We start from the raw sequence: 72089 nt of genomic DNA, 5'->3' as shown, positions 1-72089 counted from the left end.
TAGTTGAAAATTGACTTTATTTGATATTAGAATGGCTACTCCAGCTTGCTTCTTCCGACCATTTGCTTGGAAAGTTGTTTTCCAGCCTTTCACTCTGAGGTAGTGTCTGTCTTTGTCTCTGGGGTGTGTTTCCTGTAGGCAGCAGAATGCAGGGTCCTCGTTGCGTATCCAGTTTGTTAATCTATGTCTTTTTATTGGGGAGTTGAGGCCATTGATGTTGAGAGATATTAAGAAATAGTGATTATTGCTTCCTGTTGTATTCATATTTGGATGTCAGGTTATGTTTGTGTGCTTTGCTTCTCTTTGTTTTGTTGCCTAGACGGTTAGTTTCTTGCTTCTTCTAGGGTGTAGCGTTCCTCCGTATGTTGGGCTTTACCATTTATTATCCTTGGTAGTGCTGGATTTGTAGAAAATTATTGTGTGAATTTGGTTTTGTCATGGAATATCTTGTTTTCTCCATCTATGTTTATTGAGAGTTTTGCAGGATTCAGTAACCTGGGCTGGCATTTGTGTTCTCTTAGGGTCTGTATTACATCAGTCCAGGATCTTCTGGCTTACAGAGTCTCTGGCGAAAAGTCTGGAATGATTCTAATAGGTCTGCCTTTATATGTTACTTGACTTTTTCCCTTACTGCTTTTAATATTCTTTCTTTATTTTGTGCATTTGGTGTTTTGACTGTTATTTGTCGGGATATGTTTCTTTTCTGGTCCAATCTATTTGGAGTTCTGTAGGCTTCTTGTATGCCAATCAGTATCTCTTTTTTAGGTTAGGGAAGTTTTCTTCTATGATTTTGAAGATATTTACTGGTTCTTTGAGCTGGGAGTCTTCACTCTCTTCTATACTATTATCCTTCGGTTTGATCTTCTCATTGAGTCTTGGATTTCCTGTATGTTTTGGACCAGTAGCTTTTTCCGCTTTACATTATCTTTGACAGTTCAGTCGATGATTTCTATGGAATCATCTGCTCCTGAAATTCTCTCTGTTATATCCTGCATTCTGTTGGTGATGCGTATATCTAGGACTTCTTGTATCTTCCTTTTGTTTTCTATATCCAGGGTTGTTTCCATGTGTTCTTTCTTGACTGCTTCTATTTCCACTTTTAATTCCTTCAATTGTTTGATTGTGTTTTCCTGGAATTCTTTCAGGGATTTCTGTGATTCCTCTCTGTAGGCTTCTACTTGTTTATGTTTACTTGTGTTTCTCTAAGGGAGTTCTTCATGGCTTTCTTGATGTCCTCAAGCATCATGATCAAATATGATTTTGAAACTAACTCTTCCTTTTCAGGTGTGTTTGGATATTCTGTGTTTGCCTGGTGGGAGATTTGGGGTCCAATGATGCCATATAGTCTTGGTTAGTGTTGCTTGGGTTCCTGCGCTTGCCTCTCGCCATCAGATTATTTCTAGTGTTATTTTGTTCTGCTATTTCTGACAGTGGCTAGACTGTCCTATAAGCCTGTGTGTCAGGAGTGCTGTAGACATGTTTTCATGTTTTCTTTCAGCCAGTTATGGGAACAGAGTGCTCTGCTTTTGGGCGTGTAGTTTTTCCTATCTACAGGTCTTCAGCTGTTCCTGTGGGCCTGTGTCTTGAGTTCACCAGGCAGGTGTATTGGAGCAGGAGGGTTTGCCTTACCTGTGGTCCCAAGGCTCAAGTTTGTTCATGGGGTGTGACTTATGAGCTCTCCATGGGGGAAGCAACCAGGAAGATCTGCACCACACTTCTTGGGAGCTTCAGTGCACCAGGCCTGGTTCCAGATGGCGTTTTGTGTTTTCCTCTGGAATCAGTAATGAGGGCAGAGTGTAGTCTATTCTGGTTTACCAGGCATGTCTGTCTCTCTGAAGGTTTAGCTCTCCCTCCCACGGGATTTGGGAGCAGAGAACTGTTTATCCATTTGGTCCCTTCAGGTTCCGTTGGTGTCTCAGATACAGCAGCCCCGCTGCCCCTGTACCCTTATCCAAGGGAACCCAGAGGCTATATACAATTTCCCCTTGGGCCAAGGATGTGGGCAGGGGTGGGCAGTGTTGGTGGTCTCTTCCTCTCTGCAGTCTCAGGAGTGCCCACTTGTCTCAGCAGTGAGCTCTCTCTCCCAAGGGGTTTGGGAGCAGTGAGCTGGAGGCAGGGAGCACGAGATTGGGCCACAGTCTTGATTTCTGAAAAATTTTGGTACTTGGGCCAGAAATCTCTCTTCACTACAATAGTGTGTCTTTTTTCTTTCTTTCTTTTCTAAGGCATGCTATATTTCAAACTATCTCAAACAGATTTTCTAGCACCATTATATTCAACAAAATTAAAACTGCAACAGTTTTGAAAATTAAAACATTTAAAGCAAAACTCGTTAAAAGATCTCCTCAGGCACCAAAATTCCATAGGACAGACTGCCACTTCTGCATGCCTCTGCCTACATCCCTGTTCCATGGGGAAGCTGCGCAGTGCCTCTAGAATATGGAATAGGAATACGGAGAGAGCCAGTTGCTATTACCTGTGGTTCTATTCTGTGCCCTGGACTGAACTGAACTGGAAAACTACTCCCTTCACCAAAATACTTTGGGGGAGATAGCTGGAACTAGAAGTGGGGACACTCCTGGGAAATAAAGGGTGTCATCATTCAAGACACAAGAGGGAATTGCTTGATGACAACTGTGTTCCTTGGTTCAAGAACATTTAGCAACAAGGAGCAGGTCACTTCTGCTTCCTTCCTGCATCTAAAGCTGAACAAATAGTTACCAGGAGTTCCTATAGATTTGACATCAGTGTTCCTGTTCTCAGAAAACACAGGAAAAAACCAGGAAAACAGTTTTAAAGAGTGCTGACACAGAGTCCTATAGGAAGATCAACTGACTCTCAGAAACAGCAAGATAAGCAAACACCAGAGACAACTCAATTGTTAGGGGCAAGTGCCGGAACCATAAAAACAGAATCCAAGACTATTTCGAAATATCAGAGTCCATTTCTCCTATCAAAGAAAATAATGGATATCCAATCACAACAGAAAAGCAAGATTTTGATTTAAACTCACATTTTATGATGCTGATTGATGTCTTTTTTTTTGATGTCTTTTTTTTATTAACTTGAGTATTTCTTATATACATTTCGAGTGTTATTCCCTTTCCCGGTATCCAGGCAAACATCCCCCTCTCCCCTCCCCTTTCTTATGGGTGTTCCCCTCCCAACCCTCCCCCCATTGCCGCCCTCCCCCCACCAGTCTAGTTCACTGGCGGATCAGTCTTAGCAGGACCCAGGGCTTCCCCTTCCACTGGTGCTCTTACTAGGATATTCATTGCTACCTATGAGGTCAGAGTCCAGGGTCAGTCCATGTATAGTCTTTAGGTAGTGGCTTTGTCCCTGTAAGCTCTGGTTGCTTGGCATTGTTGTACATATGGGGTCTCGAGCCCCTTCAACTCTTCCAGTTCTTTCTCTGATTCCTTCAACGGGGTCCTATTCTCAGTTCAGTGGTTTGCTGCTGGCATTCGCCTCTCTATTTGCCGTATTCTGGCTGTGTCTCCCAGGAGCGATCTACATCCGCCAGCCGGTCGGTCTGCACTTCTTTGCTTCATCCATCTTGTCTAATTGGGTGGCTGTATATGTATGGGCCACATGTGGGGCAGGCTCTGAATGGGTGTTCCTTCAGTCACTGTTTTAATCTTTGCCTGTCTATTCCCTGCCAAGGGTATTCTTGTTCCCCTTTTAAAGAAGGAGTGAAGCATTCACATTTTGATCATCCGTCTTGAGTTTCATTTGTTCTAGGGATCTAGGGTAATTCAAGCATTTGGGCTAATAGCCACTTATAAATGAGTGCATACCATGTATGTCTTTCTGTGATTGGGTTAGCTCACTCAGGATGATATTTTCCAGTCCCAACCATTTGCCTATGAATTTCATAAAGTCGTTGTTTTTGATAGCTGAGTGTTATTCCATTGTGTAGATGTACCAAAATTTCTGTATCCATTCCTCTGTTGAAGGGCATCTGGGTTCTTTCCAGCTTCTGGCTATTATAAATAAGGCTGCAATGAACATAGTGGAGCACGTGTCTTTTTTATATGTTGGGGCATCTTTTGGGTATATGCCCAAGAGAGGTATAGCTGGATCCTCAGGCAGTTCAATGTCCAATTTTCTGAGGACCCTCCATACTGATTTCCAGAATGGTAGAACCAGTATGCAATCCCACCAACAATGGAGGAGTGTTCCTCTTTCTCCACATCCTCGCCAGCATCTGCTGTCACCTGAGTTTTTGATCTTAGCCATTCTCACTGGTGTGAGGTGAAATCTCAGGGTTGTTTTGATTTGCATTTCCCTTATGACTAAAGATGTTGAACATTTCTTTAGGTGTTTCTCAGCCATTCGGCATTCCTCAGCTGTGAATTCTTTGTTTAGCTCTGAACCCCATTTTTTAATAGGGTTATTTGTTTCCCTGCGGTCTAACTTCTTGAGTTCTTTATATATTTTGGATATAAGGCCTCTATCTGTTGTAGGATTGGTAAAGATCTTTTCCCAATCTGTTGGTTGCCATTTTGTCCTAACCACAGTGTCCTTTGCCTTACAGAAGCTTTGCAGTTTTATGAGATCCCATCTGTCGATTCTTAATCTTAGAGCATAAGCCATTGGTGTTTTGTTTAGAAAATTATTTCCAGTGTCCATGTGTTCCAGATGCTTCCCTAGTTTTTCTTCTATTAGTTTGAGTGTGTCTGGTTTGATGTGGAGGTTTTGATCCACTTGGACTTAAGCTTTGTACAGGGTGATAAGCACGGATCGATCTGCATTCTTCTACATGTTGACCTCCAGTTGAACCAGCACCATTTGCTGATAATGTTATCTTTTTTCCATGTGATGGTTTTGGCTCCTAGGTCAAAAATCAAGGGACCATAGGTGTGTGGGTTCATTTCTGGGTCTTCAATTCTATTCCATTGGTCTATCTGTCTGTCTCTGCTCAAATACCATGCAGTTTTTATCACTATTGCTCTGTAATACTGCTTGAGTTCAGGGATAGTGATTCCCCCTGAAGTCCTTTTATTGTTGAGGATAGCTTTAGCTATTCTGTGTTTTTTGTTATTCCAGATGAATTTGCAAATTTTTCTGTCTAATTCTTTGAAGAATTGGATTGGTATTTTGATGGGGATTGCATTGAATCCGTAGATTGCTTTTAGTAAAATGGCCATTTTTACTATATTAATCCTGCCAATCCATGAGCATGGGAGATCTTTCCACCTTCTGAGGTCTTCTTCAATTTCCTTCTTCAGTGTCTTGAAGTTCTTATTGTACAGATCTTTTACTTGCTTGGTAAAAGTCACACCGATGTACTTTATATTATTTGGGTCTATTATGAAGGGTGTCATTTCCCTAATTTTTTTCTCGGCTTGTTTCTCTTTTGTATAGAGGAAGGCAACCGATTTATTTGAGTTAATTTTATAACCAGCCACTTTGCTGAAGTTGTTTATCAGCTTTAGTAGTTCTCTGGTTGAACTTTTGGGATCACTTAAATATACTATCATATCATCTGCAAATAGTGATATTTTGACTTCTTCTTTTCCGATATGTATCCCCTTGACCTCCTTTTGTTGTCTGATTGCTCTGGCTAGAACTTCAAGAACTATATTGAATAAGTAGGGAGAGAGTGGGCAGCCTTGTCTAGTCCCTGATTTTAGTGGGATTGCTTCAAGTTTCTCTCCACTTAGTTTAATGTTAGCAACTGGTTTGCTGTATATGGCTTTTACTATGCTTAGGTATGGGCCTTGAATTCCTATTCTTTCCAGGACTTTTATCATGAAGGCATGTTGAATTTTGTCAAATGCTTTCTCAGCATCTAATGAAATGATCATGTGGTTTTTTTCTTTCAATTTGTTTATATAATGGATCACATTGATGGATTTCCTTATATTAAACCATCCCTGCATGCCAGGGATGAAGCCTACATGGTCATGGCGGATGATTGTTTTGAAGTGCTCTTGGATTCGGTTTGCCAGAATTTTGTTGAGTATTTTTGCGTCGATATTCATAAGGGAAATTGGTCTGAAGTTCTCTTTCTTTGTTGTGGCTTTGTGTGGTTTAGGTATAAGAGTAATTGTGGCTTCGTAGAAGGTATTCGGTAGTGATCCATCTGTATCAATTTAGTGGAATAGTTTGGATAATATTGGTATGAGGTCTTCTATGACGGTTTGATAGAATTCTGCACTAAACCCGTCTGGACCTGGGCTTTTTTTGGTTGGGAGACCTTTAATGACTGCTTCTATTTCCTTAGGAGTTATGGGGTTGTTTAACTGGTTTATCTGTTCCTGATTTAACTTCGGTACCTGGTATCTGTCTAGGAAATTGTCCATTTCCTGAAGATTTTCAAGTTTTGTTGAATATAGGTTTCTATAGTAATATCTGATGATTTTTTGAATTTCCTCTGAATCTGTTGTTATGTCTCCCTTTTCTTTTCTGATTTTGTTAATTTGGATGCACTCTCTGTGTCCTCTCGTTAATCTGGCTAAGGGTTTATCTATCCTGTTGATTTTCTCAAAGAACCAACTTTTGGTTCTGTTGATTCTTTCTACGGTCCTTTTTGTTTCTATTTGGTTGATTTCCGCTCTGAGTTTGATTATTTCCTGCCTTCTACTCCTCCTGGGTGTATTTGCTTCTTTTTGTTCTAGAGCTTTTAGGTGTGCTGTCAAGCTGCTGACATATGCTCTTTCCTGTTTCTTTCTGCAGGCACTCAGCGCTATGAGTTTTCCTCTTAGCACAGCTTTCATTGTGTCCCATAAGTTTGGGTATGTTGTACCTTCATTTTCATTAAATTCTAAAAAATTTTTAATTTCTTTCTTTATTTCTTCCTGACCAGGTTATCATTGCGTAGAGCATTGTTCAATTTCCACGTATATGTGGGCATTCTTCCTTGATTGTTATTGAAGACCAGTTTTAGGCCATGGTGGTCCGATAGCACGCATGGGATTATTTCTATCTTTCTGTACCTGTTGAGGCCCGTTTTTTGACCAATTATATGGTCAATTTTGGAGAAAGTACCATGAGGAGCTGAGAAGAAGGTATATCCTTTTGCTTTAGGATAGAATGTTCTATAAATATCCGTTAATTCCATTTGGCTCATGACTTCTCTTAGTCTGTCTACATCTCTGTTTAATTTCTGTTTCCATGATCTGTCCATTGATGAGAGTGCGGTGTTGAAATCTCCCACTATTATTATGTGAGGTGCAAGGTGTGTTTTGAGCTTTAGTAAAGTTTCTTTTGCATATGTAGGTGCCCTTGTATTTTGGGCATAGATATTTAGGATTGAGAGTTCATCTTGGTGGATTTTTCCTTTGATGAATATGAAGTGTCCTTCCTTATCTTTTTTGATTACTTTTAGTTGAAAATTGATTTTATTTGATATTAGAATAGCTACTCCAGCTTGCTTCTTCTGACCATTTGCTTGGAAAATTGTTTTCCAGCCTTTCACTCTGAGGTAATGTCTGTCTTTGTCTCTAAGGTGTGTTTCCTGTAGGCAGCAGAATGCAGGGTCCTCGTTGCATATCCAGTTTGTTAATCTATGTCTTTTTATTGGGGAGTTGAGGCCATTGATGTTGAGAGATATTAAGGAATAGTGATTATTGCTTCCCGTTATATTCATATTTGGATGTGAGGTTATGTTTGTGTGCTTTCATTCTCTTTGTTTTGTTGCCAAGACGATTAGTTTCTTGCTTCTTCTAGGGTATAGCTTGCCTCCTTATGTTGGGCTTTACCATTTATTATCCTTTGTAGTGCTGGATTTGTAGAAAGATATTGTGTAAATTTGGTTTTGTCATGGAATATCTTGGTTTCTCCCTCTATGTTAATTGAGAGTTTTGCAGGATACAGTAACATGGGCTGGCATTTGTGTTCTCTTAGTGACTGTATGACATCAGTCCAGGATCTTCTGGCCTTCATACTTTCTGGCGAGATTTCTGGTCTGCCTTTCTATGTTACTTGACCTTTCTCCCTTACTGCTTTTAATATTCTTTCTTTATTTTGTGCGTTTGTTGTTTTGACTATTATGTGATGGGACATGTTTCTTTTCTGGTCCAATCTATTTGGAGTTCGGTAGGCTTCTTGTATGCCTATGGGTATCTCTTTTTTTAGGTTAGCGAAGTTTTCTTCTATGATTTTGTTGAAGATATTTACTGGTCCTTTGAGCTGGGAGTCTTCACTCCCCTACACCTATTATCCTTAGGTTTGATCTTCTCATTGAGTCCTGGATTTCCTGTATGTTTTGGACCAGTAGCTTATTCTGCTTTACATTATCTTTGACAGTTGAGTCAATGATTTCTATGGAATCTTCTGCTCCTGAGATTCTCTCTTCCATCTCTTGTATTCTGTTGGTGAAGCTTGTATCTACAGCTCCTTGTCTCTTCTTTTGGTTTTCTATATCCAGGGTTGTTTCCATGTGTTCTTCCTTGATTGCTTCTATTTCCATTTTTAATTCCTTCAACTGTTAGATTGTGTTTTCCTGGAAATCTTTCAGGGATTTTTGTGACTCCTCTCTATGGGCTTCTACTTGTTTATTTATGATTTCCTGATATTCTTTCAGGGATTTTTGTGTCTCCTCTCTATGGGCTTCTACTTGTTTATTTATGTTTTCTGGAATTCTTTCAGGGATTTTTGCGATTCCTCTCTGTAGGCTTCTACTTGTTCTCTAAGGGAGTTCTTCACGTCTTTCTCGAAGTCCTCCAGCATCATGATCAAATATGATTTTGAAACTAGATCTTGCTTTTCTGGTGTGTTTGGATATTCCATGTTTGTTTTGGTGGGAGAATTGGGCTCCGTTGATGCCATGTAGTCTTGGTTTCTATTGCTTGGGTTCCTGTGCTTGCCTCTCGCCATCAGATTATCTCTAGTGTTACTTTGTTCTGCTATTTCTGACAGTGGATAGACTGTCCTATAAGCCTGTGTGTCAGGAGTGCTGTAGACCTGTTTTACTGTTTTCTTTCACCAGTTATGGGGACAGAGTGTTGTGCTTTCGTGCGTGTAGTTTTTCCACTGTACAGTCTTCAGCTGTTCCTGTGGGCCTGTGTCTTGAGTTTACCAGGCAGGTCACTTGCAGCATACAAGTTGGTCTTACCTGTGGTCTCGAGGCTCAAGTTCGATCGCGGGGTGCTGCCAACGGGCTCTCTGCGACGGCAGCAACCAGGAAGACCTACACCGCCCCTTCTGGGAGATTCAGTGCACCAGAGTTCCAGATGGCCTTTGGTGTTTTCCTCTGGCGTCCGAGATGTGTGTGCAGAGAGCAGTCTCTTCTGGTTTCCCAGGCTTGTCTGCCTCTCTGAGTGTTTAGCTCTCCCGCCGACGGGATTTGGGTGCAGAGAACTGTTTATCTGGTCTGTTTCCTTCAGGTTCCGGTGGTGTCTCAGTCAGGGGTCCTGCCGATCCTGGGCCCTCGCCCACGGGAGCCCAGAGGTTTTTATGCAGTTTCCCCTTGGGCCAGGGATGTGGGCAGGGGTGGGCAGTGTTGGTGGTCTCTTCCGCTCTGCAGCCTCATGAGTGCCCACCTGACCAGGCGGTGAGGTCTCTTTCCCACGAGGTCTGGGAGCAGAGAACTGCTGCGGGCCGGTATCCGAGGGTCGCTGATTGATGTCTTTAAGAAGGAAATAAATAATTCCCTTAGAGAATGCCAGACAACACAAATAAATGATTAGAACAGCTTAATGAGGAAACACAAAAATCTCTGAAAGCATTAAAGGGAAACAAACCCAAGATTCAGAGGAATTAAAGAAAACCGTCCAGGATATAAAAATAGAAATAGAAACAATAAAGAATGCAAAAGGGTATACAAACCTGTAGATAGAATAGATTCGCAGAGATTAGCAGAGATCCGCAGTCATAGATTGAAGCTTCACGTACAGAATAGAAGAGAAGAGAATCTCAGGTGGAGAACATACCATAGAAAACATTGACACAACCCTAAACATTGATCTAAAAAGCAAAAGGCTCCTGTCCCAAATAATCCAAGAAATCCAGGACAGAATAAGAAAATCAAACATAAGGATAATAGGTAGAGAAGAAACTTAAGAGTTCCAAATTAAAGGCCCAGTAACTATCTATAACAAAATCATACAAGAAAAGTTTCAAAACCTAAAATAAGACATGCCCATCACCATAGAAGAAAGCTATAGAACTCGAAATACATAGGACCCGAAGAGAAATTCCAACCATCACATAATAGTTAAAACACCAAATGCACAAACCAAAGAAAGACTATTGAAATAGAAATAAAAAAGGGTCAAGCAAGTGACATGTAAAAGCAGACCCATAAGAATTAAACCAGACTTATCATCAAAGACTATGAGAGCCAGAGGATCCTGGACAGATGTCATACAGACTCTCAGAGAACACAAATGCAAGCCCAGTCTACTATATGCAACAAAACTGTAAATTAACTTAGTTGGAGAAACCAAGATATTTTATGAGAAAACCAAATTTACACAATATCTTTCAACACATCAAGTCCTACAAACAATAATTGAAGGAAAATTCCAACACAAGAAGGAAAACTACACCCTAGAAAAAGCAAGTAAGAAATCTGCTTGAAACAAAAGAATGGAGTCACACAAATAATAAATATACATTTAATTTTAAAAGTCACAATTTTTAAATATCTCTTAATATCAAAGATCTTCTTCCCCATTAAAAAGATATACACTTAAAGACTAAATATGTAAAAAGGACTCAGCATTATGAAGCATTTGGAAACGCACCTTAGTGACAAAAGGGGCATTACCTAAAGAAATAGGATAGAAAACAATATTCCGAGTAATTAGTCCCAAGACACATACCAGGACTAGCCATTCTAATATCAAATAATATCAACCTACACCCAAAGGTTATAAGGAAAGGACACCTCATATTCATAAAATTTAGAACAAATATAATAAACACTGAACCCTGATTATTTATTCTCCAAATGCAAGGGCACCTACATTCATAAAAGAAACCTTATAAAAGCTGAAAGCATACAAGGAAACAATCACAATAATAGTGGAAGATTTTGATATCACACTCTTCATCAAAGAACAGATCTTGGAAACAGAAAATAAAAAACATAGAGAAATGAGAAGAAGTTATGAACCAAATGGATATAACAGATAACTGTACAATATTTCATTAAAAAATAAAAGCAAGATACAACCAAAAAACAAAGTATATCCAAAAAACAAACAAACAAACAAAAAAGATACCTTCTAAGCACCTCATTGTGGCTTCTCTAAAATTGATCATACAATTGTTCACAAAACAAGACTCAAAGGATAAAAAAGTATATTAAAGTACTTCCATGTATAATTTCATATCACCACATACTAAATCCGTTTTCAACAACAACAAAAAAAACAGAAATCCCACATACACCGGGAAGGTGAACAATGCTCTACTCCATGATAACTCGGTCAAGGAGAAATAAAAAAGAATTTAACGACATTTTAGAATTTGTTTAAAATGTAGCAAAAGAGATCCAAAGTTATATGACATAATGAAAATAGTTCTAAGATTACAAGTCATAGATCTATGTTCCCCCATCAAAAAAAAAAACAACAAATAAAGTCAAAATCATAAACAAAAACAAAAGAAGAGAAAGAAAAACAAACAAAAACAACTGGATGCAACATGAAAAGCAAGAACAAAAAAAGTATTCACCACAGATGATAAACAAACTCCGGGGTGAAATCAAACAAGTAGAGGAAATATGTATAAAATATACATATATATACATATATTTATATATGTGTTTGTATATATATGTGTGTGTGTGTACCTAAATATTACTGTCCAAACTATTTCATAAAATAGAAACAAAAGGAAGACTACTCAAATACTCTTAAGAAGCCACAATCATGTTTATACCCACACCAAAAAAGGCCCATAAAGAAAGAGATTTTAATAATAATATCCCTTATGAATGCCAAATAAAAATCAGTCAATAAAATATTATCAAACAGAATCCACGAAAATGTCAAAGTGATCATCCATCATAATCCAGTAGACTTCTTCCCAGGGAGACAGTGATGGTTCAATACATAGAAATCCACCATCATAATCGACTGTATAAACAAACTAAAAGAGGGAAAAAGACACATGGTCATGCTATTAGATGCTAAGAAAGCATTTGATAAATTTCAACACATTTACACGTTAAAATTCTTGGAAAGATTAGCCATTCACACCCTATATCTAACATTGGATAAGCAAAATACAGAGAACTAGTAGACGAACTAAATGGAGAGAATCTTACAGAAATCACATTAAAATATAGACCTAGACAAGCCTGCCCATTTCCTCCTACTTATTCAAATAGTATTGGAGTCAAAGCAATCTGACAGGTAAAGTAGGTCAAAGGGAAACAAATAAGAAAGGAAAAAGTTAAAATATCAGTTTTCGCGGATGATATGAAAGTATACTTAAGTGCTCCAAAAGTTTTACCAGAAACCTACTAATATCATAAACAATTTCAGCAAAGTCACTAGATACATGACCTCACATAAATCATTAGCCTTCCTCTTCTCAAAGGTTAAACAGGCTGATAAAGGAAGTATGGAAATGACATTTTATTCTACAGTCACCAAGGATAAAAAAATATCTCATTAACACTTTACATAAGTAAGTGAAAAATCTGTAAGAGAAGGAGTTCAAGTTTCTGTTGAAGAAATTGAAGATCTTAGAAGATGGAGAGATATCCCATGTTTCTGGATGGGCAGGATAAATATTGGAAAAATGGACAACTTGTCAAAAGCAATCTCCAGATTCAATGAAAATGCCATCAAAATACCACTTCATTTTTTTTCATAGAGTTAGAAAGAAAATTTTTCAAATTCATTTTGAATGACAAAAGAAAAGAAAAAGAAGAAAGCAGGATATCAATATCTGTCATGAACATCGAAAGAACTTCTGGGGAGAATCGCCATTCATGAAATAACGATATATTGTAGAGCAACAGTGATATAATCTGTATGGTAATGGTATAGAGACAGGCTGTTCAATCAGTGGAATAGAATTTAAGACCCTGAAATGTACTGACACATCTTCGGTCACTTGATCTTAGAATGAAGGACTAAAACTATTCAGTGAAAAGAAGATAGCATTTTCAACAAATGCTGCTGATTCAACTGGAGATCAGCATATAAAGAATGTAAATCTTCCCATTCTTATCTCGTTCAACAAAGATTAACTCCAAGTGGACCAAGGTCCTACATATCAAATCAGATGCAATCAAATGAAAAGAAGAGAAATTGGGGAAGAAACTTAAACAAGTGGTCACTTGGGACATTTTGCAAATAGAACACCAATGTCTTATGCACTAATATCAAGATTTAACGAATGGGACATCATAAACCTGCAAAGCTTCTGTAAGACAAAGGAAAATCCCAATAGGACAAAACAACAACCCACAGATTGCAAAAAGATCTTCTCCAATCCTACGTGTGAAAGACAGCTAATATCTAATATATATAAGAACTCAAGAAGTTAGACCCCAGTAAAAGCAAGTAATTAAAAATTAGGATACATATTTACACAACAAATTCTCAGGTGAAGAATATAAAATGGTGGAGAAGTACCTAAAGAAAAGTTCAATATTTTTAGTCATCAGAAAAATGAGAATCAAAACTACCCTAATATTCCACTTTATACCAGACAGAGTTGCTAAAACACAGGATATAACAGATACAGACAAGGATGTAGAGAAAGAGGAACACTCTTACATTGTACGGTTGATTGCAAGATGATACAGCCACTCTTGAAATCTCCCTTAATATTCCCTAGAATATTTGATGGAGTACTACCTTAAAACCAACCAATACCAGTCCTGGACATATGACCAAAAGATATTGAAACATATAACAAACACACATAGCCAGAACCAGGAAAGTACCAAGATATACTTCAAGAGGGTACCAGATACAGAAAATATTGTCATTTACAAAATGGAGTACTATAATTTAAAACAATGACTTCATGAAATTCATAAACAAGAAGATGTAGCTAGAAAATATGCTGAGCAAAGTAAATCAATCATACACATGCACACAAACAAAAAGTAGTTGTGGTGTGAAGTCACAGATAAGGGAATATTAGTCCAAAAACATGGATAACCTAAAATAAAATCACAGACTACCTGAAGCTAAAGAAAAAGGATGGCTAAACAATGATGGATGTTTTAATCTTTTATAGAAGAGGCAAAGAAAAATATTCATAGGAAGAGATATGGAGACAATGTTTGGCATAGATCCTGAAAGAATGGCCCTTTAGAGTCTGCCCCACCTGAGGGTGAGGCACTTATATGTAACACTGTTCATACCAAGAAGTGCATGTTGAGAGGTGCCTGACAGAGCTTTTTCTGAGAGGCACTGTCACAGTGTGAATTGTAGAAAGACAAATGTTCACACTCAGTATTTGAACTGAAAATATGGTGCTCATTGTAGGACGTAAAGATATGAAGGATCCAAAGGATAAAAACAAAGTACCAACTAACCAGTGTTCTCTGGAACTAAATCACCATCCAAAAAGCACACAGGGGAGACAGGTGACTAAACCTCCATGTGTAGCAGAAGATGGCCCTGTTGATCTTCACTCTAGGTGAATTCCTGAGTCCTGAAAAGGGTAGATGCCCTTGTGTAGGGAAATATCAGCGTGAGAAAAAGGAAAAGATGGGTGTTTTGGTAAAGGAACACTGTCATAGATAAAAGTGAAGGGGGATTGGATATGTGTTTTCTGAACAGTAATCTGCGAAAGGTGATAACATTTGTACTGTAAGTAGAAAAAAAATCCAGGAAAAATATTGCAAGCATCATGTTGATTGTGAACTTGTAAAATAAAGTTTCATACTCCCAAATATATAAATATATTTGACATTTAGAGGAAGAGTAGAGTCATAGCAAAACATATCCAAACAAGACCAAATTATACAATACATCTTTCATCATCATATACAATTCTGGGAACCCTGATGTATTTAACAGTTCAGCAAAGATCTCTTTTCTTGTGAGAATAAAGAGCCTCTTCCTTAGGCCACATTTGCTCAATGCAGGAAACTTTGCTTGATGGACATCTTATGGATTTGGCTTCTCCAATGTCTGTGGGTACTCTTTGCACAGTAGCTTTTAATTTCTGAGCTCCACACCTTGATATTAATGTCCTTTTGTAGGGAATATTCTGAAAACACTCAATTTTCTTTGGTGCTTTCTGCTACTATGGTGCAATTTTCCATTACCTACCCACTCCTACTTATTTCTTACCTGCAATATATGAACATGTGTGTGATTCTGCTAATTTCTGCTGCCAGTGTGAAAGGTAGCCTGGCCTCCTTGGACAATAGCTGTATCACTTTCTGGGGTAGCAGGCCCCGGAGGAAACCAGGAAACCCCCACAATTGCATTCTAAGTTCAGGCGTACTCCTTCCACAATGCTTTCCACTTTTTTGAATTTGAGGGAAGGCACTGACATTATAGTGGTTTTCTCTTTTCTGAGAACTGTGCCCAGATTTTCTCTGATACAGTTACGGCCTCTCTTCTGCTACTGTCTTGACTGTAAATTTAGCTTCATTGTACTCTATTCTTTTTGGGAAACTGCACATTTCAAAATGCCTTTGTTTCTAAATTGTTTTGGTTTTGTTTTACCTTGACCCTTCCACAGGCTGTAAACAGGTCTGCTGCAGCCAAAAGCTCTTCTGCTTTAGAATGGTCTCCACCAAATAAGTTAGTGGATAACCTTTAAACATTAAACTCTGGACATTTAGACATGAAGCTAGATTCTTCTCTAGAATCTGTAGAAATCAAGTATTATTTTTCAATACCATGCTCCCAGAAATAAGACTCAGACTCAAAACAAGTTTAATAATAACTTGTTCATATAGGTACGCTCTTCTCTGAATAGTTCGCCACTAAAACAACCCATTAATTATAATATAAATTCTGTCTCATGACCGGTTACCTCTCATGTTTCATGTGTCCATCACCTCATACTTTGAGTGAAGCCAAATTCAACCCCACCACAAAAAACAAACAATTAGAAATAAATAAACTGCAGATACCATAATTTAGAAGAGGGTGAAGCTAATGATGTTCAGTAACAAGCTCCAATGAAGATAGAACTCGAGAGAAGGCCCCGAATCCTGACTCTCTAACTGATGCTATACTCTTGATAAAGACAGGAGGCTACCTTTGCTATACAATGACAGACCCAGACCTACCAAGTGATTGACTGTGACAACTGTAGATAATTGATACCCCACAAACACAATATGGGGACAACTGTGGTTGAATTAATGAAAAATCCATTTAAGCAGCAAAGGAGAATTATCTCATTGAAGATGAGTGCTCTCAATTAACTTGAATACAACAATATCTTTAAGACTTTGACCCATTCACCATGCAGCGCTGGTACAGTACATGAAAAATCTATATACACAAAGCAGAGTACTGCTTGTCTTGCCACAATGAGATAAGACACAAATTACCCTCAATAGACGTAAAGCCTCAGGAATAGGAGAGTAAAGGTGTGGTGGATGTTAGATGGGAAAACCTCTTGTAGACAGGATGAGGAACACGCAGATGGTAGAATTTGAAAGGATAATTGGACTATAAAAATATTAAACAATAAGAATGATTTTAAAAAGTCTAATAATCATTTACAAAAAATGTGTTTTCTTATTTCAACAATTTATTGACTGGTTACACTGTGTCTATTGTGACATCCATAGTATGTATCTGCTTAGCATTTAAGTGGAATAATGGGTTTCTCACAGATAGCACTTTATTTTTCTTTATTCGAGCCAGTAGTCATTCTACGATGTCCAGATGAACTACAATTTGCCTGAACATGGGTATTGAATATGGGATGTAGTCACCATAATATGATTGAAATTGTTCACCAGAAGAGTCACAGCATCGTTCTTGTTTTACATAGAAGGTGTTGTCCTTACAGCTATACGAGATGTTAACTTTGGTGGCCATTCATATAGTGTTATCTGTAAAAGAAATGACATTTTCATTTATATATGGAACCTAGACATTTGTGATCATGCTCATAATAACTACTATTTATTAATGAACATAATTACCTAAGAGATATGAATAGCAATTTGTGTAAGAGCAACATAGACATGTACTACTTGGGGAAGCATAGACTGAATAAAAAAAAAATTGAGGCCAGTTTGAAATGTCTTACCTAGAGAATTTCAGCGGTATTCTCCAGCAATGTCCTTGATCTTTTTGGCTAAGTATCCTTCAGTTGCATTACAGTTGATACAAGCAAAAGACAGCATATACACAACAATTGGATGTGAATAAAATTGAAATTAGTGTCAAATTTCCAAAATCAAACAGAGAGAATGTTGAAAATCTGCAATAGGAAAGTAAACAAAACAAAACAAAAAATAAATTAAAATAAAAACAAAAGCCAAAAAACTAAGGATGAAGTCAAAGCTCAATCATGAAAAAAAAAAAAAAAAAACGGAAGCAAACCAACAAACGAACAAACAAACAAAAAATACCCCAAGATATAAAAATGGAGAAAATGAATTTTAACACCACCCCATGTTTATAATGTTGTTATTTTTCGTATACTGACGTTACATATTTTAGATGAATGTGAGTGAAAAGAAAAATAGAAATAAACTACAAAATTGCAATCTAAAAAGAGATTGTATAAAAGGGCTAAAATATATTCATTAATAGCAACAATCAATTTATGAAGGCACTTGAAATTACATACAAAAAGGAAATTGTCTATAGAAAGAACACTAACAACATAAAAATATCAAAACTATATACTCAGAATAAAAAAAATATGAGATAAAACCATTTAAGTTTCCTAATAGAGCCATGATGATTTCTATTTAGCAAACCCTACATTATTTATAGTTTATCACATTTCATTTCTGACATTAGGTCAATAACACAGAACATATATTTAGGAGGAAAAAGGAAGTAAACAAAAACCATTCTACAAAAGAGAGGGAATAAGGGAATTCACCGAATATTAAAACAATATAATGCTGAGTAACAAGTACTTTAAGTATTTTTATCAATGCAGGCTGAATCAGAGGTTCGGTTCAGAGTTCAATACATAATTTGTAATTTAAAATTTTTTATACTCAACAATTATAGAAGACAGTGATTAGAAACTTCTAAATCTCAAACAGAAATGGATCAAGTGTAACAGATCTATGGTGCGCGAAGGGAACAATTCTTTCCTTTCAGTAGTTCCTTCAGAATTTCCATGGATTTACAAATATCTGCCAAAACACTTTCTGTCCTATGTTAATGTTAGTACAATTGCCTATATACAGCTTACCTCTAGTAAAATCTTCAGGAAGACAAAAATGGTTGCAAGCACAATGCTGCCAAGAAATATGAATTCAAGGTTCATGGCAGTTTTCTGTTACGTTTACTAATTTAGAATCTGGTAACAGCAGTTGTAACAAAAAACATAGAATAGTCTTTGAAAAGAACCTAATAGCTCGTGATCTGCCTTATGATAGCTGCCTGAATTGCTTGTGCCAGGCCTTATACACTGTTGGTGCGGTCATAAAATAGGATTTTTTTTTACACAAGAGTGACCTCAGAATCACTCTACAATCAACTGCTTGAATTAGTCTAGTACACAGGAAATCAGATGATCGCTTGATATAACTTTACGCAATCTAGGACAGGATACATCTAAAAGAGAAAGCAAGAATAAGAGATTATGAGATACAGTCTAAAAGATGATAAATGGGCAACAGGTCATAAACAGACTAACCAAAAATGCAACATAAAAATATTAACAATGTTTTGCAATTTAAAGTTGCTTTATTTCATGGAATTCTATTGACTCAAGTAAGATGAATAAACACACTCACACACACACACACACACAAACACATACACACACATTTTTCATCTACACAAAGAATACAATATAAAGAATATTTTCAAAACCGAGATACCTTCATGAACATATTGATGAAGTGGATATGTGTACAGCTTTAGCCTGTGGTGGTCTGATAGGACGCATGGGATTATTTCTCTCTTTCTGTACCTGTTGAGGACTGTTTTATGATCGATTATACAGTCAGTTTTGGACAAAGTACCATGAGGTGGTGAGAAGAAGATATATCCTTTTGTTTTAGGGGACAATCTTGTATAAATATCTGTTAAGTCCATTTGATTCCCGACTTCTCTTAGTCTGTGTATGTCTCTGTTTAATTTCTGTTTCCTTGATGTGTCCATTGATGAGATTGGCGTGTTGAAATCTCCTACTATTATTGTGTGAGGTTCAATGGGTGTTTGAGCTTTAGTAAGGTTTCTTTTACGTATGTAGGTGCCCTTGTATTTGGGGCATAGATATTTAGGATTGAGAGTTCATCTTGGTGGATTTTTCCTTTGATGGATATGAAGTGTCCTTCGTTATCTTTTTTTATGACATTTAGTTGAAAATTGATTTTATTTGATATTAGAATGGCTACTCCAGCTTGCTTCTTCTGACCATTTGCTTGGAAAGATGATTTCCAGCCTTTCATACTGAGGTAGTGTCTGTCTTTGTCTCTGGGGTGTGTTTCCTGTAGGCAGCAGAATGCAGGGTCCTCATTGCGTATCCAGTTCGTTAATCTATGACTTTTTTTGGGCAGTAGAGACCCTTGATGTTGAGAGATATTAAGAAATAGTGATTATTGCTTCCTGTTGTATTCATATTTGGATGTCAGGTTATGTTTGTGTGCTTTGCTTCTCTTTGTTTTGTTGCCTAGACGATTAGTTTCTTGCTTCTTCAAGGGTGTAGCTTGCCTCCTAAGTTGGGCTTTACCATTTATTATCCTTTGTAGTGCTGGATTTGTAGAAAGATATTGTAGGAATTTGGTTTTGTCATGGAATATCTTGTTTTCTCCATCTATGTTAATTGAGAGTTTTGCAGGTATACAGTAACCTGGGCTGGCATTTGTGTTCTCTTAGGGTCTGAATGACATCTGTCCAGGATCTTCAGCTTTCATAGCCTCTGGCAAAAAGTCTGGTGTGATTCTGATAAGTCTGCCTTTATATGTTGCTTGACCTTTTTCCCTTACTGCTTTTAATATTCTTTCTTTATTTTGTGTATTTGGTGTTTTGACTATTATGTGTCGGGAGGTGTTTCTTTTCTGGTCAAATCTATTTGGAGTTCTTTAGGATACTTGTATACCTATGGGTATCGCTTTTTTAGGTTAGTGAAGTTTTCTTCTATGATTTTGTTGAAGATATTTACTGGTCCTTTGTGCTGGGATTCTTCACTCTCTTCTATACCTATAATCCTTAGGTTTGATCTCATTGAATCCTGGATTTCCTCTATGATTTGGAACAGTAGCTTTTTCCGCTTTACATTATCTTTGAAAATTGAGTCGATGATTTCTATGGAATCTTGTGCTCCTGAAATTCTCTCTTCTATCTCTTGTATTCTGTTGGTGATGCGTGTATCTATGACTTCATGTCTCTTCCTTTTCTTTTCTATATCCAGGGTTGTTTCCCTGTGTTCTTTATTGACTGCTTCTATTTCCATTTTTAATTCCTTCAATTGTATGATTGTGTTTTCCTGGAATTCTTTCAGGGATTTCTGTGATTCCTCTCTGTAGGATTCTACATGTTTATTTATGTTTTCCTGTGTTTCTCTAAGAGAGTTCTTCATGTCTTTCTTGAAGTCCTCCAGCATCATGATAAAATATGGTTTTGAAACTACCTCTTGCTTTTCTGGTGTGTTTGGATATTCCTTGTTTGCTTTGGTGGGAGATTGAGCTCCGATAATGCCATATCGTCTTGGTTTCTGTTGCTTGGATTCCTGCGCTTGCCTCTCGCCATCAGATTATCTCTAGTGTTACTTTGTCCTGCTATTTCTGACAGTGACTAGACTGTCCTATAAGCCTGTGTGTCAGCAGTGCGGTTGATCTGTTTACCTGTTTTCTTTCAGCTAGTTACGGGAACAGAGTGCTCTGCTTTTGGGCGTGTATTTTTTCCTCTCTACAGCTCTTCAGCTGTTCCTGTAGCCATGTGTCTTGAGTTAACCAGGCAGGTCCCTTGGAGCAGGAAGGTGTGACTTGCCTGTTGTCCCAAGGCTCAAGTTTGCTCATGGGGTGTTGCTTATGAGCTCTCTGCGGGGCAGAAACCAGGAAGATCTGCGCCACCCTTTTTGGGAGCTTCAGTGCACCAGGCCTGGTTCCAGATGGCGTTTTGTGTTTTCCTCTGGAATCAGTAATGTGGGCAGAGTGTAGTCTCTTCTGGTTTCCCAGGCATGTCTGTCTCTCTGAGGGTTTAGCTCTCCCGCCCACAGGATTTGGGTGCAGAGAACTGTTGATCCATTCAGTCCCTTCAGGTTCCATTGGTGTCTCAGATACAGCAGCCCCGCTGCCCCTGTGCCCTTATCCAAGGGAAGCCAGGGGCCATATATAGTTCACCTTGTGCCAAGGATGTGGGCAGGGTTGTGCAGTGTTAGTGGAATCTTCCTCTCTGCAGTCTAAGGAGTACCCACTTTTCTCGGCGGTGAGCTCTCTCTTCCATGGGGTTTGGGAGCAGTGAGCTGGAGGCAGGGAACGCGAGATTGGGCCACAGTCTTGTTTTCTGAAAAAATTTAGGTACTTGGGCCAGAAAACTCTCTTCACTACAATAGTGCGTCTTTTTTCTTTCTTTCTTTTGTTAAGGCATGCTATTTTTCAAACTATCTCAAACAGATTTTCTAGCACCATTATATTCAACAAAATTAAAACTGCAACAGTTTTGAAAATTAAAACATTTAAAGCAAAACTCATTAAAAGAGCTCCTCAGGCACCAATACTCCATAGGACAGACTGCCACTTCTGGACGCCTCTGCCCACATCCCTGTTCCATGGGCAAACTGCGCAGTGACTCTGCAATATGGAATACGAATACGGAGAGAGCCAATTGCTATTACCTGTGGTTCAGTACTGTGCCCAGGACTGAACTAAACTGGACAACCAACTACCTTCACCAAAAGACCTTGGAGGAGATAGCTTGAACTTCAGAAGTGGGGACACTCCTGGGAAATAAAGGGTGTCATCATTCAAGACACAAGAGGGAATTTCCTGAGGCCAACTGTGTCCCTTGGCTCAAGAACTTGGAGCAACAAGGGGCAGGACCCTTCTGCTCCCTTCCTGCATCTAGAGCTGAACAAATAGTAACCAGGAGTTGCTACAGACTTGACATCAGTGTTCCTGTTCTCAGAAAAGACAGAAAAAAACAGGAAAACAGTATTAAAGAGTGCTGACACAGAGTCCTATAGGAAGATCAAGTGACTCTCAGAAACACCAAGATAAGCAAACAACAGAGACAAGTCAATAGCTAGGGGCAAGTGCAGGAAAGTTAGAAACAGAATCCAAGACTACTTCGAATCATCAGAGTCCAATTCTCCTATCAAAGAAAATACTGGAATCCAAACACCAGAAAAGCAAGATTTTGATTTAAACTCACATTTTATGATGCTGATTGACGTCTTTAAGAAGGAAATAAATAACTCCCTTAAGAAATGCCAGACAACACAAATAAATGAGTAGAAGAGGTTCATGAGGAAACACAAAAATCACTGAAAGCATTAAAGGGAAACACAACCCAAGTTTCAGAGCAATTAAAGAAAACCGTCCAGGATATAAAAATAGAAATAGAAACAATAAAGAATGCAAAAGGGTATACAAACCAGGAGATACAAAAGATCCGCAGACATTAGCAGAGATCCGCAGTCATAGACTGAGGCATCACAAACAGAATACAAGAACAGAAGAGAATCTCAGGAGGAGAACATACCATAGAAAACTTGATACAACCCTAAACATTGATCTAAAAGTCAAAAGGCTCCTGTCCCAAATCATCCAAGAAATCCAGGACAGAATAAGAAAATCAAACATAAGGATAATAGGTAGAGAAGAAACTTAAGAGTTCCAAATTAAAGGCCCAGTAACTATCTCTAACAAAATCATACAAGAACAGTTTCAAAACTTAAATAAGAGATGCCCATAAACATACAAGAAAGCTATAGAACTCCAAATAGATTGATCCCGAAGAGAAATAAAAACCATCACATAACACTTAAAACACCAAATGCACAAACCAAAGAAAGAGTATTGAAATAGAAATGGAAAAAGGTCAAGCAAGTGACGTGTAAAAGCAGGCCCATAAGAATTAAACCAGAATTCTCACCAAAGACTATGAGAGCCAGAGGATCCTGGACAGATGTCATACAGACTCTCAGAGAACACAAATGCCAGCCCAGTCTACTATATGCAGCAAAATTGGAAATTAACTTAGTTGGAGAAACCAAGATATTTTATGAGAAAACCAAATTTACACAATATCTTTCTACAAATCAAGTCCTACAAATAATAATTGATGAAAAATTCCAACATAAGAAGGGAAACTACACCCTAGAAAAAGCAAGTAAGAAATCTGCTTGAAACAAAAGGAGTCACACAAATAATAAATATACATTTACTTTTAAAAATCAATTTTAAATATCTCTTAATATCAATGTTCTTCTTCCCCATTAAAAAGATATACACATAAAGACTAAATATGTAAAAAGCACTCAGCATTATGAAGCATTTGGAAACACACCTTAGTTACAAAAGGGGCATTACCTAAGAGAAATAGGATAGAAAACAATATTCCGAGTAATTAGTCCCAAGACACCTACCAGGACTAGCCATTCTAATATCAAATAATATCAACCTCCACCCAAAGGTTATAAGAAAAAGACACCTCCTATTTATCAAATTAAGAACAAATATAATAAACACTGAACCCTGATTATTTATTCTTCAAATACAAAGGCACCTACATTCATAAAAGAAACCTTATAAAAGCTGAAAGCATACAAGGAAACAATCACAATGATAGTGGAAGATTTTGATATCACATTCTTCATCAATGAACAGATCTTGGAAACAGAAAATAAAAAACATAGAGAAATGAGAAGAGGTTATGAACCAAATGGATGTAACAGATAACTGTACAATATTTCATTAAAAAATAAAAGCAAGATATAACCAAAAAACAAAGTATATCCAAAAAACAAACAAACAAACAAAAAAGATACTCTCTAAGCACCTCATGATGGCTTCTATATAATTGATCATACAATTGTTCACAAAACAAGACTCAAAGGATAAAAAAATGTTAAAGTACTTCCAAGCATAATTTCAGATCACCACATACTAAATCCAGTTTTCAACAACAACAAAAATTACAGAAATCTCACATATAGCGGGAAGGTGAACAATGCTCTACTCCATGATAACTCGGTCAAGTAGAAATAAAAAAGAATTTAACGACTTTTTAGAATTTGTTTAAAATGTAGCAAAAGAGATCCAAACTTATGTGACATTATGAAAACGGTTCTAAGATTACAACTCATAGATCTGTGTTCCCCCATCAAAAAAAAAAAAAAAAAAAAAAAAAAAAAAACAAAAACAAAAAAGAGAAAGAAAAACAAACAGACAAAAACTGGATACATCATGAAAAGAAAGAACAACAAAAAGTATACACCACAGATGAAAAACAAACTCTGGGATGAAATCAAACAAGTAGTGGTATATATTATATATCTATCTATCTATCTATCTATCTATCTATCTATCTATATCTATATGAATATATATATACATATATATATACACACATATATGTGTGTGTGTATATATAGATATATATGTATACATGCATATATATATATATATATATATATATTCCTGTCAGACCTTCATAGAACATGTAAATATAACTGTCCAAACTACTTCATAAAATAGAAACAAAAGGAAGACTACTCAAATACGGCTATGAAGCAACAATCATGTTTATACCCACACCAAAAAAGGCCCAATAATGTAAGAGATTTTAATACTAATATCCCTTATGAATGTCAAATAAAAATCAGTCAATAAAATATTATCAAACAGAATCCATGAAAATGTCAAAGTGATCATCCATAATGATCCAGTAGACATCTTCCCAGTGAGGCAGTGATGGTTCAATACACAGAAATCCACCATCATAATCTACTATATAAACAAACTGAAAGAGGGTAAAAGACACATGGTCATCTTATTAGATGCTAAGAAATCATTTGATATATTTCAACACATTTACACGTTAATATTCATGGAAATACTAGCAATTCAAAGCCTATATCTAAACATTGGATAAGCAATATAGAGGGAACCAGTAGACAAACTAAATGGTGAGAATCTTATAGAAATCACACAAAAATATAAACCTAGAGAAGCCTGCCCATTTCCTCCTACTTATTCAAATAGTATTGGAGTCAAAGCAATCTAACAGCTAAAGGAGGTCAAAGGGAAACAAATAAGAAAGGAAAAAGTTAAAATATCAGTCTTTGCTGACGATATGAAAGTATACTTAAGTGCTCAAAAGGTTTTACCAGAAACCTACTAATCTGATAAACATTTCAGCAAAGTCACTAGATACATTACCTAACATAAATCATTTGCCTTCCTCTTCTCAAAGGTTAAACAAGCTGAAAAGAAATTATGGAAATGACATTTTTTTCTACAGTCACAAAGGATAAAAAAAAATCTCATTGGCACTGTACATAAGTAAGTGAAAAATCTGTATGAGAAGGAGTTCAAGTTTCTGTCGAAGAAATTGAAGATCTTAGAAGATGGAGAGATATCCCATGTTTCTGGATGGGCAGGATAAATATTGGAAAAATGGACAACTTGTCAAAAGCAATCTCCAGATTCAAAGAAAATGCCATCCAAATACCACTTCATTTTTTTCATAGAGTTAGAAAGAAAATTTTTCAAATTCATTTTGAATGACAAAAGAAAAGAAAAAGAAAAAAGCATGATATCAAAATCTGTCATGAACATCAAAAGAACTTCAGGGAAGAATCGCCATTCATGAAATAATGTTATATTGTAGAGCAACAGTGATATAAAATGAATTGTAATTGAACAGAGACAGGCTGTTCAATCATTGGAATAAAATTGAAGACCCAGAAATGTACTGACACGTCTTTGGTCACTTGATCTTTGAATGAAGGACTAAAACTATTCAGTGGAAAGAAAATAGCATTTTCAACAAATGATGCTGATTCAACTGGAGATCAGCATGTAAAGAATGTAAATCTTCCCATTCTTACCTCTTTCTACAAAACTTAAATCCAAGTGGACCAAGGTCCTACATATCAAATCAGATACACTCAAATGAAAAGAAGAGAAATTGGGGAAGAAACTTAAACAAGTGGTCACTTGGGACATTTTCCAAATAGAACACCAATGTCTTATGCACTAATATCAAGATTTAACGAATGGGACATCATAAACCTGCAAAGCTTCTGTAAGACAAAGGAAACTCCCATTAGGACAAAACAACAACCCACAGATTGCAAACAGATCTTCTCCAATCCTACGTGTGAAAGACAGCTAATATCTAATATATACAAAAACTCCAGAAGTTAGACCCCAGTAAAAGCAAGTAATTAAAAATTAGGATACATATTTAAACAACAAATTCTCAGTTGAAGAATATAAAATGGTGGAGAAGTGCCTAAAGAAAAGTTCAATATCTTTAGTCATATGAAAAATGAGAATCAAAACTACCCTAATATTCCACTTTATACCCGACAGTGTGGCTAAAACTCAGGATATAACAGATACAGGCAAGGATGTAGAGAAAGAGGAACACTCTTACATTGTAGATTTGATTGCAAGATGATACAGTCACTCTTGAAATCTCCCTTAATATTCCCAAGAATATTTGATGTAGTACTACCTTAAAATGAATCAATACCAGTCCTGGACATATGACTAAAAGATGTTGAAACATATAACTAACACACATAGCCAGAACCTGGAGAGTACCAAGATATACTTCAACAGGGTATCATATAAAGAAAATATTTTCATTTACAAAATGGAGTACTTGAATTTAAAACAATGACTTCATGAAATTCATAAACAAGAAGATGTAGCTAGAAAATATGCTGAGCAAAGTAAATCAATCATACAAATGCACACAAACAAAAAGTAGTTGTGGTGTGAAGTCACTGATAAGGGAATATTAGTCCAAAAACATGGATAACCTAAAATAAAGTCACAGACTACCTGAAGCTCAAGAAGAATGATGGCTAAACAATGATGGATGTTTCAATCTTTTTTAGAAGAGGCAGAGAAAAATATTCATAGGAAGAGATATGGAGACAATGTTTGGAGTAGATACTGAAAGAATGGCCCTCTAGGGTCTGCCCCACCTGAGGGTGAGGCACTTATAATTAACACTGTTCATACCAAGAAGTGCATGTTGAGAGGTGTCTGACAGAGCTTTTTCCTGAGGGGCACTGTCACAGTGTGAATTGTAGAAAGGCAAATGTTCACACTCAGTATTTGAACTGAAAATATGGTGCTCATTGGAGGATGTAAAGGAATAGAGGATCCAAAGTATAAAAACAAAGTAACAACTAACCAGTGTTCTCTGGAACTAAATTAACATCCAAAAAGCACACAGGAGAGACATGTGACTAAACCTCCATGTGTACAAGAAGTTGGCCCTGTTGATCTTCACTCTAGGTGAATTCCTGGGTTCTGAAAAGGGTAGATGCCCTTGTGTAGGGAAATATCAGCGTGAGAAGAAGGAAAAGATGGGTGTTTTGGTAAAGGAACACTGTCATAGATAAAAGTGAAGGGGGATTGGATATGTGTTTTCTGAACAGTAATCTGTGAAAGGTGATAACATTTGTACTGTAAGTAGAAAAAAAATCCAGGAAAAATATTGCAAGCTACATGTTGATTGTGAACTTGTAAAATAAAGTTTCATACTCCCAAATATATAAATATATTTGACATTTAGAGGAAGAGTAGAGTCATAGCAAAACGTATCTAAACAAGACGAAAATATACAATACATCTTTCGTCTTCATATACAGTTCTAGGAACCCTGATGTATTTAACAGTTCAGCAAAGATCTCTTTTCTTGTGAGAATAAAAAGCCTCTTCCTTAGGCCACATTTGTTCAATGCAGGAAACTTTGCTTGGTGGACATCTTATGGACTTGGCTTCTCCAACATCTGTGGGTACTATTTGCACAGTTGTTTTTCATTTCGGAGCTGCACATATTGATTTTAATGTCCCCTTGCAGGGAATATTCTGCAAACACACAATTTGTCTTTGGTGCTTTCTGCTACTATTGTGCAATTTTCCATTACCTACCCACTCCTACTTATTTCTAACCTGCAGAATATGAACATGTGCGTGATTCGGCTAATTTCTGCTGCCAGTGTGAAAGGTAACCTGGCTTCCTTGCAGAACAGCTGTGTCACTTTTCTGGGGTAGCAGGACCCTTGGAGGAAACCAGGAAACCCCCACAACGGCATTCTAAGTTCACGCACACTCCTTCCACATTGCTTTCCACTTTTTGGAGATTGATGGAAGGCATTGACATTATAGTGGTTTTCTCTTTTCTGAGAACTGTGCCCAGATTTTCTCTGTAACAGTTATGGCCCCTCCTCAGCTACTGTCTTGATTGTAAATTTAGCTTCATTGTATTCTATTCTTTTGGGCAAACCGCACGTTTCAAAATGCCTTTGTTTCTAAATTGTTATGGTTTTGTTTTACTGTGACCCTTCCACAGGCTGTAAACAGGTCTGAAGAAGCCAAAAGCTCTTCTGCCTTAGAATGGTCTCCACCAAATAAGTTAGTGGATAACCTGTAAACTTTAAACTCTGGACATTTAGACATGAAGCTAGATTCTTCTCTACAATCTGTAGAAATCAAGTCTTATTTTTCAATACCATGCTCCCAGAAATAAGACTCAGAATCAAAACAAGTTTAATAATAACTTGTTCATATAGGTACGCTCTTCTCTGAATTAGTTCACCACTGAAACAACCCATTAATTATAATCTAAATTCTGTCTCATGACTGGTTACCTCTCATGTTTCATGTGTTCATCACATCATACCGTGAGTGAAGCCAAATTCAATCCTCCACAAAAAACAAACAATTAGAAATAAATAAACTGCAGATACCGTAATGTAGAAGAGGCTGAAGCAAATGATGTTCAGTAGCAAGCTCCAATGAAGATAGAACTCGAGAGAAGGCTCTGACTCCTGACTCTCTAACTGATGCTATACCTTGATAAAGACAGGAGGCTACCTTTGCTATACACTGACAGACCCAGACCTAACAAGTGACTTACTGTGATAACTGCAGATAATTTATACCCCACAAATTCAATGTGGGAACAACTTTGGTTGAATTAATGAAAAATCCATTTAAGCAGAAAAGGAGAGTTATCTCATTACTGAGTGCTCTCAATTAACTTGTATACACAATATCTTTCAGACTTGGAGCCATTCACCAGGCATCTGGTACAGTACATGACAAAATCAATACACACAAAGCAGAGTACTGCTTATCTTGCCACAATGAGATAAGACACAAATTACCCTTAATAGACTGAAAGCCTCAGGAATAGGAAAGGAAAGGTGTGGTGAATGTTACATGGGGAAAACCTCTTGAAGACAGGATGAGGAAATCTCAGATGGTAGAATTTGAATGGATAATTGGACTATAAAAATATTAAACAATAAGAATGATTTTAAAAAATCTAATAATCATTTACAAAAAATGTGTTTTCTTATTTCAACAATTTATTGACTGGTTACACTGTGTCTATTCTGACATCCATAGTATGTATCTGCTTAGCATTTAAGTGGAATAATGGGTTTCTCACAGATAGGATTTTATTTTTCTTTATTCGAGCCAGTAATCATTCTACGATGTCCAGATGAACTACAATTTGCCTGAACATGGGTATTGAATATGGGATGTAGTCACCATAATATGATTGAAATTGTTCACCAGAAGAGTCACAGCATCGTTCTTGTTTTACATAGAAGGTGTTGTCCTTACAGCTATACGAGATGTTAACTTTGGTGGCCATTCATATAGTGTTATCTGTAAAAGAAATGACATTTTCATTTATATATGGAACCTAGACATTTGTGATCATGCTCATAATAACTTCTGTTTGACAATGAACATAATTACCTAAGAGATACAAATAGCAATCTGTGAAAGAGCAACATAGATATGTACTACTTGGGGAAGCATAGACTGAAAAAAAAAATTGAGGCCAGTTTGAAATCTCTTACCTAGAGAACTTCAGCGGTATTCTCCAGCAATGTCTGTTATCTTTATGGCAAAGTATCCTTCAGTTGCATTTCAGTTGTTGCAAGCAAAAGAAAGCACATAAACAAAAATTGGATATGAGTAAAATTGAAATTAATGTCAAATTTCCAAAAGCAAACTGAGAGAATGTTGAAAATCTGCAATAGGAAAATAAAAAAACAAAACAAATATAAATAAATAAATTAAAAAAGCCAAAAAACAAAGTATAAAATCAAAGATAAATCAAAGGAAACAAAACCAAAGCAAACCAACAAAAAAACAAACAAACAAAAAATACCCAAAGAAATAAGTATGGACAAAATGAATTTTGAAAGCATCCCATGTTTTATAATGTTGTTATTTTTATAAGTGATGTTATATATTTTAGATGAATGTGAGTGAAAAGAAAGATAGAAATAAACTACAAAATTGCAACCTAAGAAGAGATTTGTATAAAGTGCTAAAATATATTCATAAATAGCAACAATCAATATATTAAGGAACTTGAAATTGCATACAAAAGGGAAATGGTCTATAGAAAGAACACTAACAACATAAAAAAATCAAAAACATATCTTGTGAATAAAAAAATATGAGATAAAACAATTTAAGTTTCCTAATAGAGCCATGATGATTTCTATTTAGCAAACCCTACATTATTTATAGTTTATCACATTTCATTTCTGGCATTAGGTCAATAACACAGAACATATATTTAGGAGGAAAAAGGAAGTAAACAAAAACCATTCTACAAAAGAGAGGGAATAAGGGAATTCACCGAATATTAAAACAATATAATGCTGAGTAACAAGTACTTTAAGTATTTTTATCAATGCAGGCTGAATCAGAGGTTCTGTACAGAGTTCAATACATAATTAGTAATTTAAAATTTTTTATACTCAACAATTATAGAAGACAGTGTTTAGAAACTTCTATATCTCAAACAAGAAATGGATCAAGTGTAACAGATCTATGGTGCGCGAAGTGACCAACTCTTTCCTTTCAGTAGTTCCTTCAGAATTTCCATGGAATTACAAATATCTGCCCAATCACTTTCTGTCCTATGTTAATGTTAGTACAATTGCCTATATACAGCTTACCTCTAGTAAAATCTTCAGGAATACAAAAATGGTTGCAAGCACAATGCTGCCAAGAAATATGAATTCAAGGTTCATGTCAGTTTTCTGTTACGTTTACTAATTTAGAATCTGGTTACACTGGTTGTAACAAAAAAACTTAGAATAGTCTTTGAAAAGAACCTAATAGCTCGTTCTCTGCCTTATGATAGCCGGCTGAACTGCTTGTGCCAGGCCTTATATACTGTTGGTGAGGTCATAAAATAGAATTATTTTACACAATAGTGACCTCATAATCATGCTTGAATCAACTGGCTGAATTAGTCTAGTACACAGGAAATCAGATGAAGGCTGGATATAACTTTACTCAATCTAGGACAGGCTACATCTAAAAGAGAAAGCAAGAATAAGAGATTATGAGATACAGTCTAAAAGATGGTAAATGGGCAACAGGTCAGAAACAGACTACCCAAAAATGCAACATAAAAATATTTTCAATGTTTTGCAATTTAAAGTTGCTTTATTTCATGGAATTCTATTGACTCAAGAAAGATGAAGAAACACACACACACACACACACACACACAAACATACACACACATTTTTCATCTATACAAAGAATACAATATAAAGAATATTTTAGAAACCTAGATACATTCATGAACTTATTGATGAAGTGGATATGTGTACAGCTTTAGACCATGGTGGTCTGATAGGACGCATGAAATTTTTTCTATCTTTCTATATCTGTTGAGGCCTGTTTTATGACCGAATATACAGTCAGTTTAGGACAAAGTACCATGAGGTGGTGATAAGAAGGTATATCCTTTTGTTTTAGGGGAGAATGTTCTATAAATATCTGTTAAATCCATTTGATTCACGACTTCTCTTAGTCTGCGTTTGTCTCTTTTTAATTTCTGTTTCGTTGATCTGTCCATTGATGAGAGTGGCGTGTTGAAATCTCCTACTATTATTGTGTGAGTTTCAATGTGTGTTTTGAGCTTCAGTAAGGTTTCTTTTACGTATGTAGGTGCCCTTGTATTTGGGGCATAGATATTTAGGATTGAGAGTTCATCTTAGTGAATTATCCTTTGATGGATATGAAGTGTCCTTCATTATCTTTTTTGATGACTTTTAGTTGAAAATTGACTTTATTTGATATTAGAATGGCTACTCCAGCTTGCTTCTTCCGACCATTTGCTTGGAAAGTTGTTTTCCAGCCTTTCACTCTGAGGTAGTGTCTGTCTTTGTCTCTGGGGTGTGTTTCCTGTGGGCAGCAGAATGCAGGGTCCTCGTTGCGTATCCAGTTTGTTAATCTATGTCTTTTTATTGGGGAGTTGAGGCCATTGATGTTGAGAGATATTAAGAAATAGTGATTATTGCTTCCTGTTGTATTCATATTTGGATGTCAGGTTATGTTTGTGTGCTTTGCTTCTCTTTGTTTTGTTGCCTAGACGGTTAGTTTCTTGCTTCTTCTAGGGTGTAGCGTTCCTCCGTATGTTGGGCTTTACCATTTATTATCCTTGGTAGTGCTGGATTTGTAGAAAATTATTGTGTGAATTTGGTTTTGTCATGGAATATCTTGTTTTCTCCATCTATGTTTATTGAGAGTTTTGCAGGATTCAGTAACCTGGGCTGGCATTTGTGTTCTCTTAGGGTCTGTATTACATCAGTCCAGGATCTTCTGGCTTACAGAGTCTCTGGCGAAAAGTCTGGAATGATTCTAATAGGTCTGCCTTTATATGTTACTTGACTTTTTCCCTTACTGCTTTTAATATTCTTTCTTTATTTTGTGCATTTGGTGTTTTGACTGTTATTTGTCGGGATATGTTTCTTTTCTGGTCCAATCTATTTGGAGTTCTGTAGGCTTCTTGTATGCCAATCAGTATCTCTTTTTTAGGTTAGGGAAGTTTTCTTCTATGATTTTGAAGATATTTACTGGTTCTTTGAGCTGGGAGTCTTCACTCTCTTCTATACTATTATCCTTCGGTTTGATCTTCTCATTGAGTCTTGGATTTCCTGTATGTTTTGGACCAGTAGCTTTTTCCGCTTTACATTATCTTTGACAGTTCAGTCGATGATTTCTATGGAATCATCTGCTCCTGAAATTCTCTCTGTTATATCCTGCATTCTGTTGGTGATGCGTATATCTAGGACTTCTTGTATCTTCCTTTTGTTTTCTATATCCAGGGTTGTTTCCATGTGTTCTTTCTTGACTGCTTCTATTTCCACTTTTAATTCCTTCAATTGTTTGATTGTGTTTTCCTGGAATTCTTTCAGGGATTTCTGTGATTCCTCTCTGTAGGCTTCTACTTGTTTATGTTTACTTGTGTTTCTCTAAGGGAGTTCTTCATGGCTTTCTTGATGTCCTCAAGCATCATGATCAAATATGATTTTGAAACTAACTCTTCCTTTTCAGGTGTGTTTGGATATTCTGTGTTTGCCTGGTGGGAGATTTGGGGTCCAATGATGCCATATAGTCTTGGTTAGTGTTGCTTGGGTTCCTGCGCTTGCCTCTCGCCATCAGATTATTTCTAGTGTTACTTTGTTCTGCTATTTCTGACAGTGGCTAGACTGTCCTATAAGCCTGTGTGTCAGGAGTGCTGTAGACATGTTTTCATGTTTTCTTTCAGCCAGTTATGGGAACAGAGTGCTCTGCTTTTGGGCGTGTAGTTTTTCCTATCTACAGGTCTTCAGCTGTTCCTGTGGGCCTGTGTCTTGAGTTCACCAGGCAGGTGTATTGGAGCAGGAGGGTTTGCCTTACCTGTGGTCCCAAGGCTCAAGTTTGTTCATGGGGTGTGACTTATGAGCTCTCCATGGGGGAAGCAACCAGGAAGATCTGCACCACACTTCTTGGGAGCTTCAGTGCACCAGGCCTGGTTCCAGATGGCGTTTTGTGTTTTCCTCTGGAATCAGTAATGAGGGCAGAGTGTAGTCTATTCTGGTTTACCAGGCATGTCTGTCTCTCTGAAGGTTGAGCTCTCCCTCCCACGGGATTTGGGAGCAGAGAACTGTTTATCCATTTGGTCCCTTCAGGTTCCGTTGGTGTCTCAGATACAGCAGCCCCGCTGCCCCTGTACCCTTATCCAAGGGAACCCAGAGGCTATATACAATTTCCCCTTGGGCCAAGGATGTGGGCAGGGGTGGGCAGTGTTGGTGGTCTCTTCCTCTCTGCAGTCTCAGGAGTGCCCACTTGTCTCAGCAGTGAGCTCTCTCTCCCAAGGGGTTTGGGAGCAGTGAGCTGGAGGCAGGGAGCACGAGATTGGGCCACAGTCTTGATTTCTGAAAAATTTTGGTACTTGGGCCAGAAATCTCTCTTCACTACAATAGTGTGTCTTTTTTCTTTCTTTCTTTTCTAAGGCATGCTATATTTCAAACTATCTCAAACAGATTTTCTAGCACCATTATATTCAACAAAATTAAAACTGCAACAGTTTTGAAAATTAAAACATTTAAAGCAAAAGTCGTTAAAAGATCTCCTCAGGCACCAAAATTCCATAGGACAGACTGCCACTTCTGCATGCCTCTGCCTACATCCCTGTTCCATGGGGAAGCTGCGCAGTGCCTCTAGAATATGGAATAGGAATACGGAGAGAGCCAGTTGCTATTACCTGTGGTTCTATTCTGTGCCCTGGACTGAACTGAACTGGAAAACTACTCCCTTCACCAAAATACCTTGGGGGAGATAGCTGGAACTAGAAGTGGGGACACTCCTGGGAAATAAAGGGTGTCATCATTCAAGACACAAGAGGGAATTGCTTGATGACAACTGTGTTCCTTGGTTCAAGAACATTTAGCAACAAGGAGCAGGTCTCTTCTGCTTCCTTCCTGCATCTAAAGCTGAACAAATAGTTACCAGGAGTTCCTATAGATTTGACATCAGTGTTCCTGTTCTCAGAAAACACAGGAAAAAACCAGGAAAACAGTTTTAAAGAGTGCTGACACAGAGTCCTATAGGAAGATCAACTGACTCTCAGAAACAGCAAGATAAGCAAACACCAGAGACAACTCAATTGTTAGGGGCAAGTGCCGGAACCATAAAAACAGAATCCAAGACTATTTCGAAATATCAGAGTCCATTTCTCCTATCAAAGAAAATAATGGATATCCAATCACAACAGAAAAGCAAGATTTTGATTTAAACTCACATTTTATGATGCTGATTGATGTCTTTTTTTTTTGATGTCTTTTTTTTATTAACTTGAGTATTTCTTATATACATTTCGAGTGTTATTCCCTTTCCCGGTATCCAGGCAAACATCCCCCTCTCCCCTCCCCTTTCTTATGGGTGTTCCCCTCCCAACCCTCCCCCCATTGCCGCCCTCCCCCCACCAGTCTAGTTCACTGGCGGATCAGTCTTAGCAGGACCCAGGGCTTCCCCTTCCACTGGTGCTCTTACTAGGATATTCATTGCTACCTATGAGGTCAGAGTCCAGGGTCAGTCCATGTATAGTCTTTAGGTAGTGGCTTTGTCCCTGTAAGCTCTGGTTGCTTGGCATTGTTGTACATATGGGGTCTCGAGCCCCTTCAAGCTCTTCCAGTTCTTTCTCTGATTCCTTCAACGGGGTCCTATTCTCAGTTCAGTGGTTTGCTGCTGGCATTCGCCTCTCTATTTGCCGTATTCTGGCTGTGTCTCCCAGGAGCGATCTACATCCGCCAGCCGGTCGGTCTGCACTTCTTTGCTTCATCCATCTTGTCTAATTGGGTGGCTGTATATGTATGGGCCACATGTGGGGCAGGCTCTGAATGGGTGTTCCTTCAGTCACTGTTTTAATCTTTGCCTGTCTATTCCCTGCCAAGGGTATTCTTGTTCCCCTTTTAAAGAAGGAGTGAAGCATTCACATTTTGATCATCCGTCTTGAGTTTCATTTGTTCTAGGGATCTAGGGTAATTCAAGCATTTGGGCTAATAGCCACTTATAAATGAGTGCATACCATGTATGTCTTTCTGTGATTGGGTTAGCTCACTCAGGATGATATTTTCCAGTCCCAACCATTTGCCTATGAATTTCATAAAGTCGTTGTTTTTGATAGCTGAGTGATATTCCATTGTGTAGATGTACCAAAATTTCTGTATCCATTCCTCTGTTGAAGGGCATCTGGGTTCTTTCCAGCTTCTGGCTATCATAAATAAGGCTGCAATGAACATAGTGGAGCACGTGTCTTTTTTATATGTTGGGGCATCTTTTGGGTATATGCCCAAGAGAGGTATAGCTGGATCCTCAGGCAGTTCAATGTCCAATTTTCTGAGGACCCTCCAGACTGATTTCCAGAATGGTTGAACCAGTATGCAATCCCACCAACAATGGAGGAGTGTTCCTCTTTCTCCACATCCTCGCCAGCATCTGCTGTTACCTGAGTTTTTGATCTTAGCCATTCTCACTGGTGTGAGGTGAAATCTCAGGGTTGTTTTGATTTGCATTTCCCTTATGACTAAAGATGTTGAACATTTCTTTAGGTGTTTCTCAGCCATTCGGCATTCCTCAGCTGTGAATTCTTTGTTTAGCTCTGAACCCCATTTTTTAATAGGGTTATTTGTTTCCCTGCGGTCTAACTTCTTGAGTTCTTTATATATTTTGGATGTAAGGCCTCTATCTGTTGTAGGATTGGTAAAGATCTTTTCCCAATCTGTTGGTTGCCGTTTTGTCCTAACCACAGTGTCCTTTGCCTTACAGAAGCTTTGCAGTTTTATGAGATCCCATCTGTCGATTCTTAATCTTAGAGCATAAGCCATTGGTGTTTTGTTTAGAAAATTATTTCCAGTGTCCATGTGTTCCAGATGCTTCCCTAATTTTTCTTCTATTAGTTTGATTGTGTCTGGTTTGATGTGGAGGTTTTGATCCACTTGGACTTAAGCTTTGTACAGGGTGATAAGCACGGATCGATCTGCATTCTTCTACATGTTGACCTCCAGTTGAACCAGCACCATTTGCTGATAATGTTATCTTTTTTCCATGTGATGGTTTTGGCTCCTTTGTCAAAAATCAAGTGACCATAGGTGTGTGGGTTCATTTCTGGGTCTTCAATTCTATTCCATTGGTCTATCTGTCTGTCTCTGCTCAAATACCATGCAGTTTTTATCACTATTGCTCTGTAATACTGCTTGAGTTCAGGGATAGTGTTTCCCCCTGAAGTCCTTTTATTGTTGAGGATAGCTTTAGCTATTCTGTGTTTTTTGTTATTCCAGATGAATTTGCAAATTTTTCTGTCTAATTCTTTGAAGAATTGGATTGGTATTTTGATGGGGATTGCATTGAATCCGTAGATTGCTTTTGGTAAAATGGCCATTTTTACTATATTAATCCTGCCAATCCATGAGCATGGGAGATCTTTCCACCTTCTGAGGTCTTCTTCAATTTCCTTCTTCAGTGTCTTGAAGTTCTTATTGTACAGATCTTTCACTTGCTTGGTAAAAGTCACACCGATGTACTTTATAATATTTGGGTCTATTATGAAGGGTGTCATTTCCCTAATTTTTTTCTTGGCTTGTTTCTCTTTTGTATAGAGGAAGGCAACCGATTTATTTGAGTTAATTTTATAACCAGCCACTTTGCTGAAGTTGTTTATCAGCTTTAGTAGTTCTCTGGTGGAACTTTTGGGATCACTTAAATATACTATCATATCATCTGCAAATAGTGATATTTTGACTTCTTCTTTTCCGATATGTATCCCCTTGACCTCCTTTTGTTGTCTGATTGCTCTGGTAGAACTTCAAGAACTATATTGAATAAGTAGGGAGAGAGTGGGCAGCCTTGTCTAGTCCCTGATTTTAGTGGGATTGCTTCAAGTTTCTCTCCACTTAGTTTAATGTTAGCAACTGGTTTGCTGTATATGGCTTTTACTATGCTTAGGTATGGGCCTTGAATTCCTCTTCTTTCCAGGACTTTTATCATGAAGGCATGTTGAATTTTGTCAAATGCTTTCTCAGCATCTAATGAAATGATCATGTGGTTTTTTTCTTTCAATTTGTTTATAAAATGGATCACATTGATGCATTTTCTTATATTAAACCATCCCTGCATGCCAGGGATGAAGCCTACATGGTCATGGCGGATGATTGTTTTGAAGTGCTCTTGGATTCGGTTTGCCAGAATTTTGTTGAGTATTTTTGCGTCGATATTCATAAGGGAAATTGGTCTGAAGTTCTCTTTCTTTGTTGTGGCTTTGTGTGGTTTAGGTATAAGAGTAATTGTGGCTTCGTAGAAGGTATTCGGTAGTGATCCATCTGTATCAATTTAGTGGAATAGTTTGGATAATATTGGTATGAGGTCTTCTATGACGGTTTGATAGAATTCTGCACTAAACCCGTCTGGACCTGGGCTTTTTTTGGTTGGGAGACCTTTAATGACTGCTTCTATTTCCTTAGGAGTTATGGGGTTGTTTAACTGGTTTATCTGTTCCTTATTTAACTTCGGTACCTGGTATCTGTCTAGGAAATTGTCCATTTCCTGAAGATTTTCAAGTTTTGTTGAATATAGGTTTCTATAGTAAGATCTGATGATTTTTTGAATTTCCTCTGAATCTGTTGTTATGTCTCCCTTTTCTTTTCTGATTTTGTTAATTTGGATGCACTCTCTGTGTCCTCTCGTTAATCCGGCTAAGGGTTTATCTATCCTGTTGATTTTCTCAAAGAACCAACTTTTGGTTCTGTTGATTCTTTCTACGGTCCTTTTTGTTTCTATTTGGTTGATTTCCGCTCTGAGTTTGATTATTTCCTGCCTTCTACTCCTCCTGGGTGTATTTGCTTCTTTTTGTTCTAAAGCTTTTAGGTGTGCTGTCAAGCTGCTGACATATGCTCTTTCCTGTTTCTTTCTGCAGGCACTCAGCGCTATGAGTTTTCCTCTTAGCACAGCTTTCATTGTGTCCCATAAGTTTGGGTATGTTGTACCTTCATTTTCATTAAATTCTAAAAAATTTTTAATTTCTTTCTTTATTTCTTCCTGACCAGGTTATCATTGCGTAGAGCATTGTTCAATTTCCACGTATATGTGGGCATTCTTCCTTGATTGTTATTGAAGACCAGTTTTAGGCCATGGTGGTCCGATAGCACGCATGGGATTATTTCTATCTTTCTGTACCTGTTGAGGCCCGTTTTTTGACCAATTATATGGTCAATTTTGGAGAAAGTACCATGAGGAGCTGAGAAGAAGGTATATCCTTTTGCTTTAGGATAGAATGTTCTATAAATATCCGTTAATTCCATTTGGCTCATGACTTCTCTTAGTCTGTCTACATCTCTGTTTAATTTCTGTTTCCATGATCTGTCCATTGATGAGAGTGCGGTGTTGAAATCTCCCACTATTATTATGTGAGGTGCAAGGTGTGTTTTGAGCTTTAGTAAAGTTTCTTTTGCATATGTAGGTGCCCTTGTATTTTGGGCATAGATATTTAGGATTGAGAGTTCATCTTGGTGGATTTTTCCTTTGATGAATATGAAGTGTCCTTCCTTATCTTTTTTGATTACTTTTAGTTGAAAATTGATTTTATTTGATATTAGAATAGCTACTCCAGCTTGCTTCTTCTGACCATTTGCTTGGAAAATTGTTTTCCAGCCTTTCACTCTGAGGTAATGTCTGTCTTTGTCTCTAAGGTGTGTTTCCTGTAGGCAGCAGAATGCAGGGTCCTCGTTGCGTATCCAGTTTGTTAATCTATGTCTTTTTATTGGGGAGTTGAGGCCATTGTTGTTGAGAGATATTAAGGAATAGTGATTATTGCTTCCCGTTATATTCATATTTGGATGTGAGGTTATGTTTGTGTGCTTTCATTCTCTTTGTTTTGTTGCCAAGACGATTAGTTTCTTGCTTCTTCTAGGGTATAGCTTGCCTCCTTATGTTGGGCTTTACCATTTATTATCCTTTGTAGTGCTGGATTTGTAGAAAGATATTGTGTAAATTTGGTTTTGTCATGGAATATCTTGGTTTCTCCCTCTATGTTAATTGAGAGTTTTGCAGGATACAGTAACATGGGCTGGCATTTGTGTTCTCTTAGTGACTGTATGACATCAGTCCAGGATCTTCTGGCCTTCATACTTTCTGGCGAGATTTCTGGTCTGCCTTTCTATGTTACTTGACCTTTCTCCCTTACTGCTTTTAATATTCTTTCTTTATTTTGTGCGTTTGTTGTTTTGACTATTATGTGATGGGACATGTTTCTTTTCTGGTCCAATCTATTTGGAGTTCGGTAGGCTTCTTGTATGCCTATGGGTATCTCTTTTTTTAGGTTAGCGAAGTTTTCTTCTATGATTTTGTTGAAGATATTTACTGGTCCTTTGAGCTGGGAGTCTTCACTCCCCTACACCTATTATCCTTAGGTTTGATCTTCTCATTGAGTCCTGGATTTCCTGTATGTTTTGGACCAGTAGCTTTTTCTGCTTTACATTATCTTTGACAGTTGAGTCAATGATTTCTATGGAATCTTCTGCTCCTGAGATTCTCTCTTCCATCTCTTGTATTCTGTTGGTGAAGCTTGTATCTACAGCTCCTTGTCTCTTCTTTTGGTTTTCTATATCCAGGGTTGTTTCCATGTGTTCTTCCTTGATTGCTTCTATTTCCATTTTTAATTCCTTCAACTGTTAGATTGTGTTTTCCTGGAAATCTTTCAGGGATTTTTGTGACTCCTCTCTATGGGCTTCTACTTGTTTATTTATGATTTCCTGATATTCTTTCAGGGATTTTTGTGTCTCCTCTCTATGGGCTTCTACTTGTTTATTTATGTTTTCTGGAATTCTTTCAGGGACTTTTGCGATTCCTCTCTGTAGGCTTCTACTTGTTCTCTAAGGGAGTTCTTCACGTCTTTCTCGAAGTCCTCCAGCATCATGATCAAATATGATTTTGAAACTAGATCTTGCTTTTCTGGTGTGTTTGGATATTCCATGTTTGTTTTGGTGGGAGAATTGGGCTCCGTTGATGCCATGTAGTCTTGGTTTCTATTGCTTGGGTTCCTGTGCTTGCCTCTCGCCATCAGATTATCTCTAGTGTTACTTTGTTCTGCTATTTCTGACAGTGGATAGACTGTCCTATAAGCCTGTGTGTCAGGAGTGCTGTAGACCTGTTTTACTGTTTTCTTTCACCAGTTATGGGGACAGAGTGTTGTGCTTTCGTGCGTGTAGTTTTTCCACTGTACAGTCTTCAGCTGTTCCTGTGGCCCTGTGTCTTGAGTTCACCAGGCAGGTCACTTGCAGCATACAAGTTGGTCTTACCTGTGGTCTCGAGGCTCAAGTTCGATCGCGGGGTGCTGCCCACGGGCTCTCTGCGACGGCAGCAACCAGGAAGACCTACACCGCCCCTTCTGGGAGATTCAGTGCACCAGAGTTCCAGATGGCCTTTGGTGTTTTCCTCTGGCGTCCGAGATGTGTGTGCAGAGAGCAGTCTCTTCTGGTTTCCCAGGCTTGTCTGCCTCTCTGAGTGTTTAGCTCTCCTGCCGACGGGATTTGGGTGCAGAGAACTGTTTATCTGGTCTGTTTCCTTCAGGTTCCAGTGGTGTCTCAGTCAGGGGTCCTGCCGATCCTGGGCCCTCGCCCACGGGAGCCCAGAGGTTTTTATGCAGTTTCCCCTTGGGCCAGGGATGTGGGCAGGGGTGGGCAGTGTTGGTGGTCTCTTCCGCTCTGCAGCCTCATGAGTGCCCACCTGACCAGGCGGTGAGGTCTCTTTCCCACGAGGTCTGGGAGCAGAGAACTGCTGCGGGCCGGTATCCGAGGGTCGCTGATTGATGTCTTTAAGAAGGAAATAAATAATTCCCTTAGAGAATGCCAGACAACACAAATAAATGATTAGAACAGCTTAATGAGGAAACACAAAAATCTCTGAAAGCATTAAAGGGAAACAAACCCAAGATTCAGAGGAATTAAAGAAAACCGTCCAGGATATAAAAATAGAAATAGAAACAATAAAGAATGCAAAAGGGTATACAAACCTGTAGATAGAATAGATTCGCAGAGATTAGCAGAGATCCGCAGTCATAGATTGAAGCTTCACGTACAGAATAGAAGAGAAGAGAATCTCAGGTGGATAACATACCATAGAAAACATTGACACAACCCTAAACATTGATCTAAAAAGCAAAAGGCTCCTGTCCCAAATAATCCAAGAAATCCAGGACAGAATAAGAAAATCAAACATAAGGATAATAGGTAGAGAAGAAACTTAAGAGTTCCAAATTAAAGGCCCAGTAACTATCTATAACAAAATCATACAAGAAAAGTTTCAAAACCTAAAATAAGACATGCCCATCACCATAGAAGAAAGCTATAGAACTCGAAATACATAGGACCCGAAGAGAAATTCCAACCATCACATAATAGTTAAAACACCAAATGCACAAACCAAAGAAAGACTATTGAAATAGAAATAAAAAAGGGTCAAGCAAGTGACATGTAAAAGCAGACCCATAAGAATTAAACCAGACTTATCATCAAAGACTATGAGAGCCAGAGGATCCTGGACAGATGTCATACAGACTCTCAGAGAACACAAATGCAAGCCCAGTCTACTATATGCAACAAAACTGTAAATTAACTTAGTTGGAGAAACCAAGATATTTTATGAGAAAACCAAATTTACACAATATCTTTCAACACATCAAGTCCTACAAACAATAATTGAAGGAAAATTCCAACACAAGAAGGAAAACTACACCCTAGAAAAAGCAAGTAAGAAATCTGCTTGAAACAAAAGAATGGAGTCACACAAATAATAAATATACATTTAATTTTAAAAGTCACAATTTTTAAATATCTCTTAATATCAAAGATCTTCTTCCCCATTAAAAAGATATACACTTAAAGACTAAATATGTAAAAAGGACTCAGCATTATGAAGCATTTGGAAACGCACCTTAGTGACAAAAGGGGCATTACCTAAAGAAATAGGATAGAAAACAATATTCCGAGTAATTAGTCCCAAGACACATACCAGGACTAGCCATTCTAATATCAAATAATATCAACCTACACCCAAAGGTTATAAGGAAAGGACACCTCATATTCATAAAATTTAGAACAAATATAATAAACACTGAACCCTGATTATTTATTCTCCAAATGCAAGGGCACCTACATTCATAAAAGAAACCTTATAAAAGCTGAAAGCATACAAGGAAACAATCACAATAATAGTGGAAGATTTTGATATCACACTCTTCATCAAAGAACAGATCTTGGAAACAGAAAATAAAAAACATAGAGAAATGAGAAGAAGTTATGAACCAAATGGATATAACAGATAACTGTACAATATTTCATTAAAAAATAAAAGCAAGATACAACCAAAAAACAAAGTATATCCAAAAAACAAACAAACAAACAAAAAAGATACCTTCTAAGCACCTCATTGTGGCTTCTCTAAAATTGATCATACAATTGTTCACAAAACAAGACTCAAAGGATAAAAAAGTATATTAAAGTACTTCCATGTATAATTTCATATCACCACATACTAAATCCGTTTTCAACAACAACAAAAAAAACAGAAATCCCACATACACCGGGAAGGTGAACAATGCTCTACTCCATGATAACTCGGTCAAGGAGAAATAAAAAAGAATTTAACGACATTTTAGAATTTGTTTAAAATGTAGCAAAAGAGATCCAAAGTTATATGACATAATGAAAATAGTTCTAAGATTACAAGTCATAGATCTATGTTCCCCCATCAAAAAAAAAAACAACAAATAAAGTCAAAATCATAAACAAAAACAAAAGAAGAGAAAGAAAAACAAACAAAAACAACTGGATGCAACATGAAAAGCAAGAACAAAAAAAGTATTCACCACAGATGATAAACAAACTCCGGGGTGAAATCAAACAAGTAGAGGAAATATGTATAAAATATACATATATATACATATATTTATATATGTGTTTGTATATATATGTGTGTGTGTGTACCTAAATATTACTGTCCAAACTATTTCATAAAATAGAAACAAAAGGAAGACTACTCAAATACTCTTAAGAAGCCACAATCATGTTTATACCCACACCAAAAAAGGCCCATAAAGAAAGAGATTTTAATAATAATATCCCTTATGAATGCCAAATAAAAATCAGTCAATAAAATATTATCAAACAGAATCCACGAAAATGTCAAAGTGATCATCCATCATAATCCAGTAGACTTCTTCCCAGGGAGACAGTGATGGTTCAATACATAGAAATCCACCATCATAATCGACTGTATAAACAAACTAAAAGAGGGAAAAAGACACATGGTCATGCTATTAGATGCTAAGAAAGCATTTGATAAATTTCAACACATTTACACGTTAAAATTCTTGGAAAGATTAGCCATTCACACCCTATATCTAACATTGGATAAGCAAAATACAGAGAACTAGTAGACGAACTAAATGGAGAGAATCTTACAGAAATCACATTAAAATATAGACCTAGACAAGCCTGCCCATTTCCTCCTACTTATTCAAATAGTATTGGAGTCAAAGCAATCTGACAGGTAAAGTAGGTCAAAGGGAAACAAATAAGAAAGGAAAAAGTTAAAATATCAGTTTTCGCGGATGATATGAAAGTATACTTAAGTGCTCCAAAAGTTTTACCAGAAACCTACTAATATCATAAACAATTTCAGCAAAGTCACTAGATACATGACCTCACATAAATCATTAGCCTTCCTCTTCTCAAAGGTTAAACAGGCTGATAAAGGAAGTATGGAAATGACATTTTATTCTACAGTCACCAAGGATAAAAAAATATCTCATTAACACTTTACATAAGTAAGTGAAAAATCTGTAAGAGAAGGAGTTCAAGTTTCTGTTGAAGAAATTGAAGATCTTAGAAGATGGAGAGATATCCCATGTTTCTGGATGGGCAGGATAAATATTGGAAAAATGGACAACTTGTCAAAAGCAATCTCCAGATTCAATGAAAATGCCATCAAAATACCACTTCATTTTTTTTCATAGAGTTAGAAAGAAAATTTTTCAAATTCATTTTGAATGACAAAAGAAAAGAAAAAGAAGAAAGCAGGATATCAATATCTGTCATGAACATCGAAAGAACTTCTGGGGAGAATCGCCATTCATGAAATAACGATATATTGTAGAGCAACAGTGATATAATCTGTATGGTAATGGTATAGAGACAGGCTGTTCAATCAGTGGAATAGAATTTAAGACCCTGAAATGTACTGACACATCTTCGGTCACTTGATCTTAGAATGAAGGACTAAAACTATTCAGTGAAAAGAAGATAGCATTTTCAACAAATGCTGCTGATTCAACTGGAGATCAGCATATAAAGAATGTAAATCTTCCCATTCTTATCTCGTTCAACAAAGATTAACTCCAAGTGGACCAAGGTCCTACATATCAAATCAGATGCAATCAAATGAAAAGAAGAGAAATTGGGGAAGAAACTTAAACAAGTGGTCACTTGGGACATTTTGCAAATAGAACACCAATGTCTTATGCACTAATATCAAGATTTAACGAATGGGACATCATAAACCTGCAAAGCTTCTGTAAGACAAAGGAAAATCCCAATAGGACAAAACAACAACCCACAGATTGCAAAAAGATCTTCTCCAATCCTACGTGTGAAAGACAGCTAATATCTAATATATATAAGAACTCAAGAAGTTAGACCCCAGTAAAAGCAAGTAATTAAAAATTAGGATACATATTTACACAACAAATTCTCAGGTGAAGAATATAAAATGGTGGAGAAGTACCTAAAGAAAAGTTCAATATTTTTAGTCATCAGAAAAATGAGAATCAAAACTACCCTAATATTCCACTTTATACCAGACAGAGTTGCTAAAACACAGGATATAACAGATACAGACAAGGATGTAGAGAAAGAGGAACACTCTTACATTGTACGGTTGATTGCAAGATGATACAGCCACTCTTGAAATCTCCCTTAATATTCCCTAGAATATTTGATGGAGTACTACCTTAAAACCAACCAATACCAGTCCTGGACATATGACCAAAAGATATTGAAACATATAACAAACACACATAGCCAGAACCAGGAAAGTACCAAGATATACTTCAAGAGGGTACCAGATACAGAAAATATTGTCATTTACAAAATGGAGTACTATAATTTAAAACAATGACTTCATGAAATTCATAAACAAGAAGATGTAGCTAGAAAATATGCTGAGCAAAGTAAATCAATCATACACATGCACACAAACAAAAAGTAGTTGTGGTGTGAAGTCACTGATAAGGGAATATTAGTCCAAAAACATGGATAACCTAAAATAAAATCACAGACTACCTGAAGCTAAAGAAAAAGGATGGCTAAACAATGATGGATGTTTTAATCTTTTATAGAAGAGGCAAAGAAAAATATTCATAGGAAGAGATATGGAGACAATGTTTGGCATAGATCCTGAAAGAATGGCCCTTTAGAGTCTGCCCCACCTGAGGGTGAGGCACTTATATGTAACACTGTTCATACCAAGAAGTGCATGTTGAGAGGTGCCTGACAGAGCTTTTTCTGAGAGGCACTGTCACAGTGTGAATTGTAGAAAGACAAATGTTCACACTCAGTATTTGAACTGAAAATATGGTGCTCATTGTAGGACGTAAAGATATGAAGGATCCAAAGGATAAAAACAAAGTACCAACTAACCAGTGTTCTCTGGAACTAAATCACCATCCAAAAAGCACACAGGGGAGACAGGTGACTAAACCTCCATGTGTAGCAGAAGATGGCCCTGTTGATCTTCACTCTAGGTGAATTCCTGAGTCCTGAAAAGGGTAGATGCCCTTGTGTAGGGAAATATCAGCGTGAGAAAAAGGAAAAGATGGGTGTTTTGGTAAAGGAACACTGTCATAGATAAAAGTGAAGGGGGATTGGATATGTGTTTTCTGAACAGTAATCTGCGAAAGGTGATAACATTTGTACTGTAAGTAGAAAAAAAATCCAGGAAAAATATTGCAAGCATCATGTTGATTGTGAACTTGTAAAATAAAGTTTCATACTCCCAAATATATAAATATATTTGACATTTAGAGGAAGAGTAGAGTCATAGCAAAACATATCCAAACAAGACCAAATTATACAATACATCTTTCATCATCATATACAATTCTGGGAACCCTGATGTATTTAACAGTTCAGCAAAGATCTCTTTTCTTGTGAGAATAAAGAGCCTCTTCCTTAGGCCACATTTGCTCAATGCAGGAAACTTTGCTTGATGGACATCTTATGGATTTGGCTTCTCCAATGTCTGTGGGTACTCTTTGCACAGTAGCTTTTAATTTCTGAGCTCCACACCTTGATATTAATGTCCTTTTGTAGGGAATATTCTGAAAACACTCAATTTTCTTTGGTGCTTTCTGCTACTATGGTGCAATTTTCCATTACCTACCCACTCCTACTTATTTCTTACCTGCAATATATGAACATGTGTGTGATTCTGCTAATTTCTGCTGCCAGTGTGAAAGGTAGCCTGGCCTCCTTGGACAATAGCTGTATCACTTTCTGGGGTAGCAGGCCCCGGAGGAAACCAGGAAACCCCCACAATTGCATTCTAAGTTCAGGCGTACTCCTTCCACAATGCTTTCCACTTTTTTGAATTTGAGGGAAGGCACTGACATTATAGTGGTTTTCTCTTTTCTGAGAACTGTGCCCAGATTTTCTCTGATACAGTTACGGCCTCTCTTCTGCTACTGTCTTGACTGTAAATTTAGCTTCATTGTACTCTATTCTTTTTGGGAAACTGCACATTTCAAAATGCCTTTGTTTCTAAATTGTTTTGGTTTTGTTTTACCTTGACCCTTCCACAGGCTGTAAACAGGTCTGCTGCAGCCAAAAGCTCTTCTGCTTTAGAATGGTCTCCACCAAATAAGTTAGTGGATAACCTTTAAACATTAAACTCTGGACATTTAGACATGAAGCTAGATTCTTCTCTAGAATCTGTAGAAATCAAGTATTATTTTTCAATACCATGCTCCCAGAAATAAGACTCAGACTCAAAACAAGTTTAATAATAACTTGTTCATATAGGTACGCTCTTCTCTGAATAGTTCGCCACTAAAACAACCCATTAATTATAATATAAATTCTGTCTCATGACCGGTTACCTCTCATGTTTCATGTGTCCATCACCTCATACTTTGAGTGAAGCCAAATTCAACCCCACCACAAAAAACAAACAATTAGAAATAAATAAACTGCAGATACCATAATTTAGAAGAGGGTGAAGCTAATGATGTTCAGTAACAAGCTCCAATGAAGATAGAACTCGAGAGAAGGCCCCGAATCCTGACTCTCTAACTGATGCTATACTCTTGATAAAGACAGGAGGCTACCTTTGCTATACAATGACAGACCCAGACCTACCAAGTGATTGACTGTGACAACTGTAGATAATTGATACCCCACAAACACAATATGGGGACAACTGTGGTTGAATTAATGAAAAATCCATTTAAGCAGCAAAGGAGAATTATCTCATTGAAGATGAGTGCTCTCAATTAACTTGAATACAACAATATCTTTAAGACTTTGACCCATTCACCATGCAGCGCTGGTACAGTACATGAAAAATCTATATACACAAAGCAGAGTACTGCTTGTCTTGCCACAATGAGATAAGACACAAATTACCCTCAATAGACGTAAAGCCTCAGGAATAGGAGAGTAAAGGTGTGGTGGATGTTAGATGGGAAAACCTCTTGTAGACAGGATGAGGAACACGCAGATGGTAGAATTTGAAAGGATAATTGGACTATAAAAATATTAAACAATAAGAATGATTTTAAAAAGTCTAATAATCATTTACAAAAAATGTGTTTTCTTATTTCAACAATTTATTGACTGGTTACACTGTGTCTATTGTGACATCCATAGTATGTATCTGCTTAGCATTTAAGTGGAATAATGGGTTTCTCACAGATAGCACTTTATTTTTCTTTATTCGAGCCAGTAGTCATTCTACGATGTCCAGATGAACTACAATTTGCCTGAACATGGGTATTGAATATGGGATGTAGTCACCATAATATGATTGAAATTGTTCACCAGAAGAGTCACAGCATCGTTCTTGTTTTACATAGAAGGTGTTGTCCTTACAGCTATACGAGATGTTAACTTTGGTGGCCATTCATATAGTGTTATCTGTAAAAGAAATGACATTTTCATTTATATATGGAACCTAGACATTTGTGATCATGCTCATAATAACTACTATTTATTAATGAACATAATTACCTAAGAGATATGAATAGCAATTTGTGTAAGAGCAACATAGACATGTACTACTTGGGGAAGCATAGACTGAATAAAAAAAAAATTGAGGCCAGTTTGAAATGTCTTACCTAGAGAATTTCAGCGGTATTCTCCAGCAATGTCCTTGATCTTTTTGGCTAAGTATCCTTCAGTTGCATTACAGTTGATACAAGCAAAAGACAGCATATACACAACAATTGGATGTGAATAAAATTGAAATTAGTGTCAAATTTCCAAAATCAAACAGAGAGAATGTTGAAAATCTGCAATAGGAAAGTAAACAAAACAAAACAAAAAATAAATTAAAATAAAAACAAAAGCCAAAAAACTAAGGATGAAGTCAAAGCTCAATCATGAAAAAAAAAAAAAAAAAAAAAAAAAAAAAAAAAAAAACGGAAGCAAACCAACAAACGAACAAACAAACAAAAAATACCCCAAGATATAAAAATGGAGAAAATGAATTTTAACACCACCCCATGTTTATAATGTTGTTATTTTTCGTATACTGACGTTACATATTTTAGATGAATGTGAGTGAAAAGAAAAATAGAAATAAACTACAAAATTGCAATCTAAAAAGAGATTGTATAAAAGGGCTAAAATATATTCATTAATAGCAACAATCAATTTATGAAGGCACTTGAAATTACATACAAAAAGGAAATTGTCTATAGAAAGAACACTAACAACATAAAAATATCAAAACTATATACTCAGAATAAAAAAAATATGAGATAAAACCATTTAAGTTTCCTAATAGAGCCATGATGATTTCTATTTAGCAAACCCTACATTATTTATAGTTTATCACATTTCATTTCTGACATTAGGTCAATAACACAGAACATATATTTAGGAGGAAAAAGGAAGTAAACAAAAACCATTCTACAAAAGAGAGGGAATAAGGGAATTCACCGAATATTAAAACAATATAATGCTGAGTAACAAGTACTTTAAGTATTTTTATCAATGCAGGCTGAATCAGAGGTTCTGTTCAGAGTTCAATACATAATTTGTAATTTAAAATTTTTTATACTCAACAATTATAGAAGACAGTGATTAGAAACTTCTAAATCTCAAACAGAAATGGATCAAGTGTAACAGATCTATGGTGCGCGAAGGGAACAATTCTTTCCTTTCAGTAGTTCCTTCAGAATTTCCATGGATTTACAAATATCTGCCAAAACACTTTCTGTCCTATGTTAATGTTAGTACAATTGCCTATATACAGCTTACCTCTAGTAAAATCTTCAGGAAGACAAAAATGGTTGCAAGCACAATGCTGCCAAGAAATATGAATTCAAGGTTCATGGCAGTTTTCTGTTACGTTTACTAATTTAGAATCTGGTAACAGCAGTTGTAACAAAAAACATAGAATAGTCTTTGAAAAGAACCTAATAGCTCGTGATCTGCCTTATGATAGCTGCCTGAATTGCTTGTGCCAGGCCTTATACACTGTTGGTGCGGTCATAAAATAGGATTTTTTTTACACAAGAGTGACCTCAGAATCACTCTACAATCAACTGCTTGAATTAGTCTAGTACACAGGAAATCAGATGATCGCTTGATATAACTTTACGCAATCTAGGACAGGATACATCTAAAAGAGAAAGCAAGAATAAGAGATTATGAGATACAGTCTAAAAGATGATAAATGGGCAACAGGTCATAAACAGACTAACCAAAAATGCAACATAAAAATATTAACAATGTTTTGCAATTTAAAGTTGCTTTATTTCATGGAATTCTATTGACTCAAGTAAGATGAATAAACACACTCACACACACACACACACACAAACACATACACACACATTTTTCATCTACACAAAGAATACAATATAAAGAATATTTTCAAAACCGAGATACCTTCATGAACATATTGATGAAGTGGATATGTGTACAGCTTTAGCCTGTGGTGGTCTGATAGGACGCATGGGATTATTTCTCTCTTTCTGTACCTGTTGAGGACTGTTTTATGATCGATTATACAGTCAGTTTTGGACAAAGTACCATGAGGTGGTGAGAAGAAGATATATCCTTTTGTTTTAGGGGAGAATCTTGTATAAATATCTGTTAAGTCCATTTGATTCCCGACTTCTCTTAGTCTGTGTATGTCTCTGTTTAATTTCTGTTTCCTTGATGTGTCCATTGATGAGATTGGCGTGTTGAAATCTCCTACTATTATTGTGTGAGGTTCAATGGGTGTTTGAGCTTTAGTAAGGTTTCTTTTACGTATGTAGGTGCCCTTGTATTTGGGGCATAGATATTTAGGATTGAGAGTTCATCTTGGTGGATTTTTCCTTTGATGGATATGAAGTGTCCTTCGTTATCTTTTTTTATGACATTTAGTTGAAAATTGATTTTATTTGATATTAGAATGGCTACTCCAGCTTGCTTCTTCTGACCATTTGCTTGGAAAGATGATTTCCAGCCTTTCACTCTGAGGTAGTGTCTGTCTTTGTCTCTGGGGTGTGTTTCCTGTAGGCAGCAGAATGCAGGGTCCTCGTTGCGTATCCAGTTTGTTAATCTATGTCTTTTTTTGGGCAGTAGAGACCCTTGATGTTGAGAGATATTAAGAAATAGTGATTATTGCTTCCTGTTGTATTCATATTTGGATGTCAGGTTATGTTTGTGTGCTTTGCTTCTCTTTGTTTTGTTGCCTAGACGATTAGTTTCTTGCTTCTTCAAGGGTGTAGCTTGCCTCCTAAGTTGGGCTTTACCATTTATTATCCTTTGTAGTGCTGGATTTGTAGAAAGATATTGTAGGAATTTGGTTTTGTCATGGAATATCTTGTTTTCTCCATCTATGTTAATTGAGAGTTTTGCAGGTATACAGTAACCTGGGCTGGCATTTGTGTTCTCTTAGGGTCTGAATGACATCTGTCCAGGATCTTCAGCTTTCATAGCCTCTGGCAAAAAGTCTGGTGTGATTCTGATAAGTCTGCCTTTATATGTTGCTTGACCTTTTTCCCTTACTGCTTTTAATATTCTTTCTTTATTTTGTGTATTTGGTGTTTTGACTATTATGTGTCGGGAGGTGTTTCTTTTCTGGTCAAATCTATTTGGAGTTCTTTAGGATACTTGTATACCTATGGGTATCGCTTTTTTAGGTTAGTGAAGTTTTCTTCTATGATTTTGTTGAAGATATTTACTGGTCCTTTGTGCTGGGATTCTTCACTCTCTTCTATACCTATAATCCTTAGGTTTGATCTCATTGAATCCTGGATTTCCTCTATGATTTGGAACAGTAGCTTTTTCCGCTTTACATTATCTTTGAAAATTGAGTCGATGATTTCTATGGAATCTTGTGCTCCTGAAATTCTCTCTTCTATCTCTTGTATTCTGTTGGTGATGCGTGTATCTATGACTTCATGTCTCTTCCTTTTCTTTTCTATATCCAGGGTTGTTTCCCTGTGTTCTTTATTGACTGCTTCTATTTCCATTTTTAATTTCTTCAATTGTATGATTGTGTTTTCCTGGAATTCTTTCAGGGATTTCTGTGATTCCTCTCTGTAGGATTCTACATGTTTATTTATGTTTTCCTGTGTTTCTCTAAGAGAGTTCTTCATGTCTTTCTTGAAGTCCTCCAGCATCATGATAAAATATGGTTTTGAAACTACCTCTTGCTTTTCTGGTGTGTTTGGATATTCCTTGTTTGCTTTGGTGGGAGATTGAGCTCCGATAATGCCATATCGTCTTGGTTTCTGTTGCTTGGATTCCTGCGCTTGCCTCTCGCCATCAGATTATCTCTAGTGTTACTTTGTCCTGCTATTTCTGACAGTGACTAGACTGTCCTATAAGCCTGTGTGTCAGCAGTGCGGTTGATCTGTTTACCTGTTTTCTTTCAGCTAGTTACGGGAACAGAGTGCTCTGCTTTTGGGCGTGTATTTTTTCCTCTCTACAGCTCTTCAGCTGTTCCTGTAGCCATGTGTCTTGAGTTAACCAGGCAGGTCCCTTGGAGCAGGAAGGTGTGACTTGCCTGTTGTCCCAAGGCTCAAGTTTGCTCATGGGGTGTTGCTTATGAGCTCTCTGCGGGGCAGAAACCAGGAAGATCTGCGCCACCCTTTTTGGGAGCTTCAGTGCACCAGGCCTGGTTCCAGATGGCGTTTTGTGTTTTCCTCTGGAATCAGTAATGTGGGCAGAGTGTAGTCTCTTCTGGTTTCCCAGGCATGTCTGTCTCTCTGAGGGTTTAGCTCTCCCGCCCACAGGATTTGGGTGCAGAGAACTGTTGATCCATTCAGTCCCTTCAGGTTCCATTGGTGTCTCAGATACAGCAGCCCCGCTGCCCCTGTGCCCTTATCCAAGGGAAGCCAGGGGCCATATATAGTTCACCTTGTGCCAAGGATGTGGGCAGGGTTGTGCAGTGTTAGTGGAATCTTCCTCTCTGCAGTCTAAGGAGTACCCACTTTTCTCGGCGGTGAGCTCTCTCTTCCATGGGGTTTGGGAGCAGTGAGCTGGAGGCAGGGAACGCGAGATTGGGCCACAGTCTTGTTTTCTGAAAAAATTTAGGTACTTGGGCCAGAAAACTCTCTTCACTACAATAGTGCGTCTTTTTTCTTTCTTTCTTTTGTTAAGGCATGCTATTTTTCAAACTATCTCAAACAGATTTTCTAGCACCATTATATTCAACAAAATTAAAACTGCAACAGTTTTGAAAATTAAAACATTTAAAGCAAAACTCATTAAAAGAGCTCCTCAGGCACCAATACTCCATAGGACAGACTGCCACTTCTGGACGCCTCTGCCCACATCCCTGTTCCATGGGCAAACTGCGCAGTGACTCTGCAATATGGAATACGAATACGGAGAGAGCCAATTGCTATTACCTGTGGTTCAGTACTGTGCCCAGGACTGAACTAAACTGGACAACCAACTACCTTCACCAAAAGACCTTGGAGGAGATAGCTTGAACTTCAGAAGTGGGGACACTCCTGGGAAATAAAGGGTGTCATCATTCAAGACACAAGAGGGAATTTCCTGAGGCCAACTGTGTCCCTTGGCTCAAGAACTTGGAGCAACAAGGGGCAGGACCCTTCTGCTCCCTTCCTGCATCTAGAGCTGAACAAATAGTAACCAGGAGTTGCTACAGACTTGACATCAGTGTTCCTGTTCTCAGAAAAGACAGAAAAAAACAGGAAAACAGTATTAAAGAGTGCTGACACAGAGTCCTATAGGAAGATCAAGTGACTCTCAGAAACACCAAGATAAGCAAACAACAGAGACAAGTCAATAGCTAGGGGCAAGTGCAGGAAAGTTAGAAACAGAATCCAAGACTACTTCGAATCATCAGAGTCCAATTCTCCTATCAAAGAAAATACTGGAATCCAAACACCAGAAAAGCAAGATTTTGATTTAAACTCACATTTTATGATGCTGATTGACGTCTTTAAGAAGGAAATAAATAACTCCCTTAAGAAATGCCAGACAACACAAATAAATGAGTAGAAGAGGTTCATGAGGAAACACAAAAATCACTGAAAGCATTAAAGGGAAACACAACCCAAGTTTCAGAGCAATTAAAGAAAACCGTCCAGGATATAAAAATAGAAATAGAAACAATAAAGAATGCAAAAGGGTATACAAACCAGGAGATACAAAAGATCCGCAGACATTAGCAGAGATCCGCAGTCATAGACTGAGGCATCACAAACAGAATACAAGAACAGAAGAGAATCTCAGGAGGAGAACATACCATAGAAAACTTGATACAACCCTAAACATTGATCTAAAAGTCAAAAGGCTCCTGTCCCAAATCATCCAAGAAATCCAGGACAGAATAAGAAAATCAAACATAAGGATAATAGGTAGAGAAGAAACTTAAGAGTTCCAAATTAAAGGCCCAGTAACTATCTCTAACAAAATCATAAAAGAAAAGTTTCAAAACTTAAATAAGAGATGCCCATAAACATACAAGAAAGCTATAGAACTCCAAATAGATTGGACCCGAAGAGAAATAAAAACCATCACATAACACTTAAAACACCAAATGCACAAACCAAAGAAAGAGTATTGAAATAGAAATGGAAAAAGGTCAAGCAAGTGACGTGTAAAAGCAGGCCCATAAGAATTAAACCAGAATTCTCACCAAAGACTATGAGAGCCAGAGGATCCTGGACAGATGTCATACAGACTCTCAGAGAACACAAATGCCAGCCCAGTCTACTATATGCAGCAAAATTGGAAATTAACTTAGTTGGAGAAACCAAGATATTTTATGAGAAAACCAAATTTACACAATATCTTTCAACAAATCAAGTCCTACAAATAATAATTGATGAAAAATTCCAACATAAGAAGGGAAACTACACCCTAGAAAAAGCAAGTAAGAAATCTGCTTGAAACAAAAGGAGTCACACAAATAATAAATATACATTTACTTTTAAAAATCAATTTTAAATATCTCTTAATATCAATGATCTTCTTCCCCATTAAAAAGATATACACATAAAGACTAAATATGTAAAAAGCACTCAGCATTATGAAGCATTTGGAAACACACCTTAGTTACAAAAGGGGCATTACCTAAGAGAAATAGGATAGAAAACAATATTCCGAGTAATTAGTCCCAAGACACCTACCAGGACTAGCCATTCTAATATCAAATAATATCAACCTCCACCCAAAGGTTATAAGAAAAAGACACCTCCTATTTATCAAATTAAGAACAAATATAATAAACACTGAACCCTGATTATTTATTCTTCAAATACAAAGGCACCTACATTCATAAAAGAAACCTTATAAAAGCTGAAAGCATACAAGGAAACAATCACAATGATAGTGGAAGATTTTGATATCACATTCTTCATCAATGAACAGATCTTGGAAACAGAAAATAAAAAACATAGAGAAATGAGAAGAGGTTATGAACCAAATGGATGTAACAGATAACTGTACAATATTTCATTAAAAAATAAAAGCAAGATATAACCAAAAAACAAAGTATATCCAAAAAACAAACAAACAAACAAAAAAGATACTCTCTAAGCACCTCATGATGGCTTCTATATAATTGATCATACAATTGTTCACAAAACAAGACTCAAAGGATAAAAAAATGTTAAAGTAATTCCAAGCATAATTTCAGATCACCACATACTAAATCCAGTTTTCAACAACAACAAAAATTACAGAAATCTCACATATAGCGGGAAGGTGAACAATGCTCTACTCCATGATAACTCGGTCAAGTAGAAATAAAAAAGAATTTAACGACTTTTTAGAATTTGTTTAAAATGTAGCAAAAGAGATCCAAACTTATGTGACATAATGAAAATGGTTCTAAGATTACAACTCATAGATCTGTGTTCCCCCATCAAAAAACAAAAAAAAAACAAAACAAAAACAAAAAAGAGAAAGAAAAACAAACAGACAAAAACTGGATACATCATGAAAAGAAAGAACAACAAAAAGTATACACCACAGATGAAAAACAAACTCTGGGATGAAATCAAACAAGTAGTGGTATATATTATCTATCTATCTATCTATCTATCTATCTATCTATCTATATCTATATGTATATATATACATATATATATACACACATATATATGTGTGTGTGTATATATAGATATATATGTATACATGCATATATATATATATATATATATATATATATATATTCCTGTCAGACCTTCATAGAACATGTAAATATAACTGTCCAAACTACTTCATAAAATAGAAACAAAAGGAAGACTACTCAAATACGGCTATGAAGCAACAATCATGTTTATACCCACACCAAAAAAGGCCCAATAAGGTAAGAGATTTTAATACTAATATCCCTTATGAATGTCAAATAAAAATCAGTCAATAAAATATTATCAAACAGAATCCATGAAAATGTCAAAGTGATCATCCATAATGATCCAGTAGACATCTTCCCAGTGAGGCAGTGATGGTTCAATACACAGAAATCCACCATCATAATCTACTATATAAACAAACTGAAAGAGGGTAAAAGACACATGGTCATCTTATTAGATGCTAAGAAATCATTTGATATATTTCAACACATTTACACGTTAATATTCATGGAAATACTAGCAATTCAAAGCCTATATCTAAACATTGGATAAGCAATATAGAGGGAACCAGTAGACAAACTAAATGGTGAGAATCTTATAGAAATCACACAAAAATATAAACCTAGAGAAGCCTGCCCATTTCCTCCTACTTATTCAAATAGTATTGGAGTCAAAGCAATCTAACAGCTAAAGGAGGTCAAAGGGAAACAAATAAGAAAGGAAAAAGTTAAAATATCAGTCTTTGCTGACGATATGAAAGTATACTTAAGTGCTCAAAAGGTATTACCAGAAACCTACTAATCTGATAAACATTTCAGCAAAGTCACTAGATACATTACCTAACATAAATCATTTGCCTTCCTCTTCTCAAAGGTTAAACAGGCTGAAAAGAAATTATGGAAATGACATTTTTTTCTACAGTCACAAAGGATAAAAAAAAATCTCATTGGCACTGTACATAAGTAAGTGAAAAATCTGTATGAGAAGGAGTTCAAGTTTCTGTCGAAGAAATTGAAGATCTTAGAAGATGGAGAGATATCCCATGTTTCTGGATGGGCAGGATAAATATTGGAAAAATGGACAACTTGTCAAAAGCAATCTCCAGATTCAAAGAAAATGCCATCCAAATACCACTTCATTTTTTTCATAGAGTTAGAAAGAAAATTTTTCAAATTCATTTTGAATGACAAAAGAAAAGAAAAAGAAAAAAGCAGGATATCAAAATCTGTCATGAACATCAAAAGAACTTCAGGGAAGAATCGCCATTCATGAAATAATGTTATATTGTAGAGCAACAGTGATATAAAATGAATTGTAGCTGTTCAATCATTGGAATAAAATTGAAGACCCAGAAATGTACTGACACGTCTTTGGTCACTTGATCTTTGAATGAAGGACTAAAACTATTCAGTGGAAAGAAAATAGCATTTTCAACAAATGATGCTGATTCAACTCTAGATCAGCATGTAAAGAATGTAAATCTTCCCATTCTTACCTCTTTCTACAAAACTTAAATCCAAGTGGACCAAGGTCCTACATATCAAATCAGATACACTCAAATGAAAAGAAAGGAAATTGGGGAAGAAACTTAAACAAGTGGTCACTTGGGACATTTTCCAAATAGAACACCAATGTCTTATGCACTAATATCAAGATTTAACGAATGGGACATCATAAACCTGCAAAGCTTCTGTAAGACAAAGGAAACTCCCATTAGGACAAAACAACAACCCACAGATTGCAAAAAGATCTTCTCCAATCCTACGTGTGAAAGACAGCTAATATCTAATATATACAAAAACTCCAGAAGTTAGACCCCAGTAAAAGCAAGTAATTAAAAATTAGGATACATATTCAAACAACAAATTCTCAGTTGAAGAATATAAAATGGTGGAGAAGTGCCTAAAGAAAAGTTCAATATCTTTAGTCATATGAAAAATGAGAATCAAAACTACCCTAATATTCCACTTTATACCCGACAGTGTGGCTAAAACACAGGATATAACAGATACAGGCAAGGATGTAGAGAAAGAGGAACACTCTTACATTGTAGATTTGATTGCAAGATGATACAGTCACTCTTGAAATCTCCCTTAATATTCCCAAGAATATTTGATGTAGTACTACCTTAAAATGAATCAATACCAGTCCTGGACATATGACTAAAAGATGTTGAAACATATAACTAACACACATAGCCAGAACCTGGAAAGTACCAAGATATACTTCAACAGGGTATCATATAAAGAAAATATTTTCATTTACAAAATGGAGTACTTGAATTTAAAACAATGACTTCATGAAATTCATAAACAAGAAGATGTAGCTAGAAAATATGCTGAGCAAAGTAAATCAATCATACACATGCACACAAACAAAAAGTAGTTGTGGTGTGAAGTCACTGATAAGGGAATATTAGTCCAAAAACATGGATAACCTAAAATAAAGTCACAGACTACCTGAAGCTCAAGAAGAATGATGGCTAAACAATGATGGATGTTTCAATCTTTTTTAGAAGAAGCAGAGAAAAATATTCATAGGAAGAGATATGGAGACAATGTTTGGAGTAGATACTGAAAGAATGGCCCTCTAGGGTCTGCCCCACCTGAGGGTGAGGCACTTATAATTAACACTGTTCATACCAAGAAGTGCATGTTGAGAGGTGTCTGACAGAGCTTTTTCCTGAGGGGCACTGTCACAGTGTGAATTGTAGAAAGGCAAATGTTCACACTCAGTATTTGAACTGAAAATATGGTGCTCATTGGAGGATGTAAAGGAATAGAGGATCCAAAGTTTAAAAACAAAGTAACAACTAACCAGTGTTCTCTGGAACTAAATTAACATCCAAAAAGCACACAGGAGAGACATGTGACTAAACCTCCATGTGTACAAGAAGTTGGCCCTGTTGATCTTCACTCTAGGTGAATTCCTGGGTTCTGAAAAGGGTAGATGCCCTTGTGTAGGGAAATATCAGCGTGAGAAGAAGGAAAAGATGGGTGTTTTGGTAAAGAAACACTGTCATAGATAAAAGTGAAGGGGGATTGGATATGTGTTTTCTGAACAGTAATCTGTGAAAGGTGATAACATTTGTACTGTAAGTAGAAAAAAAATCCAGGAAAAATATTGCAAGCAACATGTTGATTGTGAACTTGTAAAATAAAGTTTCATACTCCCAAATATATAAATATATTTGACGTTTAGAGGAAGAGTAGAGTCATAGCAAAACGTATCTAAACAAGACGAAACTATACAATACATCTTTCATCTTCATATACAGTTCTAGGAACCCTGATGTATTTAACAGTTCAACAAAGATCTCTTTTCTTGTGAGAATAAAAAGCCTCTTCCTTGGGCCACATTTGCTCAATGCAGGAAACTTTGCTTGGTGGACATCTTATGGACTTGGCTTCTCCAACATCTGCGGGTACTATTTGCACAGTTGTTTTTCATTTCGGAGCTGCACATATTGATTTTAATGTCCCCTTGCAGGGAATATTCTGCAAACACACATTTGTCTTTGGTGCTTTCTGCTACTATTGTGCAATTTTCCATTACCTACCCACTCCTACTTATTTCTAACCTGCAGAATATGAACATGTGAGTGATTCGGCTAATTTCTGCTGCCAGTGTGAAAGGTAACCTGGCTTCCTTGCAGAACAGCTGTGTCACTTTTCTGGGGTAGCAGGACCCTTGGAGGAAACCAGAAAACCCCCACAACGGCATTCTAAGTTCACGCACACTCCTTCCACATTGCTTTCCACTTTTTGGAGATTGATGGAAGGCATTGACATTATAGTGGTTTTCTCTTTTCTGAGAACTGTGCCCATATTTTCTCTGTAACAGTTATGGCCCCTCCTCAGCTACTGTCTTGACTGTAAATTTAGCTTCATTGTATTCTATTCTTTTGGGCAAACCGCACGTTTCAAAATGCCTTTGTTTCTAAATTGTTATGGTTTTGTTTTACTGTGACCCTTCCACAGGCTGTAAACAGGTCTGAAGAAGCCAAAAGCTCTTCTGCCTTAGAATGGTCTCCACCAAATAAGTTAGTGGATAACCTGTAAACTTTAAACTCTGGACATTTAGACATGAAGCTAGATTCTTCTCTACAATCTGTAGAAATCAAGTCTTATTTTTCAATACCATGCTCCCAGAAATAAGACTCAGAATCAAAACAAGTTTAATAATAACTTGTTCATATAGGTACGCTCTTCTCTGAATTAGTTCACCACTGAAACAACCCATTAATTATAATCTAAATTCTGTCTCATGACTGGTTACCTCTCATGTTTCATGTGTTCATCACATCATACCGTGAGTGAAGCCAAATTCAATCCTCCACAAAAAACAAACAATTAGAAATAAATAAACTGCAGATACCGTAATGTAGAAGAGGCTGAAGCAAATGATGTTCAGTAGCAAGCTCCAATGAAGATAGAACTCGAGAGAAGGCTCTGACTCCTGACTCTCTAACTGATGCTATACCTTGATAAAGACAGGAGGCTACCTTTGCTATACACTGACAGACCCAGACCTAACAAGTGACTTACTGTGATAACTGCAGATAATTGATACCCCACAAATTCAATGTGGGAACAACTTTGGTTGAATTAATGAAAAATCCATTTAAGCAGAAAAGGAGAGTTATCTCATTACTGAGTGCTCTCAATTAACTTGTATACACAATATCTTTCAGACTTGGAGCCATTCACCAGGCATCTGGTACAGTACATGACAAAATCAATACACACAAAGCAGAGTACTGCTTATCTTGCCACAATGAGATAAGACACAAATTACCCTTAATAGACTGAAAGCCTCAGGAATAGGAAAGGAAAGGTGTGGTGAATGTTACATGGGGAAAACCTCTTGAAGACAGGATGAGGAAATCTCAGATGGTAGAATTTGAATGGATAATTGGACTATAAAAATATTAAACAATAAGAATGATTTTAAAAAATCTAATAATCATTTACAAAAAATGTGTTTTCTTATTTCAACAATTTATTGACTGGTTACACTGTGTCTATTCTGACATCCATAGTATGTATCTGCTTAGCATTTAAGTGGAATAATGGGTTTCTCACAGATAGGATTTTATTTTTCTTTATTCGAGCCAGTAATCATTCTACGATGTCCAGATGAACTACAATTTGCCTGAACATGGGTATTGAATATGGGATGTAGTCACCATAATATGATTGAAATTGTTCACCAGAAGAGTCACAGCATCGTTCTTGTTTTACATAGAAGGTGTTGTCCTTACAGCTATACGAGATGTTAACTTTGGTGGCCATTCATATAGTGTTATCTGTATAAGAAATGACATTTTCATTTATATATGGAACCTAGACATTTGTGATCATGCTCATAATAACTTCTGTTTGACAATGAACATAATTACCTAAGAGATACAAATAGCAATCTGTGAAAGAGCAACATAGACATGTACTACTTGGGGAAGCATAGACTGAAAAAAAAATTGAGGCCAGTTTGAAATCTCTTACCTAGAGAACTTCAGCGGTATTCTCCAGCAATGTCTGTTATCTTTATGGCAAAGTATCCTTCAGTTGCATTTCAGTTGTTACAAGCAAAAGAAAGCACATAAACAAAAATTGGATATGAGTAAAATTGAAATTAATGTCAAATTTCCAAAAGCAAACTGAGAGAATGTTGAAAATCTGCAATAGGAAAATAAAAAAACAAAACAAATATAAATAAATAAATTAAAAAAGCCAAAAAACAAAGTATAAAATCAAAGATAAATCAAAGGAAACAAAACCAAAGCAAACCAACAAACGAACAAACAAACAAAAAATACCCAAAGAAATAAGTATGGACAAAATGAATTTTGAAAGCATCCCATGTTTTATAATGTTGTTATTTTAATAAGTGATGTTATATATTTTAGATGAATGTGAGTGAAAAGAAAGATAGAAATAAACTACAAAATTGCAACCTAAGAAGAGATTTGTATAAATTGCTAAAATATATTCATAAATAGCAACAATCAATATATTAAGGAACTTGAAATTGCATACAAAAGGGAAATGGTCTATAGAAAGAACACTAACAACATAAAAAAATCAAAAACATATCTTGTGAATAAAAAAATATGAGATAAAACAATTTAAGTTTCCTAATAGAGCCATGATGATTTCTATTTAGCAAACCCTACATTATTTATAGTTTATCACATTTCATTTCTGGCATTAGGTCAATAACACAGAACATATATTTAGGAGGAAAAAGGAAGTAAACAAAAACCATTCTACAAAAGAGAGGGAATAAGGGAATTCACCGAATATTAAAACAATATAATGCTGAGTAACAAGTACTTTAAGTATTTTTATCAATGCAGGCTGAATCAGAGGTTCTGTACAGAGTTCAATACATAATTAGTAATTTAAAATTTTTTATACTCAACAATTATAGAAGACAGTGTTTAGAAACTTCTATATCTCAAACAAGAAATGGATCAAGTGTAACAGATCTATGGTGCGCGAAGTGACCAACTCTTTCCTTTCAGTAGTTCCTTCAGAATTTCCATGGATTTACAAATATCTGCCCAATCACTTTCTGTCCTATGTTAATGTTAGTACAATTGCCTATATACAGCTTACCTCTAGTAAAATCTTCAGGAATACAAAAATGGTTGCAAGCACAATGCTGCCAAGAAATATGAATTCAAGGTTCATGTCAGTTTTCTGTTACGTTTACTAATTTAGAATCTGGTTACAGCAGTTGTAACAAAAAAACTTAGAATAGTCTTTGAAAAGAACCTAATAGCTCGTTCTCTGCCTTATGATAGCCGGCTGAACTGCTTGTGCCAGGCCTTATATACTGGTGGTGAGGTCATAAAATAGAATTATTTTACGCAATAGTGACCTCATAATCATGCTTGAATCAACTGGCTGAATTAGTCTAGTACACAAGAAATCAGATGAAGGCTGGATATAACTTTACTCAATCTAGGACAGGCTACATCTAAAAGAGAAAGCAAGAATAAGAGATTATGAGATACAGTCTAAAAGATGGTAAATGGGCAACAGGTCATAAACAGACTACCCAAAAATGCAACATAAAAATATTTTCAATGTTTTGCAATTTAAAGTTGCTTTATTTCATGGAATTCTATTGACTCAAGAAAGATGAAGAAACACACACACACACACACACACAAACATACACACACATTTTTCATCTATACAAAGAATACAATATAAAGAATATTTTAGAAACCTAGATACATTCATGATCTTATTGATGAAGTGGATATGTGTACAGCTTTAGCCCATGGTGGTCTGATAGGACGCATGAAATTTTTTCTATCTTTCTATATCTGTTGAGGCCTGTTTTATGACCGATTATACAGTCAGTTTTGGACAAAGTACCATGAGGTGGTGAGAAGAAGGTATATCCTTTTCTTTTAGGGGAGAATGTTCTATAAATATCTGTTAAGTCCATTTGATTCACGACTTCTCTTAGTCTGCGTTTGTCTCTGTTTAATTTCTGTTTCGTTGATCTGTCCATTGATGAGAGTGGCGTGTTGAAATCTCCTACTATTATTGTGTGAGTTTCAATGTGTGTTTTGAGCTTCAGTAAGGTTTCTTTTACGTATGTAGGTGCCCTTGTATTTGGGGCATAGATATTTAGGATTGAGAGTTCATCTTAGTGAATTATCCTTTGATGGATATGAAGTGTCCTTCCTTATCTTTTTTGATGACTTTTAGTTGAAAATTGACTTTATTTGATATTAGAATGGCTACTCCAGCTTGCTTCTTCCGACCATTTGCTTGGAAAGTTGTTTTCCAGCCTTTCACTCTGAGGTAGTGTCTGTCTTTGTCTCTGGGGTGTGTTTCCTGTGGGCAGCAGAATGCAGGGTCCTCGTTGCGTATCCAGTTTGTTAATCTATGTCTTTTTATTGGGGAGTTGAGGCCATTGATGTTGAGAGATATTAAGAAATAGTGATTATTGCTTCCTGTTGTATTCATATTTGGATGTCAGGTTATGTTTGTGTGCTTTGCTTCTCTTTGTTTTGTTGCCTAGACGGTTAGTTTCTTGCTTCTTCTAGGGTGTAGCGTTCCTCCGTATGTTGGGCTTTACCATTTATTATCCTTGGTAGTGCTGGATTTGTAGAAAATTATTGTGTGAATTTGGTTTTGTCATGGAATATCTTGTTTTCTCCATCTATGTTTATTGAGAGTTTTGCAGGATTCAGTAACCTGGGCTGGCATTTGTGTTCTCTTAGGGTCTGTATGACATCAGTCCAGGATCTTCTGGCTTACAGAGTCTCTGGCGAAAAGTCTGGAATGATTCTAATAGGTCTGCCTTTATATGTTACTTGACTTTTTCCCTTACTGCTTTTAATATTCTTTCTTTATTTTGTGCATTTGGTGTTTTGACTGTTATTTGTCGGGATATGTTTCTTTTCTGGTCCAATCTATTTGGAGTTCTGTAGGCTTCTTGTATGCCAATCAGTATCTCTTTTTTAGGTTAGGGAAGTTTTCTTCTATGATTTTGTTGAAGATATTTACTGGTTCTTTGAGCTGGGAGTCTTCACTCTCTTCTATACTATTATCCTTCGGTTTGATCTTCTCATTGAGTCTTGGATTTCCTGTATGTTTTGGACCAGTAGCTTTTTCCGCTTTACATTATCTTTGACAGTTCAGGCGATGATTTCTATGGAATCATCTGCTCCTGAAATTCTCTCTGTTATATCCTGCATTCTGTTGGTGATGCGTATATCTAGGACTTCTTGTATCTTCCTTTTGTTTTCTATATCCAGGGTTGTTTCCATGTGTTCTTTCTTGACTGCTTCTATTTCCACTTTTAATTCCTTCAATTGTTTGATTGTGTTTTCCTGGAATTCTTTCAGGGATTTCTGTGATTCCTCTCTGTAGGCTTCTACTTGTTTATGTTTACTTGTGTTTCTCTAAGGGAGTTCTTCATGGCTTTCTTGATGTCCTCAAGCATCATGATCAAATATGATTTTGAAACTAACTCTTCCTTTTCAGGTGTGTTTGGATATTCTGTGTTTGCCTGGTGGGAGATTTGGGGTCCAATGATGCCATATAGTCTTGGTTAGTGTTGCTTGGGTTCCTGCGCTTGCCTCTCGCCATCAGATTATTTCTAGTGTTACTTTGTTCTGCTATTTCTGACAGTGGCTAGACTGTCCTATAAGCCTGTGTGTCAGGAGTGCTGTAGACATGTTTTCATGTTTTCTTTCAGCCAGTTATGGGAACAGAGTGCTCTGCTTTTGGGCGTGTAGTTTTTCCTATCTACAGGTCTTCAGCTGTTCCTGTGGGCCTGTGTCTTGAGTTCACCAGGCAGGTGTATTGGAGCAGGAGGGTTTGCCTTACCTGTGGTCCCGAGGCTCAAGTTTGTTCATGGGGTGTGACTTATGAGCTCTCCATGGGGGAAGCAACCAGGAAGATCTGCACCACACTTCTTGGGAGCTTCAGTGCACCAGGCCTGGTTCCAGATGGCGTTTTGTGTTTTCCTCTGGAATCAGTAATGAGGGCAGAGTGTAGTCTATTCTGGTTTACCAGGCATGTCTGTCTCTCTGAAGGTTTAGCTCTCCCTCCCACGGGATTTGGGAGCAGAGAACTGTTTATCCTTTTGGTCCCTTCAGGTTCCGTTGGTGTCTCAGATACAGCAGCCCCGCTGCCCCTGTGCCCTTATCCAAGGGAACCCAGAGGCCATATACAGTTTCCCCTTGGGCCAAGGATGTGGGCAGGGGTGGGCAGTGTTGGTGGTCTCTTCCTCTCTGCAGTCTCAGGAGTGCCCACTTGTCTCAGCTGTGAGCTCTCTCTCCCAAGGGGTTTGGGAGCAGTGAGCTGGAGGCAGGGAGCACGAGATTGGGCCACAGTCTTGATTTCTGAAAAATTTTGGTACTTGGGCCAGAAATCTCTCTTCACTACAATAGTGTGTCTTTTTTCTTTCTTTCTTTTCTAAGGCATGCTATATTTCAAACTATCTCAAACAGATTTTCTAGCACCATTATATTCAACAAAATTAAAACTGCAAGAGTTTTGAAAATTAAAACATTTAAAGCAAAACTCGTTAAAAGATCTCCTCAGGCACCAAAATTCCATAGGACAGACTGCCACTTCTGCATGCCTCTGCCTACATCCTAGTTCCATGGGGAAGCTGCGCAGTGCCTCTAGAATATGGAATAGTAATACGGAGAGAGCCAGTTGCTATTACCTGTGGTTCTATTCTGTGCCCTGGACTGAACTGAACTGGAAAACTACTCCCTTCACCAAAATACCTTGGGGGAGATATCTGGAACTTCAGAAGTGGGGACACTCCTGGGAAATAAAGGGTGTCATCATTCAAGACACAAGAGGGAATTGCATGATGACAACTGTGTTCCTTGGTTCAAGAACATTTACCAACAAGGAGCAGGTCTCTTCTGCTTCCTTCCTGCATCTAAAGCTGAACAAATAGTTACCAGGAGTTCCTATAGATTTGACATCAGTGTTCCTGTTCTCAGAAAACACAGGAAAAAACCAGGAAAACAGTTTTAAAGAGTGCTGACACAGAGTCCTATAGGAAGATCAACTGACTCTCAGAAACAGCAAGATAAGCAAACACCAGAGACAACTCAATTGTTAGGGGCAAGTGCCGGAACCATAAAAACAGAATCCAAGACTATTTCGAAATATCAGAGTCCATTTCTCCTATCAAAGAAAATAATGGATATCCAATCACACCAGAAAAGCAAGATTTTGATTTAAACTCACATTTTATGATGCTGATTGATGTCTTTTTTTTTTGATGTCTTTTTTTTTATTAACTTGAGTATTTCTTCTCATATACATTTCGAGTGTTATTCCCTTTCCCGGTATCCAGACAAACATCCCCCTCTCCCCTCCCCTTCCTTATGGGTGTTCCCTCCCAACCCTCCTGCCATTGCCGCCCTCCCCCCACCAGTCTAGTTCACTGGCGGATCACTCTTAGCAAGACCCAGGGCTTCCCCTTCCACTGGTGCTCTTACTAGTATATTCATTGCTACCTATGAGGTCAGAGTCCAGGGTCAGTCCATGTATAGTCTTTAGGTAGTGGCTTTGTCACTGTAAGCTCTGGTTGCTTGGCATTGTTGTACATATGGGGTCTCGAGCCCTTCAAGCTCTTCCAGTTCTTTCTCTGATTCCTTCAACAGGGGTCCTATTCTCAGTTCAGTGGTTTGCTGCTGGCATTCGCCTCTGTATTTGCCGTATTCTGGCGGTGTCTCTCAGGAGCGATCTACATCCGCCTCCGGTCGGTCTGCACTACTTTGCTTCATCCATCTTGTCTAATTGGGTGGCTGTATATGTATGGGCCACATGTGGGGCAGGTTCTGAATGGGTGTTCCTTCAGTCACTGTTTTAATCTTTGCCTGTCTATTCCCTGCCAAGGGTATTCTTGTCCCCTTTTAAAGAAGGAGTGAAGCATTCACATTTTGATCATCTGTCTTGAGTTTCATTTGTTCTAGGGATCTAGGGTAATTCAAGCATTTGGGCTAATAGCCACTTATAAATGAGTGCATACCATGTATGTCTTTCTGTGATTGGGTTAGCTCACTCAGGATGATATTTTCCAGTTCCAACCATTTGCCTATGAATTTCATAATGTCATTGTTTTTGATAGCTGAGTGATATTCCATTGTGTAGATGTACCAAAATTTCTGTATCCATTCCTCTGTTGAAGGGCATCTGGGTTCTTTCCAGCTTCTGGCTATTATAAATAAGGCTGCAATGAACATAGTGGAGCACGTGTCTTTTTTATATGTTGGGGCATCTTTTGGGTTTATGCCCAAGAGAGGTGTAGCTGTATCCTCAGGCAGTTCAATGTCCAATTTTGAGGACCCTCCAGACTGATTTCCAGAATGGTTGAACCAGTATGCAATCCCACCAACAATGGAGGAGTGTTCCTATTTCTCCACATCCTCTCCAGCATCTGCTGTCACCTGAGTTTTTGATCTTAGCCATTCTCACTGGGGTGAGGTGAAATCTCAGGGTTGTTTTGATTTGCATTTCCCTTATGACTAAAGATGTTGAACATTTCTTTAGGTGTTTCTCAGCCATTCGGCATTCCTCAGCTGTGAATTCTTTGTTTAGCTCTGAACCCCATTTTTTAATAGGGTTATTTGTTTCCCTGCGGTCTAACTTCTTGAGTTCTTTATATATTTTGGATATAAGGCCTCTATCTGTTGTAGGATTGGTAAAGATCTTTTCCCAATCTGTTGGTTGCCGTTTTGTCCTAACCACAGTGTCCTTTGCCTTACAGAAGCTTTGCAGTTTTATGAGATCCCATCTGTCGATTATTAATCTTAGAGCATAAGCCATTGGTGTTTTGTTTAGGAAATTTTTTCCAGTGCCCATGTGTTCCAGATGCTTCCCTAGTTTTTCTTCTATTAGTTTGAGTGTGTCTGGTTTGACGTGGAGGTCCTTGATCCACTTGGACTTAAGCTTTGTACAGGGTGATAAGCATGGATCGATCTGCATTCTTCTACATGTTGACCTCCAGTTGAACTAGCACCATTTGCTGATAATGTTATCTTTTTTCCATGTGATGGTTTTGGCTCCTTTGTCAAAAATCAAGTGACCATAGGTGTGTGGGTTCATTTCTGGGTCTTCAATTCTATTCCATTGGTCTATCTGTCTGTCTCTGCACAAATACCATGCAGTTTTTATCACTATTGCTCTGTAATACTGCTTGAGTTCAGGGATAGTGATTCCCCCTGAAGTCCTTTTATTGTTGAGGATAGCTTTAGCTATTCTGTGTATTTTGTTATTCCAGATGAATTTGCAAATTGTTCTGTCTAACTCTTTGAAGAATTGGATTGGTATTTTGATGGGGATTGCATTGAATCTGTAGATTGCTTTTGGTAAAATGGCCATTTTTACTATATTAATCCTGCCAATCCATGAGCATGGGAGATCTTTCCATCTTCTGAGGTCTTCTTCAATTTCCTTCTTCAGTGTCTTGTAGTTCTTATTGTACAGATCTTTTACTTGCTTGGTTAAAGTCACACCGAGGTACTTTATATTATTTGGGTCTATTATGAAGGGTGTCGTTTCCCTAATTTCTTTCTCGGCTTGTTTCTCTTTTGTATAGAGGAAGGCAACCGATTTATTTGAGTTAATTTTATAACCAGCCACTTTGCTGTAGTTGTTTATCAGCTTTAGTAGTTCTCTGGTGGAACTTTTGGGATCACATAAATATACTATCATATCATCTGCAAATAGTGATATTTTGACTTCTTATTTTCCGATATGTATCGCCTTGACCTCCTTTTGTTGTCTGATTGCTCTAGCTAGAACTTCAAGAACTATATTGAATAAGTAGGGAGAGAGTGGGCAGCCTTGTCTAGTCCCTGATTTTAGTGGGATTGCTTCAAGTTTCTCTCCACTTAGTTTAATGTTAGCAACTGGTTTGCTGTATATGGCTTTTACTATGCTTAGGTATGGGCCTTGAATTCCTATTCTTTCCAGGACTTTTATCATGAAGGCATGTTGAATTTTGACAAATGCTTTCTCAGCATCTAATGAAATGATCATGTGGTTTTTTTCTTTCAATTTGTTTATATAATGGATCACGTTGATGGTTTTCCGTATATTAAACCATCCCTGCATGCCAGGGATGAAGCCTACTTGGTCATGGCGGATGATTGTTTTGAAGTGCTCTTGGATTCGGTTTGCCAGAATTTTGTTGAGTATTTTTGCGTCGATATTCATAAGGGAAATTGGTCTGAAGTTCTCTTTCTTTGTTGTGGCTTTGTGTGGTTTAGGTATAAGAGTAATTGTGGCTTCGTAGAAGGTATTCGGTAGTGATCCATCTGTATCAATTTTGTGGAATAGTTTGGATAATATTGGTATGAGGTCTTCTATGACGGTTTGATAGAATTCTGCACTAAACCCGTCTGTACCTGGGCTCTTTTTGGTTGGGAGACCTTTAATGACTGCTTCTATTTCCTTAGGAGTTATGGGGTTGTTTAACTGGTTTATCTGTTCCTGATTTAACTTCGGTACCTGGTATCTGTCTAGGAAATTGTCCATTTCCTGAAGATTTTCAAGTTTTGTTGAATATAGGTTTTTATAGTAAGATCTGATGATTTTTTGAATTTCCTCTGAATCTGTTGTTATGTCTCCCTTTTCTTTTCTGATTTTGTTAATTTGGACGCACTCTCTGTGTCCTCTCGTTAATCTGGCTAAGGGTTAATCTATCTTGTTGATTTTCTCAAAGAACCAACTTTTGGTTCTGTTGATTCTTTCTACGGTCCTTTTTGTTTCTATTTGGTTGATTTCCGCTCTGAGTTTGATTATTTCCTGCCTTCTACTCCTCCTGGGTGTATTTGCTTCTTTTTGTTCTAGAGCTTTTAGGTGTGCTGTCAAGCTGCTGACATATGCTCTTTCCTGTTTCTTTCTGCAGGCACTCAGCGCTATGAATTTTCCACTTAGCACAGCTTTCATTGTGTCCCATAAGTTTGGGTATGTTGTACCTTCATTTTCATTAAATTCTAAAAAGTTTTTAATTTCTTTCTTTATTTCTTCCTTGACCAGGTTATCATTGCGTAGAGCATTGTTCAATTTCCACGTATATGTGGGCATTCTTTCTTGATTGTTATTGAAGACCAGTTTTAGGCCATGGTGGTCCGATAGCACGCATGGGATTATTTCTATCTTTCTGTACCTGTTGAGGCCCGTTTTTTGACCAATTATATGGTCAATTTTGGAGAAAGTACCATGAGGAGCTGAAGATGGCCCTGTTGATCTTCACTCTAGGTCAATTCCTGAGTCCTGAAAAGGGTAGATGCCCTTGTGTAGGGAAATATCAGCGTGAGAAAAAGGAAAAGATGGGTGTTTTGGTAAAGGAACACTGTCATAGATAAAAGTGAAGGGGGATTGGATATGTGTTTTCTGAACAGTAATCTGCGAAAGGTGATAACATTTGTACTGTAAGTAGAAAAAAAATCCAGGAAAAATATTGCAAGCAACATGTTGATTGTGAACTTGTAAAATAAAGTTTCATACTCCCAAATATATAAATATATTTGACATTTAGAGGAAGAGTAGAGTCATAGCAAAACATATCCAAACAAGACCAAATTATACAATACATCTTTCATCTTCATATACAGTTCTAGGAACCCTGATGTATTTAAGAGTTCAGCAAAGATCT

At 37.1% G+C, this 72089-nt stretch overlaps 2 long non-coding RNA genes across 3 annotated transcripts; both read right to left on the bottom strand.

Annotated features, from left to right (window-relative positions):
- Positions 1-29684: 29684 nt before the first annotated feature.
- Positions 29685-31398, bottom strand: LOC134484406 (uncharacterized). The gene is made up of 3 exons (XR_015647401.1): positions 31219-31398; positions 30103-30159; positions 29685-29905 (listed from the first exon to the last, which is right to left on the bottom strand). It is a non-coding gene; the product is annotated as an uncharacterized LOC134484406 (long non-coding RNA).
- A 30618-nt stretch (positions 31399-62016) lies between these two features.
- LOC134484247 (uncharacterized) lies at positions 62017-63734 on the bottom strand. Of its 2 annotated transcripts, none has more exons than NR_190863.1 (3): positions 63545-63734; positions 62429-62602; positions 62017-62232 (listed from the first exon to the last, which is right to left on the bottom strand). It is a non-coding gene; the product is annotated as an uncharacterized LOC134484247 (long non-coding RNA). The 2 variants fall into 2 exon arrangements; NR_190862.1 differs by having other exon boundaries at positions 62429-62485.
- Positions 63735-72089: the final 8355 nt, after the last annotated feature.

Source organism: Rattus norvegicus, chromosome Y (assembly GCF_021556685.1).
Source record: "Rattus norvegicus strain SHRSP/BbbUtx chromosome Y, alternate assembly SHRSP_T2T, whole genome shotgun sequence".
NCBI classification, from domain to species: Eukaryota; Metazoa; Chordata; class Mammalia; order Rodentia; family Muridae; genus Rattus; species Rattus norvegicus.
Note: the sequence above shows the minus strand (reverse complement) of the source record. Positions and strands in the feature narration are given on the sequence as shown.